The sequence below is a fragment of the Thermobia domestica genome, chromosome 7 (assembly GCF_964235325.1).
Source record: "Thermobia domestica chromosome 7, izTheDome1.hap1.1, whole genome shotgun sequence".
Classification (NCBI taxonomy): domain Eukaryota; kingdom Metazoa; phylum Arthropoda; class Insecta; order Zygentoma; family Lepismatidae; genus Thermobia; species Thermobia domestica.
Window position 1 is genome coordinate 262767319 of NC_137460.1, and position 72089 is coordinate 262839407.

The 72089-nt window shown below is 35.9% G+C and overlaps 1 protein-coding gene across 1 annotated transcript; it reads right to left on the reverse strand.

Moving 5' to 3' along the window:
- Window positions 1–19307: 19307 nt before the first annotated feature.
- Window positions 19308–52569, reverse strand: LOC145690875 (uncharacterized). Its single transcript, XM_081766275.1, has 2 exons — window positions 51978–52569; window positions 19308–24671 (listed from the first exon to the last, which is right to left on the reverse strand). The coding sequence occupies exons 1-2, from the start codon at window positions 52340–52342 to the stop codon at window positions 23312–23314; spliced, it is 1725 nt and encodes a 574-aa protein (XP_081622401.1). The 5' UTR covers window positions 52343–52569; the 3' UTR covers window positions 19308–23311.
- Between the last annotated feature and the right edge of the window lie 19520 nt (window positions 52570–72089).

The window sequence follows — 72089 nt, forward strand, 5'->3', positions numbered from 1 at the left end:
TTGCATATAGCTATTTTGGACATAATTGCTATTAGACGTTCAATGCATTCCGAAATTCATTTTGATTTGCTTGTACGCAGGCTTTGTCAGTCCATGGCTCCTCCCACTGCCCCGTCTTCCTCATGTCAATCATTGTCAACGTAACACGTGGATTGAGTTAAATTTACGTACAAATCAATAAAAATTAGTGTAATAAATTCAGTTGTTGCTTCTTTTTAAATGAAGAAATTAATAAATGGGGCTTTGCTTTTCGGAAAAAAACATTGCACATAATGACTAAATGTCAGCATAAAGAAAATTATTCGGATGTATTATTTTTATGTGAAAAAATATGTATTGTCAAAAATGATGTTCGGTTCGTTGACGCATGCACATTTTCTCTGACTAGCTTTGCTCAGATTTGAAATATGATGCACAATGGTAATGACTACAAAATTTCTATTATGATCATACATTCTTAACCAGTTCCTTTAGTATCTAATATAAACAAAATAAAGTGTTTCTTTGCTTGTATTTGTGTCTGTTTGTCTGCCTGTATGCGGCTTGGGGACCTGACGAATGGGCCAAGAGTTACCAAATTTTCTTCACCGGTACCTTGGTCCAGGCCCCAGACCAAGGCGAAGAGCTTTTTTCAAAATTCGAACCAGGCGTCTCAGCGGGTCTTTTATCGGAACTTGTAAAAGTAGTAGAAAATGACAGATGTTAGTGTGAAATTCATAGTTTTCGCGGTCGCCAAAAACGATGGTGAAAATCCGATCGCATTAACTTCCAAATTCACCTCATTTGGCAAATAAATGGGGCTTTGCTTTTCGGAAAAAAACATTGCACATAATGACTAAATGTCAGCATAAAGAAAATTATTCGGATGTATTATTTTTATGTGAAAAAATATGTATTGTCAAAAATGATGTTCGGTTCGTTGACGCATGCACATTTTCTCTGACTAGCTTTGCTCAGATTTGAAATATGATGCACAATGGTAATGACTACAAAATTTCTATTATGATCATACATTCTTAACCAGTTCCTTTAGTATCTAATATAAACAAAATAAAGTGTTTCTTTGCTTGTATTTGTGTCTGTTTGTCTGCCTGTATGCGGCTTGGGGACCTGACGAATGGGCCGAGAGTTACCAAATTTTCTTCACCGGTACCTTGGTCCAGGCCCCAGACCAAGGCGAAGAGCTTTTTTCAAAATTCGAACCAGGCGTCTCAGCGGGTCTTTTATCGGAACTTGTAAAAGTAGTAGAAAATGACAGATGTTAGTGTGAAATTCATAGTTTTCGCGGTCGCCAAAAACGATGGTGAAAATCCGATCGCATTAACTTCCAAATTCACCTCATTTGGCTGCAGGCTTGGGGTAGTGGTAATACAGAGCATGTAAAAATAATCCAAAATGAGCGATATTAATGTGAAATCCATAGTTTTCGTGGTCGCTGAGATCAATAGTGACACTTCCATTGGCGATGACGTTCAAATTCAGGTACTGTTGGAGGCACTTGCGAATAGGGGGGGGGGGGTACCAATACATGTAAAAATAATCGAAAATGAATGATACTATTGTGTAAGTCATATTTTTCGGGGTCGCAGAGCTCAATGGTGAAACTGAACATTGCGTTTACTTTCAAATTTAGCGTTTATTAACTAAGGAACCGGGTCCATAATAAAAAGGTTACCGAGACCAGAGATGGAGTGGGTCAGTGGGTCAACAGCATGTGACCCACTGTGACCCACTGCGACCCATCACCCACAATGACCCACTGCGACCCACCATGACCCACTACGATCCACCGACTCAGTATGATCTACCGACCCCCTCTGCTCACTGCATTGTAGACAGTATTTTCTGAAGACTGGTAAATTTGTCTTCGTTTAACTTCCAAGACCTTCATTTCCCTTTCTTTTCCGCTTGTTTCTGTCTACTTACCTGAGGTGAGTATATCTAACCAAGTGAAAAAAGAACTTCAGGCACTTTTGGATATTGATATTTTTAATTGTAATAATAGCAATAGAACTTATACTACTACTTAGCTTTCGAGATCTGTAAGTTTTTAGAGGAGCTAACTTCTGGAAAAAATATATTTTTGAATCAGTGTAATATATAAATTATTATATAAAAATTGAATGTAACTATGTATGCCTGATCTTCACGGTCAAATTGCAAAGTCAAATTAAATTTCTTTTGGTATATAGTTAGGCCTTAATCCAAACTGTGATGTTATATTGCTTTCATTATAATGTACAATATGTTAAGGAGGTAGTGAGCATACGAATTTTTGCGAAAAAAAATAGTATCTCGCAAGCCTTTAAACTTACGGAGCTGAAATTCAGTGTATTAACTCTTTATTCGAAATAAACATAATTTGTTCTAGCTTTTTTTAAAATTCTCCTTTATGTGTGGGGGGAAGCATTTTCTATACATAGAAAATTAGTAGTGAGTTGATTTGTAAAAATGATCGAAAACGATCGATGTTATTTAAGAAAAAAATCAGAAACAAAAAATACAGTACTTGGCTTCACATATCCATTGCTTTTTACTGTAATAATTGCTGAAGCTTATGTTTATTATATGAAGCGCTTACAGCACAGGGCAATCAACCCAAAAAGTTGTGACTAAAATAGGCATAAACTTTTCACTGTAAGCTTAATTACACGGAAATTTTAAGTTTGGATTGTACGCATAATTACATGGAAAATATTTCCCCTTTACGTTGGTCTACTTACCTTGATTTGGAACTTTCAAAATCATTCTTTTTCCACTGAAAAGTATTGATAATTCAACAAGGAAATAATTATACTATGATAATTTAAATTCATCGTTATTTGGCACATGGCAAACAGTAGTGTGGTAATTGGAGAGGAAGGGGGGAAATTTCCATTCAACTCTGAACACTTTCCAGGAACCTCGTTCCCTTTCGCTTTCTAGACGGGGTAGGGAACTTGGTAATGGCATCAAACTTTCATGTGTAATTAGAAAAATTAAATTTATAAACAAATAAGAAATGATCAGTTTATCAGGCTTTAATTGATAATTTTTTCACAAGATTCCCTATCGCAGGCGTGGTAGATGAAGTTTCTGTTCTCCAAGAGTCGACATTGCCAACTAACATGGTCGATATGGAAAAGATGTTGTATGGTGATAGAGAGATCATACTTGTTGTTGAGTATTTAAAAACTGACCGGGAAAAATCGTTATCAGACTTAAGTCTAACAAGCAGATTGTCTAGCACCAATTTCCACGACTGAGTGCGAACTGGGATTTCCCCTTATGAATTTACAGATGACTGATATTAGAAATAGACTAAGTGCTCAAACATTGTCTAACTTGTTGTTCATTAACGTTAATGGCCCACCACTAGAGAAGCTCAAAGTAGACGAGCTAGTTATTTCTTGGCTGAAGGATGGACATCTTTCCGATGCGGATGATTTACCACGATAAAGTTACCAATAGGAAATAAACACGATTTCAGGTTTCTTTTAAGGTGGAAAATTACGAGTTATAGAAAATGTATGCTTGTATTACTAATGGTTTATTTGTGTTATCAACTTTTTACCTATTTTTTAGTAAGTCTCTTCTTTGCTTTAGATATATTACTTTGAAGAAATATTCATAATAATTGCAACTATGTGTATTTGTAACTTAAATTTAACGTGGTGTTTTAGTGATTACACAAATTACAATTATGAGCATACTTTATGGAGATGCTCTCACATAGGATAGCCGAGCACATTTATACACTATGAAAAACTGATTTTCCAAGTCTTTTGTGAGAAGAATACTGTGAACTGAGAAACCATAACATTTTCCATATTGTACGGGGGAATTTTCCTGTGAATATAAGTTTCTTTTGGAATGCGTTCATAAATTAACACTTGCAAGAATACTCTCTTAGTACAAGTATATTTTAGGCACACACTAATTTGCACCCACCTCGAACTGTTTCAATTTCCTCATTGACAAACACTTTACTATTTTATATCATACAGGTCTGATCCACCGTTATTGTAACCGAGTGGTGCTTGAACGATTGACTAGAAATTCAAACATCGATTAGTGACAATTTCACAGTGTTGTTTTATTACAAGTGCAAATTTTTTAGTTAGTACAGAAGAGGCCGTGGATCGTGTTCAGCGATGATGACGATTGATTTTGGTGAGTCAGAATGGGTCACAGTGTATGAAAGTGGTTAATGGTGGGTCGTGGGTCAGAGTAAGTCACCGTGGGTGGTGGGTCATGGTGGGTGGTAGAAGATATCCCCCTGGATAGATGGCTGAGTCAGCAAAAAATTATCTTGTTTTCCTAGAATACGGAGGCAAGTTTCAACAAGCCTTTAGTTGTTATGCTCATAACCTTTTAGGGCTACCACCAGGAGCCCCGTCGGAAAGTTTTGGTTGGGTTAACCGCTGTTGCTATGCTCATAGTCTTGGACGCCCACCAGATGTAGAAACAAGATGAAACATGCCTTTTTCGTGTTCTTGTCGTGTATTGGGTAGTAATTTGAATCCCCAAACCCCCACTCCCTCCTGCGAAGAGCGTAAGCGGAACGTATGTGCTTGTATAGATCATTCTGCTAGCAGCTGTTGCAAAGAAAGAAACGCCAAATTTAAAGATGTCATCGTCAATGAGTTTATTAGATAAGCTTAATAAGCCATCAATGGTACCGTTTACAAAAATGCAAGATTTGGAGATTGGAGTACCATTTCGTATTGTAAAGTGTGAGATAATTACAACGGTATATGGTAGGAAGGCATGTGTGACATTTGAAGGAGGCGAAAAGGTGATTTTACCAGGACATTGTACTGAAAAATTGGAAGCAGATAATGGTAACGTATTTAACGTAATTAACGTATTTACAAAATGGGAATGTCTGTTTAATATATAAAGGAATGAAGATTAATGTATCTGGGCGTAACATGAACGATCTTGAATTTACTGAACTGGTATACCCATCGTAAGTGTATGGTGGCATGTACAAACAAGATGAAACATGAATTTTCCTCTTCGCCCCCCTCTTCCTCTTCATGCATGCACAGTCATCTGTATGCATAGTGTCGTTATTCTGTGCTGGCCAGCGACTGGTGTAACATGTCTTTGAGTGCTTGTGCATCAAATATGGACACCAAGAAAGAGTACTTGTTAAATGTTGAATATGGACTTAGTTCAATAAAAACCAAATTAAGTTTTATTGGACTGGATAGTGATACATTTGAAACAGTGATTCGTGTTGGCAAAGACTTGTGTTTGGAGTGGAGTTAAATTTGGCCGAGCGGGAGAAACTTGTACATTTGACCCCATTTGTTAGGGACTATTTAAATTCTCAAGTGGAAATTACATTTATAAAATCTGTTGGTCGAAAAAACGAACTGGTGGTGCGAAAACTAATGGGTGAGAAATTAGTGATGTTAGAGAAGAAAGGAACACTTCATGCTCCTCGAAACACTGTGTACTTAACTTCAAGTGATTGGCTTTATTTCTTGGAAATATTACCATGCATTGAACATGCTGTGAAAAAGAGTAAAGTTTGTAGTGGTGTGCTACGTGAATATTTTGACTTGTGTACAGATATTATTCGTAATCCTGTACAATCGCAGTGTCTTAGATGGAGAGGACTTGCCGAAATCCATACCTGTGTAGATGAACAGAGTATTATTAATGGTATGAACATTAGTTTTCCAAGTGTCTCTCTTGATAAAAACAGTGATGTGAACATTGATGGTAAAAGATTAAAATTGGAAATGAAAGTATTTTGCAAAAAAAAAAAAAAAACTCATAGATTCAATTATGGCTGATTTACTTGATAGTGTACAGACACAGCCGTGGTGGGGGGAAACCGATACTCAACTTTCTGAGGGTATCACTGAATTGAACGTCTCTTCATAAAGAAGAAAATTGATATGTTTTTTCATGTATACAAAACAACGTAATATTAAATGTAATAAAATATATAGTGAAAGTGAAATGTTTTATTTGTATGTGTGTTTTCTGTTTGTTTCATACACCTCAATATGATAGGATTTTTAATTAGTGTACTAATTTTCTGTAAGAAAAAATCCTAACATTTTTTCTCTTATACTATAAGTGATATGTATAATAGTAATAATAATAATAATAATAATAATAATAATAATAATAATAATAATAATAATAAATTCAAATTCTTGAAATGAATGTTAAAATAAAAATCAGTATTTGAGTTATTATTATTATACAACTTTGTCTTAAGTATGATAGGACTTTTTATTTCTTAAAAAAGGAACTAAAATAATTAATATTAAATTTTTAAAAACAAAAGTCCTTTAATAATAATATTGAATTCACATACTTGATTTAATTTAGGAAAGAATAACTGATTAAGTATTTGAATTCATTATTATTATTATTATTATTTAGTTATGTGATTACATCGTTGAATTAAAAAATGAGTTTTAGATTCTTTTTTTAAAAACACTATGTAATTCTTTAATTCAATGTGTTAAAATATGTTTTATGATATGTGTATTTAATTACATAATTGATCATAAAACATATTTGTTTATTAGGAAATAAAGAAAATAAGAAATAAAACATTTGTTTTCAAAGAGAGAAAAGAAAAATACAAAGTATTTACTGATGGTGATGATGTTATTTACACAATTAAAACGACAGTAAGTATAGTACATTTTTTAAAAGAGAGTACGTTAGATTTTTTCAATGTTCAGTTGATGATAACTTCACAGTTGCCATATAGTGTTCACTGATGCTGTCCATACACACGTACATAGTTGTGTTGTTTTTGCACATACAAAGTTCATTGTTCAATTAATGATAACTTCACAGATGATACTAATGCTGTTGATGGTGATGAAACGTAAGTAGAAGTAATACTGTACAATGATGATGTCCATACACACGAAGACGATCTTTTACTCTCTCAAATGAAAAAAATGAAAAACATAACTTAAAATGTATTTTATGTGTAATCATGAAAAATGAAACAACAAATGATAAATGATAATATATGCAAACACTTTATAATGAAGACGAAGAAGAAGAAATGACTACCTGCAATAATAATAGCTAGAATTTTATCTATAATAAAAAATAATCAAAACAAACGAAGCAGAAGAAGAATAATGAAGACATGATAATATGTATACAGGAGAAATGATTACCTGTAAAAGTAAATAAAGCAAACGGCGATCATTTTTTTCGGGAGTTGATGAGAAACTGTAATGAAATTCATTTAAGGACTTTCCTTTATCTTTGAAACAAAGGAAAATATATGAATAATGTCCATATAGGGACGATTTCACACTTCGAATTTGTTTATTATTAAATTGTATTGTATTGTATTTATTTTTATCCTTTTTCATACAAATTGTTCACAACGTGAACGCATGAGTTGGACACGTCATAAGAACACTGAATGTGTACATATGTATAGATTTAAATCTACATGCAATATTAAAATACTGTGAATTTATATAAAAAAAAGTACAATTTTTCATTATTCTAATTTACATACATCGATATAAAACAACATAACAATTAATAAAATCTTACATTATAGATATACAAAATATATATACTTTAAACATTATTTACTACAGGCGAGATATTCTTCTACAGAATAGAAACAGTGCTCGAGTAGGTAGGACTTCAGTGCTTTATTGAAACCAGATGTTTTGTTTTTCAAAGTGGAAGGAAGCTTGTTATAAATATTGATTGCCATAGGAAATGTACTATTCTTATGTACTTTTAAACATGAGGACTCTACATGAAGGTCAGACGCTTGTCTTGTATTATGCATATGAATATCTGAGATCAACCGGAAGCTGCTTGTATCTATCTGTATATCTTTTATTACAAATTTTAGAAGTGTATATATATATATATATATATATATATATATATATATATATATGGAAGAGGTAAGATTTCAAGAAATTTAAATAGAGGTTTACAAGTAGTACGAGGTTTACTTCCGGTCATAAACCTTAAAGCTCTCTTTTGTAAAACGAATATGGAATTTAGTAGTACAGTAGATCCCCAGAATATAATACCATATTTCAATTTAGGATAAAAAAGTCCAAAATAAGTTGTGAGCAGAACATGTTGACTGACACTATTTCGTAAAAGCTTTAACATGTAACAGGTTTGAGCCAATTTACTAGATAATTTTTGAATGTGAATTTTCCAATTTAATGTATCTGACACCCAAAGGCCAAGTAATTTGATATCCGAGACGTAATTTAACGTTTTGCCGTTAATGATTACACAAGGGCGTTTTCTTATCTCGTTTTTTGCTACGTGAAAGCACATGCACGAAGACTTTGTTGTGTTTAGTATTAGTTTATTTCTACCCATCCAGTCACTGACGGCAGACATGGTGGAATCTACTGCATTACATAACTCAACGTAAGTTTCTCCAGTTACTAATATATTTGTATCGTCAGCATACATAACAATTTTAGCAGAGTCTAAACATTGTGGCAAATCATTTATATATATTAAAGATAGAATAGGGCCTAAGATAGAACCTTGAGGAACTCCAAAATTTAACTCTTTGGTATCTGAATAACATTTGCTTACTCCCTGAGTGTCTCGAGTTTGACAGTTAATTTCAACAGTTTGCCTTCTGTTGGATATATACGATTTAAACCACTCGTAAGCATTTGCCCCAATACCATAATCTTGCAAATTTTTAAGTAAAATTTGATGATCAATTGTATCGAAAGCTTTGCTAAGATCAAGAAATATACCGGTTGTATATTTCTTAGCGTTTATTGAATTTAAAGCAGAATAGAGAAAGGAGTAAAGAGCAGTTTCAGTAGACTTATTTGATCTAAAGCCATTTTGAGCAGGAGATATTAAGTTAAAATTATTTAGAAAGCTAACTAGTCTTATATACATAAGTTTTTTTCAAAAAGTTTAGAGAAGGTAGACAGACATGATATTGGTCTATAGTTCAATGTAAGATCTTTCTTGCCACTTTTATATAAGGGCTTAACAACTGCTAGCTTCAATGCCTCAGGAAAAACGCCACCACTATGAAGAATATTATATCAAGCTTATAGAGTTATTTACTATGAAGCATAAGATATCAGCAATTTCTTAAGAACATTGCCTTAGAATTTTATCAGGAACTTCATCATTTGATGAAGAACTCGTATTTGTCATTTTCAGTGTAGTATTTAAGATTTCCTGACTAGTTACTGGGTGCAAGAACAATGACTTTTCGAAAATAACGTTATGTCTACTAACGTATTGTTTGCTAGATAGTTTATTGTTCACGTTATTAGTGATAAACTTTTCCACTTCATTCGTGAAGTAATCGTTAAAAGCATTTGCAATTTCAGTCGGATTTTTAACAATTTTATTTTGACAAGAAACGCTAGTTATCTTAGAGCAGGGTTTTCGTTCCCCAGATTCTTTCCGAATAATTTGCCATGTACCTTTCATTTTATTGGAAGCTTTCCCAATGTAAGTATCATTCTCTAACATTTTTGCCTGTTTTATGACCTTATGTAAAGCTCGTCTGTACATTTTGTGGTATCGTTTAAACACGGGAGTACGGCACCGTCGGGATAGTTGATGTAAATAGCGCATTTTTTCTAGAGAAACCTTTATTCCAGAAGTCTTCCACTTCGAACTTACATTTACCGATTTATTTATCTTAAATTTTTGTTTAGGAAAAGCAATATTAAAATAAGGAGTAAATATACATTAAAAGGAATTAAATTGGTCGTTAACATTACATTCAATATATACATCTTCCCACGACTCAGTTTTCAACAAGTATCTGAAATATGCCACGTTAGTGGGTGTAAATGAACGCCGTTCGGACCATTCTACGCCCACGTTTGTATTCTTTTTAATTATTTCTGTGTAAAAATAAAGAAGTTGAGCATTATGATCAGAATAGCCTAGGTTTAGTACATCAACACGAGATACGAAATCATCACGTGGAATTATAATTTGGTCAAGAGCAGAGATTCTTGTTTTGCCTATTCTGCTAGGAGTATTTACGATAGGTTTGATTAAATGACGTGCAGAGCGAAATGAAATCTTCTTTTTCGTTGCTATTATTTAGTAAAAAAATCAATATTAATATCACCACAAATTACTAACGACTTTTTAGAGGACGAGAATTCCGATATAAGCCTTTCTAATTTATTCAAAAAGTCACTGACATTACTGTCTGGCGTGCGATAGAGACAGATAAGTATTAAATTATGATCGCAAAATTCGAGTGCTACAGATTTGAAAGTTTTCTCAACGTTCAATGTAAGGGTATTCATTAGAATTTTGATACGAAAATCCTCTTTGACAAATATGGCAATACCGCCATGGGATATATTTTCCCTACAATAGTACGCAGATAGTTTAAAACCTGTGAGTGAAATTGTTTGTATTTCTTCTTTATTCAGTCAATGCTCCGATATACACAAGATATCAGTTTTACTTAATTCATTTTCCAAAATAATTTTTAATTCGATTATTTTCTAATCTTTGGACGTTGTGATGTAGGATTTGGAGACTGATATTTTTGGATTCACTTACGTCTTCTATTTTTTGACTAGGAACATTACCGGTAGTTATATCTACTGATTTTAGTAGAGGAGTATTACTTGGGCAACTTACATTATCTACAACATTTAGATCCAAGATACAAGACGGCATACCACAACGCACATAACCTATATTACTTTTTTGTCATAACAATTACAGGAAACTTCTCTATGTTTATGTTGCGGAAGTAAAGTACACGTCATAAATTTCGTTTTTCTGCAGAACTCGTAACCTATAAAAAGCATTTGCTGCCTCAATAATCCAATCACAGACCCTTCTCTTTCCTTTTGCATTTAGATGTAAGCCGTGACTAGTGTAATCCTGTCTACCTAAACAAACATGGCTGTACTTTCTAGAGATTATTTCTTTCACCTGCATATTAGATTCAAATATATAATGTATATCAATGTATAAGATATGTGATTTCTACGTAGAAATTGAATATGTTGCATTACATATGAAGAAAATCCAAATGTATGGAAGTAGTTGGCACGTCCATCGCTATGAATATATATGGAAATCCTGTGTGTGCCAAGTTTGTTGCAGGGATCTGTATTTACGATGATAGCTGCAGGTAGTGGAACATGTGTTGGTATTTGGTTGGCTGCATATACGCCAACGAAATGATTGTGAAATAAAGAATTTGTTTGCAAAGCATTCAATAAATCTAGTGTAGAGGACATCATGTCTAAAAATGCAGACATATACATATATTATACGGTATTTAAATAACGTACCTTTAAAAATCCATGATGATGTTTCTCTGATGATGCACTTCTAAGAGAGAGTGGAATTCGCCATATGTGATGCATGAGACAGGTGCTGGTAGATGATTTTTAAAATGAACTTCCAGACGAACACATCCATGTTTGATTAGATTCAAATGTTGCACAGCGCTGACTTCTCCATCTTGGGTAATGTCGAAAACAAAGATAGTGTATCCTTGAGGAAAGGCAAGGCGAGGATTATTGTCGACATGATTGGAAAAATGAATACCTGATCCACAGAATAAAGTATGATATTAGGAAACATAGACGTTGTTTTCGAAATTTGGTTGTAAAGGTTTCGAAGGTACAGGCTTTCCATTAATGTATAGAGAGAAGAAATTGATGTCACAATGTTTGAAATGAAATGGATTTGAAGTTGTTGTTCCTGTATACGCATCATTTTGTGTAAACGCCACAATCACTGGAGTTGGTAATACTCCCATAAATAAATTATCAATTGTTTTTGATTGCAGATCATTTGGATTGACTGCATTTGCACTCATGTGAGAGAATATTTGGCTGTTATGATTTGTAGAAGCTTGATATGTAATAGTTTTATTTTAGGACTAACATTAATCTTTTAATATGTAAAGCAGCGTCTAAAATATTCGCTTTAGCCTCAACAGACGAATCACTATCGATGAGACAAATGTTTGGCTTTGGAGGAATTATCTTGAGAAGTAATTCTACTCCTTGGATTAAAAATTTATACTGATTAAAAATATCCCTATGAAGATGTCCAAGCAGGTCGAATTCTGCACTTTTTTGTTAATTCATATCGTTGTTGAAATCCTCTATTACCACTAGATGTTGCATCCATATGTCCAGCAGTATCTTGAAACCAGAATGCACATTGAAGATGACTATTTTTTTGCAGAATCATCATAATTTAACAGTTTTTCAATGTATGATCCATATGGATGATTATGAGATGGAAATGAAACCAGTTTGTTATTTAAATACACTTCCACTTCACTGAACATTGAATTTAAAAATCATTAATAGGAGCCACAGCTTTATCACTTTCAACAAATGCTGATCCATCAGGCTTAACGATTTGAGCTTCGATGTAAAGAGTATGTGGTAGATCTATGTATTCATCACCTGTTCCTGGGATGACACATTCTATAGGAGCATTATCAGCTAGTGAACTGATTGGTTTGTATGTAACAACATGATTATCCAATTTACTGGTTTACGTTGGTTTTGTAGAAAAAATATCTAGTTCAGTTTTTACACACTCGCAGGATTGATGATCTAAGAAAGCCATGATGATGATGATTTAATCAAATATATCGTGTGATAACTTCCTCTTCTTATAAGGCTGATCTTTCTTTGTTTTCTGTGTACGTTTCCTCGTTCCCTTCTTCTTGTGCTTGATGATGTGTAATGATGAAGGGTTAAAGATGGAATGATGTTTAATTCTTCTTTTCCTTCGTTGGTATTCAGATCCTAGCATAGAATTCAGTTTATTTTTTGCTTTGTCTTGCAAGACGGATCTCGCTTCACCCATTCGTTGATGAAATGATTCGTTAATAGTTTGTTTATCGACGATGACATCAGTAATAACGTTTGCTCCAGATTTTAATAATTCGTTTCCTACTGTTTTAGCTCCTTGTTTTACTAGTGGCATGACAGAACGAAATAATCCTCCAAGGAAACTTTCAATACCATGTCCAACTTGATAAGGAGATCCAACATAAACGTTTCCAGTTCCAGAAAGAGCTTGTTTTTGATAATATTGTAAATATGGATTATTCATATTTGTTGATGTTGACGCACTGGCCGAAAATGTAGTTTAACGCATACAGTTATGAAAGTGAATGCCAGTGGAGAGCCTGAACTATCTCTTATATCTATTTTGATATGTTCAAAATGCATCTTCTCTATTGGCACATAATGTAGAGGATTAAAAATTTCTATAACACTACTTCCAAATGTATGATTCACTGGATTCATATTTATGATACGTAATAATGGTGCTACTGTATCTCCAACAAATACAGATTGAATCATATCACAATACACATACATTGTAGATGGAAGCCCTAAACGTAAATTTGGAATGCTTTGGTTTTGTTGCATATCCTTTAAGTCAACGTTTGGACCAAATCTCAACATCGCACTAACACTTGGTGATAATGCAACGTTCACATCTATGTCTTTATGAAGGCGTCGTATAAAACAGGTATTACCATCACGAGTATAAGAAATATGTAAATTTGTGAATCTGTTGTACGTATTAATTATCTTTATCCATTCTAATATGTCTGTGTAATAACGTACAGGAATAGTTATAAATTTCCATTTATCACTTTTTGCAGGTTTGTAAAAAAAATATTATTTTGTTCATTAATATTTAATATTGAATGAGGATAATGAATTTGAACAACAGCCACTTCCCACTTTTCACGGAATTCCATTCTTTGATGCAGTTTCGTAGTGTATGATTTTAAGGTGTTTTCAGAAAAATATTCCATAGAACTATTACTGGGAAATGTAACGTAAAAATCTCCATCAGGTTCCATTGTACTTCTCGATCTTCTTTAAGGTGATGCAGGTATCCAGGAATCGAAAGAAGATGGATATCCTTTCCAATGAACAATATATTCTTTTCTGCTCTCTTTTCTTCTTGTACGTATCATTTTATCTATGAAAAACGTCTTTGATAACGTCACAGGTTGTAGTTCCTCTCTATAAAATAATCCATCCAGTGGTTCCTTGTTTAAATCTTCAATTTCGTAAACAGGTGGATCTCTTGGTATTATCTTCTTCACTTTTAATATTTCCCAAGTCCAGTTTCGCATATATTCTTTATCAAATGTACGTATGGTTTTACTAATTCGTACTGTATCACCAATCTTGAGAGATATTTTGAGAAATTTGGATTCTTCTTTTTCTTCTTTATTTTATTATGTATTATGCCATACTTGTAATAGGTTATTTTGCGAAATATTTGCAGGTGACATCTTAGTGCTTGAATGATAATCTTCATTATATGATTTCACAAGAAGCGGTAATACATTTAAATAATTATACTTTCTAAAATAGTACTACATTTTTTCTTTTAGAGTTCTGTTAAAACGTTCTACAATACTAGTTTTTATATCATAATTTTTATTTGTAATATGTTTTATTTTTTTGGCCTCTAAGTACTTCTGAATTGTTTTATTAGTAAACTCAATTCCTTTGTCTGTTTGGAATGTAATTGGTTTTCTGTTTTTAAACACAATCTTAATGCTTTTAAGACATCATTTATACTTTCAGATATTAATGGCACCGCCCAGGCACATCGACTGAACACATCTATCACTGTAAGAATATAACGATATCCATCATTACATTTATGAAGATATTGAAGATCATTTATATCACTTTCCCACTCATCATCAATGTTATTCAATACATAGAAATCTCTTTTAAAACGACGACAAACAGGTTTGTGTAACGTATATGTTGTTTGTTGCAGTAACCATTTTCTTATACAATGTATAGGAATTTTCTTCTTTGTAGCTATCCACAATTTTTAACAGTTGAAAACGAGGCAGGATGTGAAGGGTTGTAGTAAATCTTGCTTAACTGTTTGTTTACGGTTTCCACCTTGACCATGGAGGCGCGGTGGCTCAGTGGTAGAGCGTTCACCTCTGTTGCTTGGGGTCCCAGGTTCGATCACAGTCCCCGCAAAGTGAACCTTGCGGTGAACAAACACCGTGCTCGTGGGTTTTCTCGGGTTTCTCCCGTTTCTTCCCACTTTCTTCATTCCACAATTTCACTCATCTCTCATCATCACCGTCTCCTTTAGCCTAACCGGCATAACCGTGGGACGCAAAACTCAAAGATTTCATTTCATTTCATTTCCACCTTGACCATACTGGATGTTTACAGGAACGTTTCCTTTTCCTTATACTCCTTTTTCCTTTTCTTCTTCTTCTTCGTCGTCTTCTGGAAACGATTTCAGAGGTATTTTCTCCCTTGACGATAATGCTGTTGGTGATGCTTTAGTTCGTCGTAAAATATATGACAAACATTTTAAATTTCCAATAATTTCTTCAGGTGTGTTATTGGAAGATAACTAATTACAAAATTTCTCCCATCCCAGTGGATTTGTGTGTTTCCGGGGTCGCGACACATCATAAATTAAATCTACAATGTGAGATCCTTCTAGTTTATCACCTCTGATGTAAAGAGTTCCTTTATTATCCCACGTCATATTATCATGTTTCGTTCTGTGTAGTAGTAATTCAGCTCGTTTACGAAACATTTTGTGTTTAGATAATAATATTTCTTCTCCTACTTCAGGCTTCCCTGATTTAGTTCACGTAATTGAAAGTGTCACAGGTTCTTGCTTTAGTATTAAATGCCAAATTTTTTAAAGAATATTATTATATTGAAAACACTTGTCTTCATTACTAAACGATGATAACTGTAAAACCTCTTCCATTTCTTGATCCAAATTAGATTCACGTTTCTCCAGGGTTGATGATGATGGTGTTTGTACACGATTGGGAGCTTCAGGTGGAACTAAAATCATCATCTTTGCTTGTCCCATTGCACTAACGGAACAGTAAACTTGATAACGAACCAGTTAAAAAAATAATGCCGGTAGGAATCCATCCTGCTGCTGCACTGATAAATGCTTCTTCATCTTTTGGACGGAGTTTCCTTTCTTCACAAGATATCGAAGCGTCCTCTTGTATCGCTTTAATCTTGCTTTCTGTGTCTTTGTAAGAGGTACATTTCCTTTTAGTACATTATATCAACATTCGCAAATACTTCGAATCTCTAAAGAGTCTGCATTGGCCATTATAGCTTTACGTAATTTAGGATTTGCTATACTTAGCGTACGAAGATGATCTCCGTGTTTTACTCTTGGAGACATATTGTCAGAATGAACAAACACAGTTTAAGACTAACATTATAAACACATCTACTTCTATTTCGTTGGAACATAAACGTAATGATAAATATCATCAGGAAAGATATTTGTTTGAAAACGAAGTTCATCTGGCGTATTCTGTCAATAAACAATCAATAAACAAATATCCATATGATAACTTTGTTGCGTCGTTGAAACTTTCTTGAAGAAATTTTGGATTGTCATGAGTTAGTTGATAACTCAAATGTTTAATTTGTGATTTATCTCTTGGATTTTTAAATAATACGAAATAATAACAATTGAAGCTCATATCTCTGCTTCCTTTTCCCTGATGAAATATATTTTGTGTAATAAATAGTACAATGAGATTTCTAAGATGAGAACCCTTTGTAAAGAAATCAACTATATTGCGGATCACTTCACACATTTGATCATCAATAATAATAAGATGTGGTCCAGTTTCAGGTAGAAAGTCTTCTGTTCGAGGTAATCCTTCAATAAATTTTACTTTTGTCGAAATTTACTTTTGTCGCCATTCTGCACAGTACCAATAAATATGACGAAACAATGTATTGACCATACGTGATAAATTGGACAAGAATCGTATTACAAAAGAAGTAGTGTTAGATCACGAACGGATTGGTTTTGGTATTGGGTGAATGAAGCATTTAGTGGAGGCAGTGATAAAACTGTTAAAAGCTGTTTCTCTCGGTCTGAGCGGCTATGGATATTAATATTGGAAGAGATCAGGTAATGTCGGAAATTATTAGAAATATATTGAAATGGGAAGGGAATAGGACGACCTGGTCGAACATAGATGACTGCTATTGTGACACATAAAGATCTGTAATAAATAGTTATGATTAGATGTTCTAGAATATTAGATGGAGAGTCAATACTATACCATGTGTAAGGATAAAATACTATTGCCACGCCGCTGGTGGCGCGTCGAGCCGGAAGCTTCTTATCGTGTCAAATGAGTTGATAGCTGGTAAATTTGCAATTAAATTTGGAAGTGAAATGCGTTTTACTGATAAGTAATGTGTGAAATTGTTCCTCGTATAATAATTGTTCAAATATGAGTTTATGAATTAAATAGAAGAGAATGTTGAGAAATAGAAATAAAAGTCATAGTCAAATACGTAGGTATATATGATCACTATGAAGTTAAATATTTGTTTCGAGTGGAGATACATGAACGTGCACGTACGAACCATTGTAAATGGGATGAAAATCGAAGAGAAGAATGTTGCGAGATGCGTGCTGAACGTGTAATATTCATGGTTGTGCAAAAGATGAACGTTTTGAAGAGTGTGGTTCCCAAATGCTAATAGTTTATGAATATAAAGAAATTGATTAGTTTGTCGTTAAGTCTCGCCTTTTCGATATGGAACATAATGAGTCAATAGTGAACATAATGAGTTTCCTTATGTGTAATACACCCCTATTAGGAGACATCCTTGTTAACTTCTTTCTAGTTAATAAATATTTTAAGTGCTGGTATTTATGCAATAAAATAGTCACATAGGTATCAAACTTAATTATAACAAGAAAGATATTGTTTCAATAAAATGAATGTACAGGTTCGCTTAAAGCGTATCCACTATCTGGTGTTTGAATTTAATATTGTAAATATAGTAGAAATTTAAATCCTAATTCACATCTTATTAGGCAAAAATTGTCCAGGGTCCAGGAGGCAAAGTGTTACCATTCATGAAATTTTCTTTCTCGTTGCCACTGTAGGGTTAAGAACAATGAATGTCACGAGGGTAAAGTGTACTAACAGGTCGTAGACATTAGGGACAAGGGGTATGCTGATAAAGATTCCGTGTGGGGTCTAAAGTGAGGTAATAGATATTGCATGAACAAAGGGTGCTGAGTTTGTAAGCGTTTGTTGATATAGGTGAGATTTAGTTTTTAAATCTGCTGTGTGTTAAATTTTGCACTAAGAAATCTTTGTATGTACTTAGGATCGCTTATGCATAAAGTTCGAAAAAGTGGCATCAAACAGTAGAAAAATTAAAGTTCGAGCTCCTGCTTCGGGAAAAATATTTGTGCTATTTCTGTGCTTTTTCATTTCGATTGAGAACCCAGTAATAAGGATACGGCTAGAGGCTGCGTTTGACAGTATCTCCAGCTGGAAATGCAGTGAAATACCGTTATCACTTAATGCTACAAAACACTCAATTAAAATAATTTACAATGTTCAACCCAGATGGCAAGAAAAGAGTGAGAGTGACTAGAACAACGTGATCCCACGCTAGAGAAGTGTGCCAAATCAGGTGCTCCATATTCTGCGTTTAATGTGGTGATGTACAGAAGAATGCTGATCAAAAGTACACTGAACAAAACCACGTTTAAACTATACTATCTAAATGTACAATGCATTATGATCAATTTTACGGACTGTGGTATGAATATTAGTTAGTTGCTGGAATATGGCTGTTTAGTGGTAATTGTAACATGTCTGAAAGTATTGGTAAAGAACAGTGGATGCCTTTTCTTAACCAATTCTCTACATAGATAAACGACCCCAAGACCATAGGGGCTTATTGTTTGTAGTATTTAAATAAATAGGGCAGCAGAGCACAGAATGATCTCGTACGTGAGTGTGAAATTATTTGAGCCCAAGTAAGTCTATACAAAACAAACTTCGTCCCGTGTTTCTGAAGACCATATACGAACAGTCCTCAAAGTTTAATTGAAACATGCCACGAATCATAAAATTGCTCATTATGGTGACTATAACTTGGGCTAACGCGCGTAAAAATAGCAGCTTAAATTATGCCATGTCTATTTTTCCGATAGAATCCGTCATCTCATATAAAGAGTTCCTTCTCCCAGACCGCGAGTTGCCCATTCTCTATCTTATTCCCAACGCCAGAAGCCAGCAATCCAAATCAAAAAGAAAGTTTGTACCTGACTGAAGGAAGGCCCCTTTGGGTGAAATTTGCAGAGTGCAACAGGTGATACAGTGGACACTTTTACTAGATTGAACAATAGACAAGGCACTGGATTCTTTCCCTCATGTTTTTAATGTAACAATAAATAGTTTGTACTGTTCAAAAAAGTAAAAACAGTGAAATTTCCAATGAGGCACGGCGAACAGAGTCGCCACATATTACGAAATAAAAAAAAAAGCTTTGGGAACTGTGGTGTGTATTTCCAAATGAATACATATCTTAAAATAATTTCTGATATACGACTTAATATAAAAAGCTATTGAGATGCAGCAAACACCTAGATTATATATAAAAAAACAGACACCAGCATCAACAACACTAAACAATTTTGGTATCTTATCAGATCTAGGTCTAAAACTTCTAGCATACCTCCTTTAAAGTACAATGTTATATCAGGTGCACACGTTGAGGGAAGAACAGAAAATTTTAATGAATTCTTTTGTAATAAATTCTCAACTGCATAATCGACGTACCTCCCTGTAAAATCCGTTTACTCGTTCACTTTATCTCATTTATCTATCACTCCTCCAGAGGATGAGTTACTCTTATTTTCACCCCGGCCTGATAGCCTCTGGCCAGGACAATATAAGCTGGACCCTTCTGTGTTCGAAATCATATATTATTCCTTTTCCACTTTCGATCATTTTTAATAGATGTTTCAGGGAAACCTGTTTTCCCTGTTCTTGGAAAACTGCCCGTTTCTCTCCCATTTATAAATGTGGATTAGAAAGTAATGTGTCATCCAAAAACAATATCTCGCTACTCTGAAACATGTCAATCCTCTGAGAGAAAATTATCAAATGCATTACTTCCCGTTCAGTACAATCCCAAAATTGGTAGTGGAGGGTGGACGGACAATCCGTCAGAGGGAGCAAAAACGTGATTTTTTGTTTCGCATTTACATAAAACTGTAAATAAAAGTTTCATTATTTTTCATCCGCTGTTTCATTTTTAACATCAAAAATACTACTAACCCACATCTATACGTGTTAGCACTAGAATTAATAAACGAAAACCTGAAAGCTCCTAGTAAAATATCAACTTTGCAAAAATTTTGCTAGTGTGTCCGATTAGATATTTGCTACATCAGCGGGTCAACATAACTCGCCTTGAATGTAATGATTGTGGAGAAAACATGTTCAGAATGCAGTCAACAATTATCACTACTTGAAATACATGCCAGCAATCTCAAAAAGAGAGCAGTGAAGTGGATGTTGATTAACTTTGAACCCGCCTTGAGTCTACATATTGTGGAATAACATATGCAAAGAGCACTCAATCATTACTGCTCTCTGCAATAAATATCAGCATTATAACAGCAAGCTCAGTGACATGGATATTGGTTAGGTTTGAATCTGTTATTTTGTGTTTTGTTCAGTGTTTTCACTAATATTTTTCAGTGTTGTAGTCAACTTTTGGTCAACAATGATTTGTCTTAATTTACTAAACCTAAATGCTCCAAAACATACTCTTTGCATCATGCACAATGCAGAAAAATGTGAATAATCAATCACGGCCGAATTTTGTCGTCGCGAGCGGAAACGTGATATGGCAGTACGAGAGATTGAACGAATTTTAACGCACTTTTGACTACTAAGATGTTTCGCATTTGTATATTTTATCACGGGTGTAAATTGAATATACTTTTTATGTACAAACATGATTTTCTAGTAACTAGTTTCACATATTTTACAATGTCTTTTCACTAACAAAATATGGACTTCATGTAAACGCTTTTCACAATTATGCACAGCCATCTTTTACCTGTTTGAGATAGCATGTTTCCCCAAAACTGAACTTCGATTATACCACTCTTCATAGTCTTGACATGAGCAGTTCCTCCCCATCTGTATTAATATAATTGTTGCGAAATATAAACTTTAATTAAGTCCTTCCTACACACGTAGAACGCTTTAGTTTTTTCCTTAGTATTTAATAATAAGTTTTCTCCTGAGCGTTTTAACATGTGCATTGTAAAACCTGAGCTCCATATAAATGTTTTCGCCTGTGTGTGAGAGTTTCATCTGTGTATTAAAATGTCCTGCCAAACTTGAACATAAACCAAATAGTTTTCCAAACTTTTCGTATATGTGAAATTTTCCACTTGCGTATATTAAAATTTGTCTTGCCAAGCTTGAGCGCGAACTATATGACGCACTCAAATCAGAAGTTGCTAACTCATGATTGCTTGATTTTACAGGATCACGCTTAAAATTTTATAGAAATGTGTTGAAATACTGATATATTAATACAATGGTCTAAAATTTTGTATGCTGGTTCGTTTTCACAGATGTGACGTTGTCTTACAGTACCAGATACTTATAGTGTAAACAGAACGTTTTTGAATAAAATTTAAAACTTGATTTAACAACTTTATTTATAAAACGAGTGAAAAGTTGGTAAGTCAGTATACTCAAACTTCTCAGTATACAAGGGAATAAGTAAGGAATACGTAACATAGATTCGAGCTTCATTTTTAACAACCCACATGAACATTTACTTTATATCATCATGCCTCGCTTCAGAAACGATTGTGGGAGAAAAAGAGTAGAAGATATTTGTGTCAAAATTTTGGTACAGACGCTCATTTCGCACAAACACCACGAATTCCGGTAAAATAATTAATACTTTAGATAAAATTGATAATAATCTCGCTTTGAAATCAAAGACGACAACTGGAATGCAATTGTGTTCAATATTATTAGTGAGTCATTTTTTTACACATACAACCTGAATACGATTTTAACGTAAAGTTTGTCTGATCAGTTTAACCCATGTGCAAGGACGAAGACTTGCGTTTCTGATCACTTCTTATCTCCAATTTGCCTAATAGTTTCTATCAAAGGGCATGAAAGAATGTCGTGGAAACGGGAAATATAAATATATGCGGTGAAAATGGAACTGCGCAACCATGTATCGGCCAGCAAGATGGAGGTAAAATGGAGATGGTCAAGAAAGTCCTAGTGTCGGAATGGACATGCTTTTCCGCTGGATTCACATTTGTAGCTGATGAGGAAGGTGCACCCCATTTTGGATGTCTCTTAAACTTGAAGGCCTTAACTCCCTTACTTACGAGAACTCTCATGGACTATATTTTAAATTTGTATCTATAGATAAATGTTGATTTGGGAAATCGTCACTCGAATCTTCGTTGGCGTCAGCCACATTTACACTATGAGCAATCGCTGTGGCAGCAAAGCAGAAGACACATTCGTAGTGTAGACGCGGAACCAATTTCCCGTAACATCTGCCCCCAAAATGCGGACTTAACAATTTGTCCTTCACAACTAACATTCCATTGAAAAGGGCAGGTACATTTGAAGGGCTTAATGTGGTCTGCTTCCTTTAATGTTTAATTATGTTGTAGTCCTCTTTAGCAGGGCATTTATCGTGCACATAAAATTTCCTCCAAAACTTAATTTGTGAGACTGACAAAATCTTTTCTATATCCCATGTCTAGTTACGTGTCTTGCCAAAGCTGATTCCAAACTAAATCCTATTGGACCCCCTTCGAGCCTATGTGTAGTTATTTAACTATGCGTTTTACTATGGGAGTTGCCAAATGGGAACTCCAGTAAATGTCTTTCTACACTCTCCGCGCGTGTGGGACTCTTGTCCTGTGTGGATTAACATTTAACTTGCTATATGTGAACCTTCAGGAAATGCCAGGCTACGTTCTATGCATTTCTTTGGTTTGTCACTTGCATATTGAAATGACTTTCAAGGTTTGAGCGTAAACTAAATCATTTTCCACATCTATTCATGTGTGAGATTTTCGTCCTGTGTGGCTTAACACGTATGAAACTTGAATAAATTCTATTCTGGGCTCCTAGCACGTATCAGGTTTTTCTCCTGAGTGGATTGACATGTGGGAAGCCAAATGTGAACGTCGATTAAATTACTTACCACATTTTTGGCATGTGTGACGTATTTCGAATGTGTGGATTAACATGCGTCTACCCAACTTTAAACGTCATTTAAATGCTTTGTCACACTTTGGCAAGTGTGACCTTTACATCTTGTGTGAGTTAACGTTTGTAACCAAAGATGAATGATGTTTAAATCCCTTACCACACTCTTGGCACGTGTGGAGCTCTACTGCTGTGTGGATTAACATGTGTCTAGCCAAACTTGAACGTAGACTAGATTCCCTATTACACTCTTGGCGTGTAATGTTTTTCACCTGTGTGGATTAACATGTGTGTAGCCAAACTTGAACGTATACTAAATCCTTTACCACACTCTTCGCACGTATGAGGTTTTTCTCCTGTGTGGATTAACATGTGTCTAGCCAAAGTTGAACGTCGAGTAAATGACTTACTACACAGTTGGCATATGTGATCTTTTTCTCCTGTGTGGATTAACATGTGTGTAGCCAAAGTTGAACGTTGAGTAAATGACTTACTACACTCTTGGCATATGTGACCCTTTTTTCCTGTGTGGATTAACATGTGTCTAGCCAAAGTTGAACGTCGAGTAAATGACTTACTACACTCTTGGCATATGTGATCTTTTTCTCCTGTGTGTATTAACATGTGTCTAGACAGACTTGAGCGTATACTAAATCCTTTACCACACTCTTGGCACGTATGAGGTTTTTCTCCTGTGTGGATTAATATGTGTGTAGCCAAAGTTGAACGTTGAGTAAATGACTTACCACACTCTTGGCATGTGTGACATGTTTCTCCTGTGTGGATTAACATGTGTCTAGCCAAAGTTGAACGTCGAGTAAATGCCCTTCCACACTCTTGGCACGTGTGACGTTTTTCTCCTGTGTGGATTAACATGTGGGAAGCCAAATTTGAACGTCGATTAAATGTCTGACCACATTCTTCGCATGTGTGACGTTTTTCTCCTGTGTGGATTAACATGTGTCTAGCCAAAGTTGAACGTTGAGTAAATGCCCTTCCACACTCTTGACACGTGTGACGTTTTTCTCCTGTGTGGATTAACATGTGGGAAGCCAAATTTGAACGTAAACTAAATCCCTTACCACACTCTTGGCACGTATGAGATTTTTCTCCTCTGTGGATTAACATGTGGGAAGCCAAGTGTGAACGTCGATTAAATGACTTACCACATTCTTGGCATGTGTGACGTTTTTCGCCTGTGTGGATTAACATGTGTCTAGCCAAAGTTGAACGTTGATTAAAAACATTACCACAATATTGGCATGTGTGTAACCTTGCTCCTGTATGATTTAATACGTGCATAGCCAAACTTGAACATACACCAAATTTCATTCCACATACTCCGCATATGTAGGATTTTTCACCTGTATGCACTAAGTTACTGCTTGACAAAGTCGAACTATGACTAAAGTGTTTTTCAGTCTTTCGGTAGGTATGACGCTTTTCACTCCCTTGAGCTAGAATATGCCTTGACAAAAGTGATGGATGAAATCTCTTGCCAAACTGCATCGAAGTATGAGATTCCTCATCTGAATGGGAAATGGCTTCCTTCAATGTAATACACGTATCCTCTTCTCCGTGGAAAGGTAATACGTTATCTTGCCTGTAACAAATCCAACAAACAAGGAAATGTGAATGTGGATAATGATTAAGTAGCAACAAAAGAAGTAATCATTCCCTTTACTTCTGACAAAATTACACTTAATTTGTTTTACTACATGACATATTGTACAAATATGAAATGGAGTACCACTGAGTAGTTTCCATATCTTTCTATTCTCAAAAGTGGCTGTAGTTTGTTTCATTATATCAAATTGAGCCATCATTTATGCCGTGGCTGTCATAAGTCTTTGACCGTGGCTGCTTTGAAACAAATCCACAGTACGAGAATTAAATCTGCCTTATCTGTAGTTTCATGTGGAACAAATTTGCGTACCAGAGGTTTAAGAACAACTGAACTTATTAATATAAACTCTACCAAAGATTATTCACTTATATCATCATAAGAGGAATACGAAAGGCATTTTGAAACGAAGAAAAAAATAATATACAACTTTCCAAGGTGAGGCAGAAGAACTTAACGTAACCAGACTAAAGACGAATCATTTACAGCGTAGTGATCGTGCTTCAGTGGTCTAGGCACTTGGGCAATAATATGGAGGTTCTTCGATCAAATACACGTCGAGAATTTTTTTTTTTTTACTTTAGGAACGTTGATGGCGATTGATCAGCGATAACACACGCTTTATTACATTTAAATATTTGAATGCTTCTTTAATAATTCTTTAATAATAAATTTGTATGATAGACACGCCCCTGTATTTAAGAAACGTGTTTCGCGACCCCCATCACCATGCTAAACCGATGAATTACGTTCGTTAATGGCGCGGAGAGATAAATTTTATAGAGCATACAGGATACATGTTAAAAATAGTGATCCTTCCAGTGATAGCACAATAAATCCTAATACAAAATTCGAAAACTATAGAATATTAAGAAACCGTTGCACTCAAATATTAAGGAAGGCAAAACGGCGCTTTGCCTATGAAATACTTGAATTCCAAAATAATGGAGCAGTTCTTTGGAAACGGCTAAAGTATTAGGTGTTGGGAGAAACATAGCCAAGAACGCAGTTAACTATTCGCCAGATGAATTGAACACTTTTTTGTCAAAGGCGTATGATACCAGCCTCCATGAAACTGCAAACAATGAGTAATATTGTAGCTTCGGAAATTAACTCTCTGTTTTCGTTTTCTCAGGTACAGCCTGTACATGTATTAAAAGTGATCCAAAGAAATAAATCTAAAGCCACGTGTACAGATGATATTTCAAGAACCATGACCAGGAAAATCCTACCGCATGTTCTTAATCCTATCACTGACATTTTTAATTACTCTCTTGCCACAGGTACTTTTCCCACAGTATGGAAACTCGCTAAGGTCCCCCCACTTCCAGAGAAGAACAACGTTGATAATATTGCAGACTATCGCCCTATCAGTGTCCTTCCCGAGCTTTCAAAAGTTTTTGAATATATTGTAAATTATCAAATTCGGGAATACTTAACAACAAATAATTTATTGGATACACTTCAATCTTTTTTTCGAAGTAATCATAGCACATGCACTGCACTACTAAACGTAACGGAGGATATAAAATGGGCTATTGATAACAGAGAACTGACGCTCCTTACCTACTTGACTATAGTAAGGCACTTCAAACTATTGATTTTAACATATTACTTCAGAAATTATCATTACTGTTTAATTTTTATGAATCAGTGGTTAAATGATTTCATTCTTACCTTCACGAACGTAAACAAAGAGTAGTGATCAATCAGGATCACATATCGACATGGCATTGTATCAACAGTGGAGTGCCCCAGGAAAACGTACTAGGTCCCCTTCTCTTTGCCCTTTACATTAATGATCTCCCTAAAATTCTCAGAAATGCACAGGCAAAAGTTTCATTTGTACACAATTAGGGACGCCGCCAGAACGAAAAAAAGGTGGGGGTTGTCTAAGTGGTAGCCCACAATGTCCAATTCAATCACAAATAGTCGACATCGTTTGTACGTCGTTTGTACAGATATGTGCAGGCGAAATTTTAGTTTGTACATAATTATAGGCGCCGCCAGTACGAAACAAAGTGGGGTCTGCCTAAGTGGTAGCCCCCCACCATATCCAATTCAATCAAAAATTGTCGCAATTGTTTGCACATCGTATGTACAGAGATGTGCATGCCAAATTTTCGTTTGTACACAATTAGGGTCGCCGGCAGAACGAAAAATGGGGGCTGTCTAAATGGAAGCCCCCCCAACATGTCCAATTCAATCACAAATTATCTCAGTCGTTTGTACAGAAATGTGCCGGCAAAATGTTCGTTTGTACACAATTAAGGGCGCCGCCAGAACGAAAGAAATGGCTGCAGTCTAAGTTGCAGCCCCCACCATGTTGACTTCAAGCACAAATTGTCGCAATCGTTTGCACATCGTTTGTACAGAAATGTGCAGGCAAAATTTTTGTTTGTTCACAATTAGGGGCGCCGGCAGAACGAAAACAAAGGGGGGCGCTTCCTAATTCGTAGCCTCCAAGATGTCCAACTCAATCACGAATTGTCGCAATCGTTTGTACACAAATGTTCAGCGAAATTTTCGTTTGTACAAAACTAGGGCGTCGCGAGATCGAAAACAATGTTGTTGACTCTCTAAATGATAGAAACATAAAAAAACTATGTCACATACTATGGAGTATTTTTCTAACAAGACTTTGTATACATTATTGTGTCGATTGGTATGTTCACACTATCGTGTGATCACTAAATTGATCTTATTCTAAGGGTGATGGAATGAATATTTTTGTGTTTGTACTTGCAATCGTTATTCCTGAGTTAGTTTATCACTCTTCGGCTCTTATTATTAAACTTATTCATTATTTCTTACGTGAGCTGAATCCTTATGACAAAAATGCATTTTTTTCTTTCTAACTTGCGCAGAAACCGTTATTTTCATCTCGTGCAGGAAATTGATAAGTCGAAGATATAACAAATTGACAAAGTAGACTGTTAATGGGTAAATTATAACACAGTATATTGTTTTATTTGAACATCTTCATTAAACTCATTTCGCATAATCTATAGAATGCATGGTGAAATATTTTAGTGCATTCAGGATTCTGATTTACGAGTAGGGTTGCTAGCTGTCCGGTATTTCACGGCCTGGCTGGAAATATTGCTGTGATTTTGATTAAGGCCGTTGACCGGTACTGACATTTTATTACCCCTTCTGACCGGTATTTTGGAATCTGCAATCCAGAATATAACATTGAACATCGAAATTTTTCAACAGTCCCTTTAAAAACACAAATTTCTGTTTTATTATACATTATCGATATTTTTTTAAATCTGTGGCATTTTTTTTTTATTTATTTAACATAAGAAATTTGATAACACATTTTATTGTAAAAGAATTTTATACATTTATTGAGACGAGAAAATGTCTTTTTAAAGCAATTTCCTTTGATTGAAGTGTAAGTTTATAGAGTAAATTTAGTTTCATGAATCAACAATTGTTACGAAAAGATTAATATCCAGTATTATTCATCTTTTCGATAATTTTAAAGAAGTGGCAATTGCTGGTAAATACAATAACGATCAATGTTGTCCTCAGTTTCTCATTTGTACAGATAATTTTGAGGGTGTGCCGGTAATTTTGTGTTCCTGAGTTGGCAACCTATTTACAGGATTTTTTTTTTTTTCAACTCTGCTACGTAGTGGCTCCGTACTGACACTCCGCGTGCAAATAAGTATGTAAGGCTACCATACGTCCCGGTTTTTTAAAATTTGTCCCGGTGTGCAGAAATTTTTCTCCTTGTCCTGTTTTTTCTATTAATTACATATCAAAAGTTCTGAAAAGATAATAAAATCGACTTCTTCCTTTTACTTTCGATTCCGACAATAGTATAGGAACAATTTCATTCTAATTTTTATTATTATTCCAATCACTGCTTTCCCGGATATAACATGTAATGTTAAAATCCTCCTAAGTGGCACTCTTATCACCAAAAGTAAGAATGTATACGCCGAGGTGGCAACAAATTCTTGTGACGTTGCAGACCAGCCCCGAACACACATTTTTTTCTGCTTCAGAAAAACAATTATGCAAATTGCTTTCTTTTAGTTCGCATTTTAGGTTAACAAAAACAAATCAGTCCATTGAAATTAGGAAGCAACTACGTAAATCTGGATTTTTTTTCTTTATAGACATGTAGATCATGTGAAGTGGTATGTGTAATATTATAGTTCCGCCGCCTTTTCACCAACACCTTCGAACATTGATATGTAACCTAAAACGTACCTGGAATATCAAAAATAGTCTCCATCAGCATCGACGACCTTCTGCCAACGTTCTGGAAGGCAGTGGATTCCATCGCAGTCGTTCTTGAAGGAACGTGAAGCGAAGAAGGTATCACATATTGAACCTCTACTAGCGATTTGAACTGGCGTTCTCTAAGGTGATTTTCCAAGGAATGGTACAGGTGATAATCGGACGGTACAATCAGGGTGCGAATTGGCGGGGGGGATGCCAGGGATTTCCCCCCTGACAAAAATCTTTCCCCCCCTGGAGAAGAAAAATTTTATGCCTGGCAGGGATAACTTTTCCCCGTCTGGAGTATTTTTAAATGGACATGAAGATAGAAAGAGGAAACAATTCCTACTTTGCGTAGCTAACCTAAATATTGCTTGAGTGAAAATTTATGAAACATCTCACATCTCAACTGCTTTGTACCTGTTAGTATATATATATATAATGTGTGTGTGTGTGTGTGGGAGTACGGTGCGCATATGGGTGAAATTCATCCCCCCCTGGGAAAATTTTTCAATTCGCACACTGGGTACAATGTCCGTGGAGTATGGCGGATCCAATAGTGCTCCCCATCCAAGCGTAGAATGGTGTCCTGGGTCATCGTAACCACGTGAGGCTTAGCGTTGCCTTGTAACAGGAGGAACCCTTTGCAATTCAGAAGTACTGGATCCAGAGAGTGACAGTACACAGTTGCATTGATGCATTGACCAGCTGGTAGCAGTTCCCGATGGACGATGCCGCGAGCAGTCCACAAAATGCACAGGAGAACCTTATTCTGGTGTAGTGCTGGCTTGGGCTGTTTTTGAACCGTTTCATGGGATGCTAACCAACGATGACGGCGCCGTGGAGCTTTGTACAGGACCCACTGCCCATCACATGTCAACACTCTGTCCAGAAGTTGCAAACATCTTCTAGGTAAATTAATCCAGAAAAAATTAAAAGAAAATTCCTTACAGAATGATATTTCAGTGCAATTAGTTCCTTATGATTCTATCAGACAGCAACGCTGTTTTTAAATAGAAAAATCGGAATGTTAACGTGATGAAATTTTTGTTTATACTTTATTACACAGTAAAAAATATTAAAAGAAGTTCTGAACACATTCCTTAATAGAAAATCATGTTGTCTTCAGCACTTCAAATTTTATTTTGATTTTCGAAGGTGATTGCCTAAATTTTAATCTTGGAAATTTGGAAGTGGAGGAAAATAGAGAAGGTTAGCAGGATAGAGAGGAAAACGAATTAGGAAATGCTGAAAAAATGCAAGAGACGAGAACAATATTGGACGATATAAGGAAGTGAAAAATAGACGGATCACAAGTTTCGATCTTGCTAAGGGATTGCATTCTGAGAGATGTAGCAAAGGGGGTGATGTAAGGAGAGCGAGAGTGTGTAAGAAGGTTGTAACTGATAGATTATAATAAGGAGGGTGCTACATTTTGTTGGGTTGCAAGGAAGATATTAGTGGGAAATCGCAAAAACGGAAATTTCTTACCTAGTTCAAGGAAACTGGCCTGTCATTAATGGTAGAACATTGAGGAGGAGGAGGATAATTATAATGCAAAAAAAAGCCGAAACAATAGGTTATTCATACGAATTGACCAGCATTTTTTTCTGGTGGCAGCTTTGTAAGGTTCTAGTTCTCTTAAGAATAGATTTATCAATACAAAATAAATATGCAAAGTATCTTTTTGACAAAATAGAATCTTAATATATTTAAAAAATGTACCCGATGTCGGTTTCTTCTTTTTGGGTTCCCTTTAAAAGGGGATGGTCATTATAACTACAAATCGATTTCTAAGTAACGTTAGTTTCAATTTCTGTTATGGGGCAGCAGCATTTTATCAGATAATGTTCTCGTTGTACTTTTAAAAAGGGAATTTTCTAAACGACTTTTCGTTCTTCTATATACAACTCCTGTAGGCTGACATCATCATTATTAATTAAGTTCATTTCAGAGCGATGATAAGTCAAATTTCTTTGTGGGTTACAGAGATGTTCTCAAAAAATGCCAGAGAAGCGTTATTTATTTATTTATAAATTAGCCCTGTAAAGTCCACATTAAGAATATTATCGTAAATACGAATTTATTCACTACATCCCGATTTTCGAACAAAATTTCTTAGTAGGATAGAAAACTGCACCGTATAAGCTACATTTCATTCTTGAATGTAGGTTTACATTAGTAGAGTACGATGATGGTTGAGTCCAAGTTTCTATGAGACAAAGATTTCAACTGCTTTAAGAAAAAATATTTTCCACTTCTATTATATTTCTTACACGGGGGGAATATATTCTATGATCCAATCGAAAGTGCAGGAACGTGAGAGTACAACGAACCAAGACAGACGAAAAGGTTATGGAGCTAATGGTTTATAGTTTACTTGTGTATCAGTTTTCTGATATATTTTATGTTTCCATGTATTTTTCCCTTTCCTTAATTTACATTTTTCTCAATTTTTAAGAATATTTTCATACTATTTTAGATTGAATTCCAACAAAATATGAGTTTTCTATCATTTTGTCAGTACTTGTGTGTATTGATAGATTTTCCCATACTTCAAACTGCCTTCTTGAACCGGTCAATTTTTTTTTTTTTTTTTTCATTTGAAGCTGTAAACGCTGAGTAATTCCATACAAAATCAGGAAGTTCACGAGTGAAGCCTTAAAAATTAAAGTTAGATTTTCATTTCAAGTAAAATTGACGTTTGTTCGATTAGAACTGGCTGGTGACCCAAAGCTCATAGAATACAGGCTTGAGTGTCGTTTCTAAGCTTATGAATCACCCTTTACAAGAATTTCCATTAACAAACTTGGATTTCTTATAGCCTGCATTCTCCGTTTCTTTCTAGACTACTTACAGTCCTCTCTAGGACACTTGCCTCATGCCTTTTTCTTCCTTGCAATTGTCTATTTTCGTTGCCTCTCTTTTCTGGTTGGTTATAACTCAGTAGGTTACGATTCTGCATTTTGAATATTGCATCGTCTCTGAAGTTTAAACTCAATCTCTTTCTCCTTCGTTTCCTTCTTTTTTCTAAAATATTTTCCAAATTTAAAAATTACTCTAATAGCATATACCTTACAAAAATGGAAATCCTAAAAGAGCTGGAAGTGGATCAAAAAGCTGCTTTCTCTTCTTTGTCTTCATTTAAATATGATGTTACTATTTGGGTGAATCCTTCGCGATTAATTCTCATCAGTATTGTCTTAAAATCGATAGGATAAAGCGCGAGTAAACTGGAAGTGAAACAAGAAGAAACTGCTGGCAATCAATAGGGATATCATCTAAAAGTTTGTTCTTGGCTTTCTTTTTATTCTTCCGAATATAATTTTGTTATGTTTGTTTCTCTTTTCTATTTGGTCTATTGCCAAACAATATCTGGAATTACAAACATGTATTATAACGAACATTAAAAAAACGGAAGTGATGTTCACCTGTTTCAGGTTATTTCGAGAGAAGTTAATTTTGCTTATAACAAGTTTTCGGCTTCGTTTATAAAGATTTATAATTTGTGCTAAAGTAATGTATGATATTTCTCTTGTTTTCGTTGTTCTTTCTTCTCGCGATATTCTTTACTATATATTGAGCTAAGTTCTCAAATTAATTTTCTATTTTACCACTTGATGTTATCCCATGCCTCTGGATTAGTCTGGCCTCTGGATTTTTCTAATATCAATAGTGTTCTTATTTCTACCAGGGTCATAATGAGAAGCTGTGAGGGGCGTAGACTTAAAATCGTTAATAAGGCGCACTGAATGTAAAATAGGGACGTTATGACATATGCGTATTTTTTATTTAACTTGCTGATCAACAGTTATATGTGGAGTATTATTACAAACTATCCTCGCAGACCGTTTAAACGCTCAAAATTGTTTCAAAATCACATGATCTTATTCCGTTACACTCAATAATACATCTACATAAAACATAAGGTGAACACCTTGGAGGACAACGGAAGTGACTTTTGAAGTAGGTAAATTTATGCCTAGGAAATTGACTCTCCATAGTGGAATGCAGATGGTGATCACAAAAATGGAAACACCTGAACAAAATTGCAACTTACCAGATTAATATGGTGTCGGGCCACCTTTCGCCTTCAGAAAAGCCTTGATGCGACGTGGGATGGAGACATAGAGGTCGTGAATGCTAGCAAGTGGAATTTTACACCATTCCTCGTGCAGGGCATCGGCCAGTTTTGTGAGAGACGATGGAGGTAGAAATTGTCGCCGGAGTCGTGTTTCCAAGACAGACCACAGATGTTCAATTATGTTGAGATCTGGTGATTGGGCGGGCCAGGGAAGGTGTTGAACTTCATCCCGATGTTCCTCAAACCACTTTGCAACAACTCCAGCTGTGTGAATGGGTGCATTATCATCCTGGAAGATGGCGTCATTGTCCAGGAACAACATCCGGACCATAGGATGCAAGTGGTCTCCAAAATTGCGACATAATCGTTGGCAGTGATTCGTCCGCTAAGTTTGACCACAGGACCCAATAAAACCTATGATATTGCGGCCCACAGCATCACCAAGCCGCCGAGATGTTTCACAGTTGGGCGGAGACACTGCAGATCATAAGCTGCTTTGGGTGTTCTCCACACATAAACACGGCCCGTGGTTGGGAATAGGGTGAAGGATGACTCATCCGAACATATCACACGTTTCCAGTCCACAACGGTCCAAGCTGCATGGTCGCGGCACCACTTGCGGCATGTGAAAGTGTTATGGTCCCTGATGTGCGGTTTGACACGTGCAACACGATCCCTTAAGTTCATGTCATATATTTCGCGGCGGACTGTGATTGTCGAAACAGGGTGGAGGGTGCTGATTGAGTTCATCCCCCACTTGCTCTGCTGTGGCACGACGGTTCTGGGTGGCAATGCGTTTTAATACCCGGCGTGACCTGTCACTCATGATTTTATCCCGCTTCCCCGATGTGGGTTTCCCGTGTGTTGTGTAGGCCGTCATCACCTTCGACACTGTCCAACGCGACACACCTAACACAATAGCCACTGCCGTCACACTCACTTCACATAACCGCGCACAAACAATTTGTCCTCTTTGAAAATCTGATAGGTCTTCCATTTTACACTACCTCCGTCTGAGGCAGCCACTGGATTGTAGTTGTTGTTATGTTTGAGTTTAACGTCCCGTTCAGCAGCGAGGCTATATGAGACATGGACCTATTGATTAACGTGGAATCCGAACCACATGAGCTCCCGCCGGGAAACGAACCTGGGTCTCCCACGCCAAAGGCGCGAACGCTAACCGCTTAGCCAGAGAGAAGCTCTGGCAGCCACTGGACACTGCTGTTCCACTGCGTCTGACGTAGTATGGAGACCGACCTAACACAACACCTCCAGCGGTCCGGCGTTGCAGGTGCCACATCACTGCCAACCCATACATCTGACGTGTTGCCAACAACAGGTGTTCCATTTTTCTTATCACCATCTGTATATAAGCTGGGAAAATAACCACGACACAATTCGCTAAATGGTAGACCCTCGAGTGGAGTGCGATGAGGTTCTTGAATTTTTCATATTGTGATCCGGAGAATGGTTTTCCGATTATAAATAAAACTTACTGGAAACGTCATGTATAACTTGAATCCCTTTTATTATGGGGACCTCAATTGAGCTGTCTTAAAACAGTGAACTAAATCCACTTTCAAACTATTAGCAACCAGGTTAAACTTTGTAGTTTTTCATAATTTGGGATAAATTATCACTTTTGGAAAGAGTGGTGGATAAACTCACATGAAAAGGTGATGTAACAATGTAACAATGTACCTTTTTTGTGGTATTTGACATCCCGGGTTTCCAGTTTTAGACATACTTTTTTGATGGCAGCTCGAAAATGGAGTTATGATAGTTCACTTTGATTTCAGACAGCTTAATTACTATTGATGCACTGTCACTATATATATATATATATATATATATATATATATAGTGGCAGTGCATCATATATATATAGCATTTAACTTTTATTACTTTGATCCGTTTACATGACAAGAAGGAAGGACATCCTTACCTTATATCAGAAATCTTTTCAATTCTGCATTATCATGACAGAATTTATTATTTAAGCCATGTTTATTCACTTTATTTAGTATATCCCTTTCATACTGCATTAACATAAACGATTGAAGGTTGTCTTTCCCGAGGTTCGCTCTTAATCCTTATTTTATAATATTGAGTTTCAAGAAAAGCTTATTTACATCTTCCTTTCTACATGTGTAAGAGGGATAGTAAGGAGGAACTTGTACATTTTAAAGAGGTATGTATAACATAAGGCATACATGAGATGTCCATATATAATTTTGAACGCACAAGTAAGGCAGGACTTGCAAGTTTACTTTGATTTCCTACATCCCTGGTTCAATATCGCTTCACCATGCTTCCTCTTCATACTCACTACTTATATATTCAATATCATATTCACTAACAAAATCTCCTTGCGATGTCTTGGACTAAATATCTGCATAAAATTTTAGTCCTTCGATAGTTTTCCCTTTATCTATGCCACAGATTTTGTTCATTGCATTTGAGGGTAGCACGTCTTTTAAATCAAAAATCCGCCTTGGATCGAAACACACAAATTCGTGGTAAAAGTTTTCGTGTTTCGAAATCCGGTTAGTCACACTTTGAATGATTTTTTTAAGGACATCACTGAAAACACAGTCTGAAACTTTTCTTTTCTGTATTCTTTGATTTCATGACATGCCAATTCAGATTATGCAACGATATTATATATTTGTGAATTACTTCCATTTTTCTTGTAGCTATCTTGGACAGAGGTACTACTTAAAAATGCAGAATCTGTTGTTAAGAAGAAGAAAAAACATAGAATATACGTTGATTTTAGATAGATAATCTGTATTTGTGGGTACAGTAATAAAATAGAATTTTTGTTTCGGTTTGCTATGGCAACTGGTATCTATTAATGGAGATTACAGAATAAAAACTAGTTGTGGTGAATGTGATGTGTCTAATTTGAAAGTTATGCAATCACTAGTTATTGCAAATATACGTATAAATTAAAGATGCCTGATAGTGGTGACTTATCTTAGTATTCAAACTGGGCTAATGTGACGAAAAATACGTTAAATCTAATTATAACGTTACAATAGAACAATTACATTCTACGGTTTGATATGATATGATCACAGCAAAACGCATTCCTCCTCCTGGTTTCTTCGGAACCTACCCCTCTCCAACTCCCTACTACCCGCTTACGCGACACCCAATCTGCTACGGTCCTTGTGGATTACAACGACATTCTTTTTGTTAACCAGAGTTACCTTATTGTCAACACCTGGTGAGAAATGCCACGTAAATTCCGCGTGGTCAACAACTTAGTTTCGAAACTAGAGCGCACTAACGGATGCAACATGCATATTTTGAATTTTGTATCCAATCACTATGAGAATCGTCAAAGTAATTTAAATGATATTTTTATTACTTGTTTATGGTAATGAACAATTTGTTAAACCATTAATTTTTATTTTAACTGAGTGTGACATGAAAAGTCACGAAATATCAAAACTGTATGCGAGGTGGCAATAATACCATCACATGCCAGCACATGATTCCGGTACTACTTTCCTAGTGTAATCATTAGCAAAACGAATTCACACCTGCGGAACTATTTCCAAACAAGCAAACGGAGTGAAATGAATAGTATACAGGGTGTTTAGTAAGTAATGGTCATAAATTAAACCGTTGATAGTACACGCCACAACTAACAAAAAACATGTGTCCGCAAACGCTTCGTGACGGAGATAGGGGCTGTCGAAAGTGTTGGAAAATGAAGTTTAGAGGCGAATATCTCAAAAAGTATGAATCGGACAGAGGGCGGTCCAATGAATGACTATCGAAGTCAGAGCTGCGCTATGCACGCTTTCGTGGTACCAGGTCGAAAGCTCAAAAAGATACAAAATGGTGGACAATGTTTACGTGCCGTGTGTGGTTGCATAAAAAGCAGGAAATGAGAGAGAGGCAATCGAGGTGTGTTGATGTACGTTGTAAATGGCTCCAGGAAGAATTCCGACAACTAATGGCTACGTACAAGTGTGGCAGCACTTAGGTAAACCAAACGGTATGCAAGGCACTGATGAAGCATTATGTGCTAAACAGTTAACGTAACGAATATCCGCAAACTGGATTGCAATGGGAAAAGCATGACAACATTCGAGTATGTGGGAGGCGAATCTGAAACGTTCCGCATGTAGAACGCGCAAGTGTATTACAACAAGCGAAAAATGATGGACATGTCATGTTTGTCCATATCAACAAACAGAAATCGTCATGTTGGTAATGTGTACAGTATTAATGATAAGGTAAACAGTAAAAACCAAGATGTGTAACCACAGAAGAGATGCATGAGAAATTAACTTACTTCTATCATTAAAGTAAATGTTGGAAGTGTCGTCCATTCATGCGAATGCATGCTTGTACCAGTCTTCGCAAAGATCCAAGTACTCGTGATAACATGTCGGAATACTGTTGAATATGTCCGCAACATTCTTACAACAGAAGTAGAATAAACGTGCCATTTCACATGGCCCCAGAGAAAGAAATCTAAAGGATTTAACTCCGGGGAGCGCAGTGGCCAAGCAAGAGGACCCCCACGTCCTATCCACTTTCGTCCGAATTGGGTATGTAAATGTTCTCTGACACGGTTAAAGAAATGTGCTGGCGCTCCATCATGCATAAACCACAGTCTCTGACGCCTATCGAGAGGTATATCTTCGAGTAGAAGCGGCAAATCGTGTTGGAGAAATCGCAAATATGAGATCCCAGTTAATGCATTAGGAAGAAACAATGGTCCTACAAGCTGATCACCTAAGAGTCCTACCCACACATTAAAGGAAAACCTACGCTTATGTTCTAACTCCACTATTGCAACTGGATTCTCAGGGACCCAGACATGAGAATTGTGAACATTTACAATGCCATCCCGGGTGAATTGTGCTTCATCAATAAATAGGACGTCATCAGTGAAATGAGAATTGCCAGTAATTTGTCTGCGAAGTCACTGACAAAACTGCATTCTCGCCGGAAAGTCTGTGGGGGTCAGAGGTTGGACACATTGCAGATGGTACGGGTACAACTGCTGTTTATGGAGAATATGTGTTCAACGAGAGCATTGGATACGCGTTCGGCACGTCCCACACGTCTTGTGCTCGTTCCTGGGTTTTCGTCCACTGCCTGTAGCATACGTTCTTCTAATTCAAGGGTACGTATTGTCCTTGGCCTTCCCGGTCTTGAACAATGTGTAAACCTCCCATGTTCTCGTAGACGCTGATGTATTCTGAAAATGTTCTTCGGTCTGGTTGCTGTCTCGTAGGGAAAGTCTCGCGATATAACCTAGCGGTCTCTACCGCATTCCCGTTTGCTTTGCCCTACATAAAGTGCATTTCAGCATACTCAATATTGTATCAATGGCAAGGTAAACACTAATTTAGCACCACACATATAGCACTAATTAACACTGCACAATAGTATCCCTGTGGCTATCCAACACTACTGAAACTATTGCACTGTTCTCCGCAATACTTTGAAGTAAGTACATCCACAACATTGTAAAGGCACGCGCATTTGACACCTCTTTAACACATAAAACTACCACATTCTCTGTAGGCGAGAAAGATAAGTGAAGACAACGAACCTCTACACTCTGAATCATTCTCCCAAGCGACTACTCCGGTACGACGAAAGTATGTAGACCTGTAGCAGAACCCTTCAGGCAACATAATAAACAAACGTGGAAAGACAAGCGTGTTTCCAATTGTCGTCTGTAATCGAAACTATGTAGTGTTCTTCCATTCCATATTTCCTGGCTTACCAGCTGATTGACAAGAACTGCGTGCACAGCTTTTTTTTCTTTACGTATAAGTACAGGGAAAGAACCAAATAATGAGCAACCTACAGGCGCTCGATTGATTGAGTTATTGTTGCTTTAAACGAGCTTATGAGCTCCGAAGGATGGGACCTACAATTTGGAAAATCTGGGATCAGAACCACTGCATTCAGTGGGCACTTCAGCGGATTTGAACCCGCAACCTCATGCACCCAAGGTGAGCTCAACGTCTGTTCCAACCCCCATTCAGTATTTCCAACTGGCTTGCATGTTCTACCAGTGTTCCTTTCGGCTATTCCATTCATTTTCGCGCATCGTTTGTTTTACCTTGGTATGGTACAGTAAAGGACTACTCTGTACATGTGCATTCGTCTTAGTAATGTCCTCTGAAGTAGTTCACAACATGCACCACCACATTTATTCGATTGCCTCTCATTTATTGCTGGTTATGCAACCACACACGACACGTCAACATTGTCCGCCATTTTGTATCTTTTCGAGCTTTTGACCTGGTACCATGACTTATGAATTACTGGTGGATAGACACGCCCTCCATGTTCATCTGGAGCCCCCTTTCCTCGGACAATTGTCCCGGAATCCCTCAGTTTCTTTCGGGAACCTTGCGCGCGCATTGCAGAGTTATCAACCCTGCATTTCTGCATAGCGCAGGTCTGACTTCGATAGTCATTCATTGGACCGCCCTCTGTCCGATTCATACTTTTTGAGGTATTCGCCTCTAAACTTCATTTTCTCACACTTTCGACAGCCCCTATCTCCGTTACGAAGCGTTTGCGGACACATATTTACTAAGACCTTTTTTGTTAGTTTTGGCGTGTAATATCTACGGTTTAATTTATGACCATTACTTATTAAACACCCTGTATACCCAGTCAGGAAAGTCCAGAGGATTAGTAAAATGTATTCGCATTAATAGTAACTGTATTTAAGCGCAGAACTCAACGTTAACAAACTTAAAACCAGAAACGTAATGAAACGACATAATGATCTTACTTTTCTCCAGACACTATTATGTTTTCACCTTGAATTTACCATGAAACCATTGCCTTCAGCAATCTTACAAACACTCAAATCTTAAAAGATAAGGTTGGTAAATACTCTTTACATCTCTTATACGGTACAGCTTCTATACAGTATTCATACAGTATACGGTACAACTTCTACACAGTATTCATCTTAACTTCTTTCAACATAACTAAACGCAGCGAAATGATAGCTATTACATAATAAGTTACTAGGTTTGGAAACACACCTGCTCGAACCACAGGTAGCGTAGTGAGTTATCAAAATTGCCAGAAGGCCATTTTATAACTTTTACGTTTGTAAAGAAAAGTTTAATCGAATATTTCTGATTCAGGCCTACACATCCGGAACAACAATGCTGCCAACTTGTACAAAATATGGCTAGAGGATCAAATATTTAAACATGTACAAATTTTATCCTGAAATCCAAATTGAAAAGTCGAATATAATAAAATTCTAGGATAGAGTGGTCACATAGATTGATTATTTGATCTCTGTGAGTTCAAACTTCAGAAAAACGATCATATGGCATTTCATATATTTGACCCAAAAGCCGTTGCTTGTAGGAAGCACAAACCGTTGGCCGCTAGATTAGTCCGACGCCCATTTCTTCCGGAGTTTGGTCTACCATGCAGTGACATGTTCAATCATATTCGGTATTTAATCTTCTAGTATAAGAATTATAGGAACCATGACCTATAAACATTTCCATCGTTTCTTTATTTAAATCTCTTTTCCATTTCCTAATTTTAAGGTCGGTATATATTATTCCAATTTGTTCTTTTATAATTATTTTTACCATGATATGCATTTTCTTTTGATGATTGCGTTTAGCTACATAATAGGAATTGTTCCAAATATTTCTCAAATGTTCACTTATTTCTCTTTAATCTAATTTTTTATTACTAGACCTAGTCAGCTAACCACTAACATTTAAGGAGACTGGCGTTCTAAGAAATAGTAGCTCCTTCCTCCAGTTGATTCCTTTCAGTCTATATCTGATAGCTGGACATCGTACATGGCAACACGCATGCCCCGAAATATGACATGCCAGTATATTTCTCCAATTGGAGCAAGAAAGAATGAATATTTCGCCATCACATAGAGACGCACTAGATAGATTTAATAAACTACATTCACGTTGAATTCTAAGAGAGGAAAATTAATGCAAACAAAATGAATATAATAATATGCATCATGCTGAGACAGAGAAAGCATGGACAGAACAACGAAATTTTTACACTTAAGCACAGAGAGTCTGCATTTGCCTCCTGCTCCATCTTTCTGTTTTGGGTTTTTCTCTTTCCTTTAAGGAATGAATCGCTTTTAGTTGCAATGGCGAACATAATTTACAATGCTTAACTCCCTGAAAAACAAACTGTATTTACAGGCTGAGAATCGAACGGAGAATATTTAGAATGGTCTCGCACGCTGTCTAAGTACGTGCACATTCTAAGGCGTATGTTCAAATCAGCCATAAAACTGCACACTGCCATATAGTTGCCCCCGGTTCCATTTTAATTTTTACAGCTTATTTACAGCTTTTTTAAGTTTATTTACAGCTTTTATGTGTATATGGGTTAACATCTAGCTTCAAAAAAAAAAAGACATTGGATTTGTAGATCAAAGTCAGGCAAATTTAATCGACTATCTTCAGAACTTACTGCTGCGTCTACATATATGTAGGATTAATCGAGGATTTCCATTGAGAAAAGCTAAAATATCCAAGTTAGAAGCACTTTGAATGTGGTATTGGCACACAATGTTGCGTATATCATGGTCCGAAGGAGAAAGAACTGAACAAGGACTAAGGGGCAAGGACAAGGACAGGACAGGTCATGAAAAAAATAGGAAAAAGAAGAAACACTATGCTTTGCCATCTTATACGGCACTCCGATTGGTTCATATGCTGATAACGGGAAATGAAATAAGAATACGAGGAAGAAGAAGACCAAGGATACAACATATAGAAAGTTACGAAAGAAGAGACGTTATCAAGTTTTAAACCTCATCTCCCAAAGTAGAGAAGATATTCAAAATTTCCAAGGGCCCACTTACCTATCGCTGGGGTGAACAGGATGGAATCGACGATTTAAAGAGTGATTTCCTAAATTTACTGTACTCACACTAGTTCTTTAAGAATGCTTAGAAAGTTGATTTCATAAATCTACGTAGCTAGTTCCACCTCTTGAAGAAGGTGTACTCACCAATAATCCATGCGGGAATGACTTTTCTTAGTTTTGTTATGTAATGCTTTGACAGCGTAAATAAAAATTCGAAAATAATATTTACAAGCTCTTGCATGAATACGTCGTGTTATTTTTTTAAATAAGCCGCGTTCAAGTATCGGCTGGTACAAGCTATATTTTACTCTCAAAATACATTATTTTGTTAATAATAGTTTGTTTTCTGCCTTTCTTGTAGATATCTTAAATTTTATTGGCCAGTGCTTAGTGGAGGCTAGTGTTGGTGAAATATATTTACACTTCTATTTCTTTCTTTTAACTGCGTAGGTTATTCCTGTGGCCATAAAATCGTGGTTTTTGTCGTTGTTAGAACCTTGTAAATATAATCGTAACGTTCATAATGATTTTCGCTGTTTTTCCAAAAGTTTACACATCCTTTCTCTCTTTCTCACTTGCGTGTTGCGTTTATCCCAGTTTTGCTACTGCAAATCACGATTTCTTCCGTACCTACGTTGTGTCATAAACCGAAGCTGGGGAGAACGGTAGACAAAGTATAGATACCGTAAAAATGTAAAAGTGAGCAATTGATCAAATTAAGCTCAGATATTAACAAACTAAAGTTATCTTCTAGTGCAAATCATAAAACCTGGTTAAACTGTGCAGAAAATGTGATAATACTGAATGTAATTTACACAAATTAAAAGAACATCAAAAAGTTACAAGTGAAATAGTAGCTTTTGCTGTATATATTTTCGGCCCTGTTAACTTTTTTTATTTCCACTTTTATCTTTTCTTTATTTTCTTTTAATACTGTACCGTGTGGCACAATTGATAAATTAGGATTTCACTTACTCACAATAACCTTCGACCGGTCAACACCTTCAGAGGTGTTGCAGTTAATAGGATCTCAGGTGTTCCACGTCGGATAATCCCAAGGGTCCGCTGGAGTCCTCTGCTGATAGTAATAAGCGACCGTCTAAGCAGGCACAATTTCTCCTTCCTTTTCAATGATATGGAGCCAGAATTTGTCACAGAAAACTGAGATTACAATCGAATGTTAGGGTGCTAACACATATGTACTAGTCACTTCACTGCTGATTTCTGCACAATATTAGAAAAAATTATTTTACACGGAAGCGTATGAAAATATCGTACAACCACTGATGATAAAAAAAAAATTGTATCTCCCGTATGCAAACGGCGATTTAACTTGCGAAACTCAATCCGTACAATTGGAGCACTCATAAGAGTATAACATGTGTTTACTTTAGAACAAAGCACCCCACTGTTTAATCCTAACAATCGTTTGTAATCTCAGTTTTGTGTGACAAACCCGAAAATAAAATAACAAGATATTTCGATAATACTGAAAATAATAAAAGATAAAAGGGGAAATAAAAGAAGTTAAAATGGCCAAAATATATACAGTAAAAGCTACTTTATCATTTGTAACCTTTTGATGTTCTTTAATTTGTATGAATTAAATTTGGTATTATCATACTTTCTGTAAAGTTTAACCAGGTTTTGTGATTTGCACATGATAATTTTAGGTTGATAATATCTGAGCTTAATTTGATCATTTTTCCATTTTTACGGTATTTATGTTTTGTCTACCGTTCTCCCCAGCTTCGGTTTATGACACAACGTAGGTACGAAAGAAATCGTGATTTGCCGTAGCAAATTTGGGATAAACGCAATAAACAAGTGACAGAAAGAGAGAAGTATGTGTAAAGTTTTGGGAAAAAAGAGAAATTCAATATGAATTTTCCGAATATATATACAAGATTCTAACAACGACAGGAAACACGATTTCATGGCCACAGGAATAATCCGCGCAGTTAAAAGAAATAGAAGTGTAAAGGTATTTCACGAACACTAGCCTCCACTAACCACTGGCCAATAAAATTTAAGATATCTACAAGAAATGCAGAAAACAAATCATTATTAACAAAATAATGCGTTTTGAGAATAAAATATACTTGAATGCGGTTTATTTCAAAAAATAACACGACCTAGTTCGGACGTATTCATGCGAGAGGTTGCGAATACTATTTTCGAAGTTTTGTTTACGCTGCCTGAACATTACATAACAAAGCTAAGAAATGTCATTTCCGCATGAATTATTGGTGAGTACACCTCCTTCAAGAGGTACAACTGGCTTCGTAGATTTACGAAATCAGCGTTTTAATTATCCTTAGAGAACAAGTGTGAATATAGTAAATTAGGGAAATCACTCTTTAAATCGTCGATTCCATCCTGTTCACCACAACTATAAATAGGTGGGCAACATAGAAATTTTGAAACTCTTTTCTACCGTGGGAGATCAGTTTTAAAACTCGATAACATCTCTTCTTCGCAACTGTCTATATGTTGTATGCTTGGTCTTCTTCTTCCTCGTATTCTTATTGCATTTCTCGTTATCAGCATATAAACCAATCGGAGTGCCGTATAAGATGGCAAAGCATAGTGTTTCTTCTTTTTCCTATTTTTTTCATGACCTGTCCTGTCCTTGTCCTTGTCCCTTAGTCCTTGTTCAGTTCTTTCTCTTTCGGTCCATGATATACGCAACATTGTGCGCCAAGGCCACATTCAAAGTACTTCTAACTTGGATATTTTAGCTTTTCTCAATGGAAATCCTCGATTAATTCTACATATATGTAGACGCAACAGTCAGTTCTGAAGATAGTCGATTAAATTTGCCTGACCTTGATCTACAAATCCAATGTCTTTTTTCTGAAGCTAGATGTTAACCCATAAACATATAAAAGCTGTAAAAAAAAACTTAAAAATTAAAATGGAACCGTGGGCAACTATATGGCAGTGTGCAGTTTTATGGCTGATTTGAACATACGCCTTAGAATGTCCACGTACTTAGACAGCGTGCGAGACCCATTTTAAATATTCTCCGTTCGATTCTCCCCCTGGAAATACAGTTTGTTTTTCAGGGAGTTAATCATTGTAAATTATGTTCGCTATTGCAACTAAAAGCAATTCATTCCTTAAAGGAAAGAGAAAAACCCAAAACAGAAAGATGGAGCAGGAGGCAAATGCAGACTCTCTGTGCTTAAGTGTAAAAATTTCGTTGTTCTGTCCATACTTTCTCTGTCTCAGCATGATGCATATTATTATATTCATTTTGTTTGCATTAATTTTCCTCTCTTAGAATTCAACGTGAATGTAGTTTATTAAATCTATCTAGTGAGTCTCTAAGTGATGGCGAAATATTCATTCTTTCTTGCTCCAATTGGAGAAATATACTGGCATGTCATATTTCGGGGCATGCGTGTTGCCATATTCGGTGTCCAGCTATCAGACATAAACTGAAAGAATTCAACTGGAGGAAGGAGCTACTATTTCTTAGAACGCCAGTCTCCCTAAATGTTAGTGGTTAGCTGACTAGGACAAGTAATAAAAAATTAGATTAAAGAGAGATAAGTGAACATTTGAGAAATATTTGGAACAATTTCTATTATGTCGCAATCATCAAAAGATAATGCATATCATGGTAGAAATTGACCAAGAGAGGACAAATTGAAAAAATTATACCGACTATTAAAATTAGGAAAGGGAAAAGGGAATTAAACAAAGAAACGATGAAAATGTTTACAGGTCATGGTTCCTGTAATTCTTATACTAGAAGATTAAATACTTAATATGATCAAACATGTTGCTGCATGGTAGACCAAACGTCGGAAGAAATCAGCGTCGGACTAACCTGGCGGTCAATGGTTTGCGCTTCCTACAAGCAACGGCTTTTGGGTCGAATATAGTGAAATGCCATATTATCGTTTTTCTGAAGTTTGAACCCACAGAGATCAAATAATCAATCTATGTGTCCATATTTTGAATTATATCATATTCAACTTTTCTATTTGGATTTCAGGGCAAAATATGTACATGTTTAAATATCTGGTCCTCTAGTTATATTTTGCACATTTCAAGTTGGTAGCATTGTTGTCCCGGATGTGTAGGCCTGAATCAGAAATATTCGATTAAACTTTCCTATACAAACGAAAAAGTTATAAAATGGCCTTCTGGCAATTTTGATGATTAACTGCGGTACCTGTGTGTCAAGCAGGTGTTTCCAAACCTAGTAACTTATTATGAAATAGTTATCATTTCGCTGCGTTTTACTTATTTAAAATTTTGAGCGTTTAAACGGTCTGCGAGGTATGCAGTAGTTTGTAATAATACTGCATATACAACTGTTGATCATAATGTTTAATAAAAGCACGAATATGAAATAACGTCCCTATTTTACAGTCAATGAACCTTATTAATGATTTTATGTCTACGCGCCTCACAGCTTCTAATTATGACCCTGGTAGAAACGAGAACATCATTGATATTAGAAAAAGCTAATGCAAGTACATGGGATAACGTCAAATGGTAAGATAGAAAATTAATTTCAGACCTTAGCTCAATATATAGTAAAGAATATCGGGAGAAGAAAAAAAAAACAAGGAAAGCAAGAAAAAATCATACATTACTTCAGCACAAATTATAAATCACTATAAACGAAGACGAAATCTTGTTATAAACAAAATTATCTTCTCTCGAAATAACCTGGAACAGGTGAACATCACTTCCGTTTTGTTAGTGTTCGTTATAATACATGTTTGTAATTCCAGATGTTGTTTGGCAATAGAAAAAATGGAAAAGAGATATTCGGAAGAATGAAAAGAAAGCTACGAACAAACTTTTAGATGATATCCTTGTTGATTGCCAGCTGTTTCTTCCTGTTACAAATCCATGTTACTTGCGCTTTATCCTATCGATTTTAACACAATACTGCTTAGAATTAATCGCGAAGAATTCATCCAAATAGTAACATTATATTTTACTGAATAGAAAGAAGAGAGTAGTTTTTTGATTCACTCCCAGCTCTTTTAGGATTTCCATTTTTGTAAAATATATGCTATTAGAGTAATTTTTAAATTCAGAAAATATCTTAACCCTTAACAGGGAACGTTTTTTTGTTCGCTTACAGGAAATGCGTGTCTGTGGGACACGGACATGTATAAAGTAATATATATTTTAAAAAACGTATGTGTAACGTAGAACAATGAAACATTATATTTTGTACTTCGAGCAAAATATGATAAACAAGAATTACATATATTAATTCTGTTTTATTGGAATATAAATTCGGAAAATATTTCAATATCTAAATAAAAATAACACTTAAATTTAAAAACTGACAAATTTTAAATCACTATAATTCTACACATTACTACCCTGTAAATATGCTATTTGTCCACATATAGCTACCCTGTGCAAATGTGCTATTTGTCCAAAAGAGCTTGGAAACGTTTAACGAACATGGTAGCTTTAAATAGAGGTCGTCCCAAAGTGTCTTGAAAATGGTGAATACATCTCTTCGTATCCTGATTTGCAAATAGAACACAATATTACGAGAGCAATAAGGGCTTTATTTTCAGATAGGTCAGTAGATCTGTAGTTTGAATTTGCTCTAATTTACTTCAAATTTGTTTCGATTTTCTTCCAACTTCATATTGAAATCTCCTGAATTATATCATCATCCCACAAGGTAGACAGGATTTTTTTTTCAGATTTCTTACATGGGTGATTATACCAGGCATCCCTCTGACTATGTTTTGATGAAGAACCCTTCGGTTTTTTAGTGGTTCATTTCAATTCCAAACAAATCTGCTTTTTCCTCTGTATCTAAAGCCTTCGTTATCACATGCAACTTGACTAGGGCTGCTCACATAGACACTTCTGTTACTACTTGAGCTCACACCTGGCACGGTATCAGAATTGGTATCGCCCTCACTGTCAGTAGGTAATTTTTGACTTTCAGGAAAAAAATAGGCGTCTCAGTCAGAATCTACTGAAGACAATAATATAAATTCTTTCTGTAATTTCAGCATTTTTGGAATTTTTGCCGTGAAATAAGGATCTGCTGTACTTACAGTTTTCTTCTTAAATTTCTTTCTCGAGGTACTAGGTCTATATTTTGCAAATACATAAAATCTCATACAAACAAAATAGTTTGTTTCAAGAGCTCTATAGCTTCTATTTCATGTTAAATAAAAGTAAACCACAAAAATTTTTGAAAGCAAAACTATCTTCGGGAAATGTGTACCTACCAGACACCGTAAGTTTTCTAAAATCATCGATAAATGTTCACTCAGACATGAACGCCAACAATGGACTACTGCGACACACATACAACTAAATAATGTAAAGGTACCAAGGGAACCGATATATTGAGTGAATCAGTGTTGCCAATGTAAAAATGAAATGAAGTCTTTGAGTTTTACGTCCAACGATTATGCCGGTGAGGCTAAAGGAGACGGTGATAATGAATAATGAATGAAATGGTGGAATGAAGAAAGTGGGAGGAAACGGGACAACCTCGAGAAAACCCACGGACGCGGTGTTTGTACACCACAAAGTTCACTTGGCGGGGGCTGGAATCGAACCCGGGACACAAAGCACCAGAGGTGAACGCTCTACCGCTGAGCCACCGCGGCCCCAGTGTTGCCAATGTAATACAAAGAAAAAACCTAGATGTCTGAAATACACATATTTCCTTTTAAAGGTTAAAAAGTAGAAGGAAACGAAAAAAAAAGATTGAGTTTAAACTTCAGGGACGATGCAATATTTAAAATGCATTTTCGTAACCTACTGAGTTATAACTAACCACCAAAAAAAAAAAAAAAAAAAAACGAAGGAAATAGACAATTACAAGGATGAAAAAGGCATTACGCAAGTGCCCGAGATAAGACTGTAAGTAGTCAACAAAAACGGAGAATGCAGGCTAAAATCTTAAAAGAAAACAATAGTACAAATTAAAGAAATCCAAGTTTGTTAATGGAAATTCTTGTAAAGGGTGATGCACAAGCTTAAAAACGACACACATGCCTGTATCCTATGACCTTTGAGCCATCAGCAAGTGCAAATCGAGCAAAAGTCAATTTCATTTGAAACATAAAATCTAACTTTAATTTTTAAGGCTTCACTCGTGAACTTCCTGATTTTATATGGAATAGCTCAGCGTTTACAACTTTAAGAGCAAAAATAAAGACCTGTCCAAAAGGGCAGTATGAACTATGGGAAAAGCTATCCATACACACAAGCACTGACAAAATGATAGAAATCTCATATCTTGGTGGAATTCAGTCTAAAATGGTGTGAAAAAATATTAAAAATTGAGAAAAGATTAAATTATATACGTGGAAACACAAAATATATCAGAAAACTGATACTGAAGTAAACTCTATACCATTAGCTCCATAACCTTTTCGTCTGTCTTGGTTCGTTGTACTCTCACGTTCCTGCACTTTCGATTGGATTATAGAATATATTCCCCCGTGTAAGAAATATAATAAAAGTGGAAAATAATTTTTCTTAAAGCAGTTTAAATCTCTGTCTCATAAAAACTTGGACTCAACCATCATTATGCTTTACTAATGTAAACCGTAAATTCAAGAATGAAATGCAGCTTATACGATATAGTTTTCTATCATACTAAGAAATTTTGTTCGAAAGGCGAGATGTACTTAATAATATCGTATTTATGATATTCTTAATATGGACTCTAAAAGGGCTAATTTCTAAATAAATAAATAACGCTTCGCTGGCATTTTATGAGTACATCTCATTAACCCACAATGAAATTTTACTTAACATGACTCTGAAATGAATCTAAATAATAATGATGATCTATACAGAAGTTCTACATTTGTATGTAGAAGAACGAAAAGTCGTTTATAAAATACCCTTTTCAACAGTACAACGAGAACATTATCTGATAAAATGTTGCTGCCCCATAACAAAAATTGAAACTAACGTTACTTAGAAATCGATTTGTAGTCATAATGACCACCCCCCTTTAAAGGGAACCCAAAAGGAAGAAACCGACGTCGGGCACATTTTTTTAAAAATATTAAGATACTATTTTGTCAAAAAAGATACTTTGCATAGTTATTTTGTATTGATAAATCTATTCTTAATATTCTATTTTAAGGCTGTTCTTAAATAAAAAATACAAAATCCTGCTGGACTTGTATCTATGGCCATTCTCACTTATGTCCAAAATCTAAAACCAGAGTAACAACATTTATTTAACTCACCTAATAAGAAAGACGTGATCTCAAATTACATTCACTGCAGTTAGAAGCGAAATAACTGGCAATAGCTCTTAAAGTTTGAAAAATGTTAAAAATAGAATGGTTTGGAAATTTTTCATGCTTTGTAACTGAGATATTCTTACGTTCCTTTATATTGTCAAATAAGATCTAAATTCATTTCACTCGCCTAAAAGAAATGAAACGATCTCAAATTACATCATCCGCAGAGTAGGAGCCGTTCTGATCACGAAGTTTCAAACAAGTTTAATGCTAGGATCAAAATTTCTTTGATTGTTTGTCGGTACGGACATTAATACTTCCTTCGTCATAAAAAAAAAATCTCGCGAGCTACTTGCCTCTTCTACTACGAATAACTAGATGTCAAATGCATACTTCTACGATAGGCTCAGAGCAGCGCAAATAAAAAAAAAGAATCGAATTGGAAATTTCTTGTAATAAAACGAATGGAGACTTTCTTTGTAGTCACCACCTAGCACAAATCCAAATCTGTTAAATTTAACTACTAAAAATGAAAGGAACTAAGTTATTTATTCAGTAAAGATGGTTGTAGAATAGTTGCCACGAATGTCGCCATGAAACAAAAATTCAATTACCCGCTCACCGCATTCCACACATACAAGCAGACAGAATATATGACGCCACAGTAAGAGAGTACGGTATGACTATACAGAGACACCCAGTGAGAAAAATATGAACTACCACCAATCTGTTTACAGTTCATGGTTTTACTAATAGATGACTGAATCTCTTTTCATATTTTGTGCGATGTAACGCCTGATGCGCAAAGTAACCTCGTGTTACGGTAGCTAGTTACCACTGTAAGCGAAATGAAATATTAAAGTTCAATGTGCAAATCATGACACAAAACTAGAAAAACGTTTGGGAAGGAAGGAAGTCATTTAACTAAGGAATTACGTTCCTAATATATTGTGTTAATTTGGAACACAAATATAAAAGCAAAGAAAGCATTTCAGGATGTTACCTATAAAATACTTAGGAACGTACAAGAACACATTCAACACGTAAAACATGTAAGTTTAACCAAAATACAGAATTTTGCGCTATCCTCGTTTACTAACATTCTGCGTAATGCCCTAATCTGTATAGCAATCTTATTTTTACCGGCTATCTAGCACATGCTGGTTAGCGTTATTTGTACAATAATTCACATATCATGTACGTTCACTAAACCCCTCAAGTGATTATATATTGAGAAATTTAGGTCCATACTCTAGAAATGATTCCTGGGAATGTAAAAAGGCGACTTCCTTGAAAGAAATGAGTGCAGCTATGAAATGGTTTGATGCATGGACCTCTACAATTAGTGAACATAAATTGATGATTAAAATATTCTCTATCTTGTCTATTGACACATTTGAGCTAAATTCTAAGTAAAGACACAAACGTCCATAGTTTTTGTTCCAATATAATACATTCCACGTTTAAATTTGGAAAATATTAGGATAAATACCATTCTCACGATTTCTCATTTTATATAATTCTCTATATAAATAAAACAATATTGTCGAGCACCCATATTTTAAATATGTGCAACAATAAGTGAGAAGTGTGTAATCAATAATAAAGAAATAATTAGTTTATCAAGATCTGAACTACATAAGATTTGTATGAGTCATATCGATCTTATTTTTATTTGGTATACAGCTTGTCTATCTGTGCCATACAATTTCCTAATTGTAGGTTACTAACTTACGTTCGAGATATCTCCCATACCTGAATATTTCTCGTGAAGTATTGCTTTTAACCAAAAAAGTTTCCGAACGCATGTAACCGTATTATCAATCTGAGCCAATTAGTATATGAAAAATTGAACATTACCTTCCTGGGCGAAATGAATTTAAACTTTTTGTTGTTAATTGTTGGGAGTCATTAGAGTTCGACGCGCAAGTCTCCTGAACCACTATTTTTCTAGGCGTTTCTATAGTCCTTTCAAATTCAGAATCTTCTTCTACTGCTAATTCTGAATTCATCCTATCAACGTTTAGTTTCACATCCAAAGAACACATAGCTGTATCCTTGCCCATTGTTTCCTCTCCTTCCGTTGTGGATAATATTAACTCTTTCTTGTCAGTCATCAGTTCGTATGTCCACCCTTTCCCTTCGAGTGGATCTTCCTGAGGTAAGTCAAAAGCAATTTCTTCTTTGCACATCAATTCCAACTTAACAGACGCCTCACCAGCCATTGTGAATTGAAATATAATAAGAATTTAACACTGTTCTTATACTTCCCGTATATTTTATGTTGCCAGTGTTCATGAAATGATTTACAAGAACGTTCACACAAGCAACTTTATATTTAAAATCATCTTCTGCAGTTTCTTATACCTTAGCCTCGATCACTCTCTCGGCAATTGTCTGTTTGTTTGTAGCAGCCGGAAGAAAGTGAAATGGAACCCGTTTTAGCCAGAGTGATTTAGTTCAGATTTCGTTCAAGTGAGATCTTTTGTCGCTAGTGTAGCTCACTCTCACATACCGCTATTCTCGTGTTTCAGAACGTATCCATCCATCTTTATCGTTTTAGCGGGAATAGCAAATCCTGTATTTCTGTATGCCATTGCGGTTTGATTGACTGTCGAACTCCCGTTGCGTATACTTATTTTATTTAATATACGTGCTATTATTGCTTCAAGTGCTACTTTTGATTGTGACTTCTTCCGCGACTTAAGATAGTTAGTGCGAACAATTTAATATTTTAACACAATTTTTCCACTTGGGAACAATAACTGGTCGTGGTTTTTGTGTGTATGTGTAAGCATCTCGTGGAATAAAACGTTGATTTTCGGTGCCATTTGATAATAGTCACTACCATCACTCACGCACCTACTGTAACTATTGGAGAGAAGCTTACAAGTTAGAGTTCTCTTGCCCCAAACACTACGCATTTCCCCCAGCACAACCCAGGGCTGATCTTAAGAAGCACGTGCGCTGTCATTGTCTTTAATGTTGCCGTACTTCCGTGACCTTTCATAAACAACAAAATTCACCATTAAAAAAAACAATGAATGGAAGATAAAAGAAAGGGACAATAGAGGGAAGTAGCAACGTTGATTTTCAGGTAACGGGGTCATAAACCTCTAAGAAATAAGTCAAAGAACAGAAGGGAAGGTTTTGAGGACTTTCCAGATTCCATGACAAAAGCATCTTTAACACTGCAGTTGTCGCGCGTTCTACTATTGTAGAACAGTTGTTTTGTTTTAGAATCCTGAGCAATTGGCAACACGCTCTACCTTGAGCGGTTATGTACCTTTCTCCGAACACCTTCTCTACATTCGAGTCAATTTTCAGCGCTTGTTCTTGCCCCTGCTCAGATTTGTTCCAAGATTTCATAAGTGTTCTACTATTGTAGATCGCGCGACTATTGGCGTACAAGTCTGTTTCGTATTTGTGATTTATTTCGTTTTATATTTTCACGTTATTTTTATGGAATACGTGTTTATAATATATGAAATATCAGTGCTTGACAGAGAACAAGTTAGTCTTTAGTTAGAAGAGGCAGAAAGTGACTGTGAAAGTGCATTTCGGATTAATGACATGTAGGAGCTCGAGGAAGATTTTGATGAAGAAAAAGTTGAGTGCAGTGATGCCGAATATGTAAGAGGCAATATACGGGAAGAAAAAAAAAGAAAAAAACATTCCAGTATAAGCCTGTGTTGAAGTCATTCATCTTGCTGCATCACCTTCTCTCGATACACGTGCGTTTTATATCGGTAGAGAGAAGAAAGTAAAACCTTCTCGCAGGTATGTAGATCCCATAATGCCAAGTAACGCCATTTGAATATAATACCAGCTTTTCATAGGTTTGGCCCACAAGGCATATTTTTATGTCTAATTGATGAATTAACGAACAAACGTAGCTGGCGTTAATGCTATTAATATATTTACAGCAAATAAAAATAATGAGAATGTCAGACGAAAGAATTTTCTCCATGATCTAGGTTTTGATATAGGTTGATAAAACCAGCAATAAGCCAACGTTTAGCCGTGGAATCTTTGCCAAGCGAGCTTTGACGCAGAGGAAGACTTCTGTTTGCCTTCAGTGAAGGTGTTCCATTACCAAAAGACTGAGAGTCTGGGTTTGGAAAATGTTTCCTTTGTGGCCATTCTCGCAACAAGTCAACAACTAAAAACTTTTGGAAAATGCCAGAGATGGATGGGTGTGCCCAGACCAGCTGAAAAGCTTGTGTGACGATTGCTTGGAGTAGGCAGTCATTCAAAAAGAGTACATCAAATCATTCTACCTGTACGATGTATAATAGAAAAATATTTATGTTGTTATATGACACTTATACCGAAACAATTGTTCGATTTTCAGTTCAACATTGTTATATATTAAATACCAAATGTTTCTTTCTGTCAATGTCCTTGTATTAATCAAATACAATAATTTTAAAATATTTTAAAACGTGTATAATACCATAACTAACATAACCAAGATCGAATATCGCTTAAAATTATATCGTTATAGAAAAATATTTATGTTCTACAATAGTAGAACGCGCGACCACTCACGTAAAGGTGGAGGGCGCGACCAACGCAGTGTTAACTGTGTCTGCTAGTATACCAGGTCAGCCAAACACAGCCCTTGTAAGGAGATGATAATTCCACTATGATACGCCAGGTGGCAGCACCGAATCGAAAATGGGTGGGTATAAAGCGAATAACCTTCTGTAATTCTAGCAAGTACCTAGGTATATAGTACTACGCAAGGGCTCCCATTTCTCTGTATATTTGGAGGGGGCACTCACACGCAGAAGATATATATATATATATATATATATATACATATATATATATATATATATATATATATATATATATATATATATATATATATATATATATATATATATATATATATATATATGTATGTATATGAGGACGTTACGACAAATTTCATTCAAATTATGCCAAATATTACATATTCATAAATACACTAGGGGGCCGTCGGATTCGAATCCTTCACTTTGATAATCTGAGCCGTGGTACTCATGATCGAACTGATTATCTTTACGTGGTGACGTATCAATATGCAATTGTCGCAATTTATCAATATGTTTCTGTCGTACTAATAATTCACAATTTACTCTCTCTAATCTATGAATTTCCTGAGTAATATCTTGATCATGTTCGAATTTTACGATAACAGCGGGCAATGTCTCAAAATGCTCCATTATCATTTCAACAGTAGCTTTATGGTGTTCACTGAAACTTTCTAAGGATTGTTCGGTTCCATTTGACCGTTCACTGTTAAGTTTTAGAATTTGCCGTTGCGCTTGTAACTTCTTCACGTATTTCACCTGTCTTTTCTGCGAGTTCCTATACATATCCGTTTAATTCGCGTAGGGCACATTCCTGTCTATTCATACAAAAACTAACAATCTCGCATTTTCTGTCTGTGAGCACCTGGTGTTCTTCTATTTTCTCTACTTGGTCTTTTAGCCCTTGCAATTCCTCTTTCAAGGTATCAATATCACGCTGTTTGGCGTCGGTGGTTTGCCTACACTCTATCTCTACCGCTTGTATGGATGCCTGTAATTGCCCAAGACTTTTCCTATATTCTTCGCTAAGTGATTCGATGCGTTTGGTTAGGCTAGCTAATTCCAAACGTATTTCAGTAATCGTATTATTGAATTCAGTAATCAGTAATCGTACTACTCAAACCATGAAGTCTACTTTCTAATTCAACTCAATTCTACGTCCACTCCTTCGCTTATTTGGTTATGCACTGTTTACATTCATTTGCTGATTCTGTTATTAACTGTTTGCATTCGCCTTTAATTTGCCTACTCATTCTCTATTGGTTTCAATTTTATGTTCTAAACGTTCACTGTTATTTTCTAGTTTCTGCTCTAATTTAGCAGACTGCATCTCTAACAATGCTTGGATTTGTTCTAATGTAATTCTACTCTCTATATTTATTTAAGTTACAAACAACTAATTCAAAATATAAAAGTGAAAAATACGAATGCCTAACCTCAACAACAAAGTGTAAACAAACAACTTTCTGAAACTGATCTGTCATTATTTCAATTGCACAAAACCTTCTCTGTTTTGACACTTCTCAAAACTTATTAATTGTCTTATTACCTATTTAAAAACTTAAACATTGAAACTGTCCGGAGGTTTTTCTTCTGAGTGGTCACAAATTCCATAAAATATAAATTGTGAAAACAGAGTCGGCAGATAATCGACATACAGCGGACGGAACGACCTGTGAAAATGATGGTTGTAAAGACGTCGAAACGTTGACGGCGTGCAGACCATATAAAAGGTAAATGTATGAAAAGAAATGTAGTAAAGGGACTGCACGTAAACGGTATATGAGAAGTAAATTTTTAAAATTAAATTACAAGTACGAGAGAATCCTTGACAAACATTTTGGAATAAGACGGCAAACAGGGGACGGGCGACCTCGAAAAATGTTGTCGGAAAGGAGCCAAAACGCTGTCGGCGTGCCGACAAGTAAAGGAGTCGATAGAAGGTCGGCAAAAAGCGGACGGACCGACCTTGGAAAGGTGTTCGGGCAGGGGCCGAGCTGCCTTTGCCGCTGAAGAGCCTCATTGGAGAAATCGTAGTCTGGTCACGCTGCATGTATGTTCGGTTCGCGTCCTTCATTTGTCACATGGTGATGCAGTGTGGAAGAGGTTCGTTAATTCTTATAGTCAAGTGAAGGTAAGTTTACAAGTGGGGAAAATGTTTCTGATAAAAATATTCATTAATTGGCAACTGTACCAAGTTGCTGCTTAAGCAAATATCATGAAAAATGATTTGTAAGTGCCTATGGTGGGGAAGACGACGAATAAACTAAATTTTACCAGGTAATAGCATTCCATGTGCAACATGAAAAATCGTGGCCTTAGAAGTGGAAGAGTTATATACATGTGGTGAGTTCATGTAATACCGTGTACTATTCATATACATTTCAAATTGTAATAAATACTATATGTTGTGTTTCATATGTTAATTGTTGCTGCGCATGAAAAAGATGCGATTATAGTATGTTCCCGCGCACTGGCGTCTCCACCATGTAAAATTTGGAGGGGGCATAAAAGAAAGCGGTTTAAATGGTACTACCTAGCCAAATATGTGTATTAACTTCGATTCTATTTGTTACCCTTCTGCTTATTTCACCGACCCCCTAACGTATATCAAGAACTCGATTGCGATTGTAGGGAGCGCAGTGGCTTAGTGGTAGAGTTCCCTGGTTCGATATACCTTCACTAAATAGAATGGAAATCCTAGAAACAATGTTCATAAATAGTGGATTCTATTAGGGTCTTAACTTGTGGAGGATAGAAGGGCAACTTCTCCCCAGGGTAGCTTCCCGCCGTTCGAGGGGGATCCAATTGAAGACAAATATTTTAAACCATATACGACGCGAACATGAAATTATAAATGAAGTATCAAACCGGTTCACTATATTACATAAACAAAGCAGCACAAACAAAAAGGAGTCGTGGGCCAATTTCAGTTTTAAAAAACTCCGTATTAGTAGTTGACCTAGAAGTTATATTTATTCGTACGGCTTTGAGATATGTCAATATTGTCCCTTAATTAATTTGTCATGTATGGAACAGGCCCCGAGGAATAACTATCGGACCCCACCTCTTCAGCTTGGGGTCCCTGGTTCGATCCCAGCCATCGCCACGTGAACTTTGTGATGGACAAGCCCTGATTATCTTTGTCCATTGTAATTTTTTTAGGAACTGGGGGACGCCGTACATATTTTTTGGAGGTTGGGGACGGCATTCGGCACACTTTTACCGCTAATATGAAGGAAAACTGAACAATTTATATTCAATGAAAATGTGTTAACATATTAGCGGACTTTCACAGAGGACTTTCTATTAGATATTGCTTGATTTATACCTCGAATTGGAATATATTGTCTATACTATTTGATTTTCAATTATTGCACAATTTTTTCTGTTACGAAATTCGTCTGACTAGCATAGGGTGACCAGGCGTACTAATTTTCGCAATACAGTAATGTTTTTAAAGAGCTGTGCTGTGTGTTGTGTAGACGTACAGTGCTACGAAATGCTAAAAACGTGGCCAAAATTCAAAATCGCTTTCAGAGTGAACAAAAATGGGCATGCTGTGGTTTTTGACTTCACTGATCACGTACTTGATATCAAAACTGAAATCTTCAAAATGGTGGATCCAATATGGCGGATCAAATTTTGCGGAAGAGTAGAATTTATTTTCATGCTTTGAAACAAGTGCTTGTATTGAGGTCTCTAAAGAAAAATACATTATATACAGTATTTTCAATCACTGCATGAACGTTTTCTTCTGCTCCGGGTTCAATTTGATTACTTTCAATAGTATCTTGCACCTCCTCCTGCTTTGACCAGATGCTATTTCGATGTTTTAAGCGTGCACACATTTCTTCGATAGTGCCTTCATTTGGAAATCTTTGAGTTTTACGTCCTACGGTTATGCTGGTTAGGTTGAAGGAGAAGATGATGATGAGAAATGAATGAAATGGTGGAATGAAGAAAGTGGAAGAACCCCGAGAAAAACATGCACACTGTGTTTGTCCACCACAAAGTTCATATGGCGCGAGTTGGGATCGAACCAGGGACCCCATTCACCAGAGGTGAACGCTCTATCTCTGAGCACCCGCGGCTTCTCCGTTCATTTGGATCAAAAGCCTGAACAAAGGTGTTTTTTCTGGTTAACTGGCCTCTGTATGCAGATCTTGTCTTAAAAGACGCTAAAGTCTTTCAGTGATTCAGTCATAATTAAATGTTGCACATATAAACCGACACAAACACCTTAAATGTAGTCTTCGCAGCAGCAGAGAACATTTATCAATAAACTTTTTTCACCCATGTGAAAAGCAGGAACAAATGTTTGAGTAATGTGGAAGAACAAAACTTGTAGTGTTAGTTATACCTTCACTAAATAAAGTGAAAATACTAGAAATAATGTTCATAAATAGTGGATTCTATTAGGGTCTTAACTTGTGGGGTGCAGGAGGGCAATTTCTCCCCAGGGTAGCTTCCCGCCGCCGTTCGAGGGGGATCCAATTGAAGACAAATATTTTTAATCCATATACTATACGAACATGAAATTATAAATGAAGTATCAAACCGGTACACTATATTACATAAACAAAACAGCACAAACAAATATGAGTCGTAGGCCAATTTCAGTTAAAAAATAACTCCCTATTAGTAGTAGCCCTAGAAGTTATATTTATTCGTACGGCTTTGAGATACGTCAATATTGTCCCTTAATTAATTTGTCATGTATGGAACAGGCCCAGAGGAATAATTATCGGCCCCGCAGAAGTTGCCGTGCAGGAGGGTCCACAGGCTCCGGGAGGCCCACAAAGAGCAAGAGAAAGATGGAAAAAGGAGCTATTTTCGAATTTTGAGGGAGGACCCACGGGATGTTTTTCTAGTGGGCACAAATATTAATGCTTACCACCCCCTTCCCGAAAAAATTCTAAGTTACGGCGGTGGGCTGTATTGATGTTCAATTCACCATACGAATTCAGATCAGTCGTTTCTTCAGAAAAATATTCCGGGGTGCACTGCTAGTGGTATTCTATTTATTATTATGTTATAGACGTATTTCCGAATTCCCTTAAGAGAAACACGTAACACACAGTATGATCTAGACTTTTAATAGTTCAACGTTCTCTGTTCTACCGGCTTCCTAAACTAATACAACGAGATGTCGCATACACCCATTGACATATTTAATTCTGAATCTGCATATAACTCTGCACTACGACGTCATTTCAGTGGATAAAGTTTAGTCAGCTATTGCCTACCTTTCTTGTTATTATTTACAAGTTGTTATTTTTATTATTATTATTGCTATTGTCATTATATTATTATTATTGTTGTTATTATTATCATTATTATTTTTATTATTAATAGTAATAATGATAATAATAATAAATGTTCGAACAAGTCGTTATTGTTATTTAAAATGGTTTAATAATGTTATTTATTATTTCAACCTAAATTGGTAAACTTATCTACAGCATTCAATATCTACTGCACTTCGGTGCGGATGGTGCAGGGTTAGACCCCCATGGGAGTACAATCCCCTAGTGTTTACCATAAATTGAGGACCTCATTCACGAAAATAGCAGTATGAGATCTAAATTCAGAAATAATAACAGCTGAGAACCGATGTGCTAACCAATCATTAGACTTACGAATTTGAAGTTCTCCACCTGGCGAGCCATATATTCCCATGAGCTATAGAGCCGGAGTAAAGTTTTTATTACTTTTATGAAATTACTGTTTCTTCCCTAAGTATTTAGTGTCTCAGTTTGATCGTCCAGATATCTAGTCACCTATGTAAGTCTAAATAATACTACGTATCTATATTGTATTATTAACAAGAATAGACTATATTATAAATAACAGATATGATTTCAATACAAGTACTTGAAAGCACAACGAAAAGCCGGGTTTCCTCAGCGGTATAGCGCTCACTTCAGTTGCGTGGGATACCTGGATGGGTCCTAGCTCGCGCCAGGCTCTGCTTGTGTATACCAATACTGTGTGGGGGTTTCTCGGGGTCCTCCAGTTTCCTTCCACGTCCTTAGCCCTCCTCATCGTGACCGTCTTTCTTAGCCTTGGCGGGTATTCGTAGATCGTTAACTTATATGATGAAAACACAAGCACAATAATACGATTGATTTGCTGATTTAAGTTTAACTTCCCTTTTCAGGAGCGACGCTATGAGATGTGGAATTCTAAACACCGTAATCGCTCAAGATATTGTAAGTCGCACGTGCTAGCCACTAGACCAGCGGGGAGAGCCACAATAATACGAGTATTGAATGATTGTGGTAATGTATTTATAAACCTAAAATATAGTTTGCAATAACGTATCTTACGCATCGGCGGAAAACTGTCTTCAACATCGGGGGGAACAAGTAAGAACGTTTCTTTTTCTTTTATGGTTAAGCGATGCTCAAAATATTTGTTAAGTTGAAAACCAGTCCTGTGGAAGATCAGGGAGCAGAAGTGTCTTCAACATTGGGAGGCGGGCAGATTTGAGGCTTATTCTGGAGGGACATCAATATCATCTCACTTTCCTTTGTGGGAATCGGACACAAATCACATGTTTTTCGCAAAAAAGACATTTCAAATCGGTTTATTTGGGGACAGTCACCCAGTTCCAACATTGGAGGGGACATGTCCCCCTTATCCCTCCGGGATTTGCGCCAGTGATCTTACGTTAGAGAATAATTAAACATATCTTCACTTTTTGTTTCCGTGTATAACGTGAGTTGGACATTTGTTATCTAGGTTTCAGCCATGTATCAGTCACAATAACGCATCCCCGAATTTTAAAGGAGGTCCGTTAAGTTTAATTATTGTCAATAAAGATTGGAAGGTACTCGCCAACATACTGTTTCTTTCGGAATTTTTAATATTATCAGCATCATTGAATCCACATTCAGAGGCAGCAGTTAATAATGGCACTGAGCGAACTTTGGCGTTAACGTTTTAAGAACTGGAAAGTCATTTACCAAAGTAGAAATTGACTTTTACTCTTTCCATTCTGATACTGCAAAAATTACAACAGTTGAGCTGCTTTATATACGTCTACGTTACCGTGTGACAGGGGGAACAACTCATACTATTACGATCTTTATTTTCAAACACTAAAAAACATTTAGTACATTATTTGAAGGAAATATGCTTTCCACTTTGTCTACTATACCCTGGCCCCTTATTTGATCAAACTCACTATTATCACTCCCTGTGTCAGATGGTTTCAACAGTGCACTAAATGCTTTCCTTTACAAAGACTGAGGTAGACATAATTTTTAACATGCATTTCTCTCAGAGCTTGGATTGTGGATTGAATTTATTTTCTCTATTTCATTGTATGAAACTGACTCCTTTTGCATCCTTTTACTAATAATAGACAGAATGAACGCAATATTCAGAAGGATACCTAGGAATAGAATGTTTTTTTTTTCGAAGCTTTTTTTTTTCAAATACCACAAAGTTTAGAGCGGTCTTTAATGAAATGGTCAATATTTTCACGCTTCGAAAGTAGAAATTACATTGTACAAGAAAAATCTGTCAAGACTGTCAGTAATGCGTCCCTCTCATTTGAAATCCTACGTATGTAAAACATATTTCTTTTTATTTATAGCAGTCTTGTAGCATCTGTGTCTAATGCGATACTTTTAAAGTTTTAGGACACTCCTTCTAATTCGAGTGACAACCCTTCATTTCTCCCGGTGAACGTTGTGAACAACCCTTCATTTCTCCCTGCGAAGCAAATCCAACAAACGTTCCTTTAAGATTTAAAAAATCTATGCTACCTTCGGAAAATACTTGAATAATTTTCTTTTCAAGAATTTTGCATCGGCATTTTCAAATGGCACTAATTTGTAAATAAATAAATAAAACAAGGATTATTTTCTTCACCCACATATGACACATATAACAGCAAGTGCTTATCTGCAAACCTGTGTGTGGATTCGTTCACTGAAATTGAAAAACAATCTGTTTGTTTGAGAAGTTTTACCAGTTCTGCACGCAACTGATCAGCAATAAACCTAGCCACACTTGCCAGAGTTTTATGTGTATACGTTAATTGCAAGCAAGAAACCCCTTACAGCCTATAAGACAGTTAAATCTGTTTCATAGATAAACTACAGATTTATTTTAGAAGCTGTGACCATGATAATATTTTTTAAAATTTTTATTCATTTATGAAATTTGCTTTCCATCTCTCCCTCTAGTCTAATATTAAGGTGTACCCCCTACAGATTTTGGTGGTGGGAAATGCAAGCATAACAATTTTGGTAGGGGGAAATTCCCTCTGTCCCCCAGGATTTCGGACCCTGGTGTTGCCATAGCTGTACAAACTTCGAAAAAGTGTATTTTTTCCTAGTTTTACATTCTTCTTCATTTACGGGTTGGGTACGGGAGGCACAAAAGTTACCTCGTTAGAATCTGTATCCCATAAATTTTTCAACGAGGTATTCTTATCTCTGTGACAATTAGGGACGTTGCTAGGGCTGCCAAAGTCAGGCTAGACGACAATATATAGATATATACAGGATGATTTTCATAGGGAGATATATACAGGATGATTTTCATAGGTACGTTGTTCCGAATTTTTTATCCCTTGCTATTGTATCTTCATCTTTTCATTTTTTATATGATTGTTCCGAATGTCTGGCGTACATGTGATATTATTCTTTGGCGTATTGCAAATAATAGTGTTGGCAGCGTCCCACAATTTTCAGGTAATATGTTTTACTTTTATAATAATATATACTGAAAAAAGGACAAACTCAATATGTCTCTGATTCCCCCTCGCAAGCCGAATGGCTATACACATGGTATTACTAGTTAGTATGTTCATTTATCTTTCTTGACGCCACTTTTTATGCTTGTAGCCCCTTTGGGGGGAGAGTTTCTCTTCTAAATGTTGAGGGAGAGGGGAACAAAAGCATTCAATTTGCCCTCCTACCTTTTTGAAATGAGACCTTATGTGAATGAAACGCACACCATTCGAAAGTTTTATCCTTCCTGAAGAGACAGACACCTAAATAATCCTTCTACGTTAATGAGGAGCCGAACTACGGAGGCTTAGATTGCTGGCTCAACATTCGAGCAGTTGGTCCTGAAAAGGTCTACGCTTTGGCCCTTGTACTTCAAAAAAAAAAAAAAAAAAAAAAAAACGAAAATCTTGTATACCACTGTCATTATTGTCAAGCGAAAATTCAGGTATTTCATCCTTTTTAAACTTACTCTCAGCCATATTTCATGAATAGAAATCTCAGAAATAAAGGAAAATAGGTGGAATTAAAAAGCGAATAAAAGAAGCAAACGTTTACGCGCCGGTCACACTGGGGTGCGTTGGATCCCAAACACTCTTTACAAGCGTCTTCTATAGCACAAAGCTCGCAATGGACGCAGTTTACCAGCCATAACAACAGGCAGTGTTACCAATTGAATTTACTTGGATGGAAAACTTTTCAAAAAGCAACACAAAAAAATCAGAATAAAAAAATTCATCTGGGGTCTGTCAGACCCTAGAGTGACCAAGGAAGGTTAATGTGCTTCCACTAATGTAGACGTAGAAACCGCAGGGGTTAAATCATTATAACTGCAACTTGCAGGAGGGACGACGCCAGAGGGGCAAGGAGGCGAGCGTACCTGGTGACTACTCCTGGCCCCCTGATTGTCATCAAGGCTCCCTACTAAAACTCCTATAATCTTAAAGCATCCTGTATATGAAATTTTATACGTCAGTATCATAACCAATCTCATGTCAAAAAATTGTATTACCCATACATTTGCTATGTGGCTCAAGCTTTCTTCTTTGAGCGTCTGGGTATGCAAGTATATTTTGTTTTCCAATTTAGCTCTTTTCCCGCTAAATTTTAGTTATAGGCTAGTTCTTTGTTATGATTGTTAATTTTAAACAGTAAGAATTGGCAACGTTGTTTTTTGAAGAGTTGGCAACATTGTAGATCCTATTCAACTGAAAATAGAACTTTCATTGTGTCTAGCAAACAATAATACTAGAGTTAGTCGACCTGTTTCCTTTGCGTTGGATCAACATTAGTTAGAAAAAAAAAAGAAAGGTAAAACTTTATTTGTTGTAATTTTTACTTGAAATAAGTTTTATTTATATGAAAACAACAACAAAACACACACTGTACTGTAATATAAGTCAAACTATCATTTATTGTGTGAAAAACAGCCGACCTTCTAAAAATGTATGTGCCCTTCCTTTGTCCAGAACTTTCATTGTGTCTAGCAAACAATAATACTAGAGTTAGTCGACCTGTTTTCTTTGCGTTGGATCAACATTAGTTAGAAAAAAGAGACAGGTAAAACTTTATTTGTTGTAATTTTTACTTGAAATAAGTTTTATTTATATGAAAACAACAACAAAACACACTGTACTGTAATATAAGTCAAACTATCATTTATTGTTCCTTTGTCCCCTAGCTCATCGCAGGCAATAACATTACACGAAAATAAAACATCAAGGTCCTTATTTGTAATTGTTTATAATAGGATGGCCAATTGTTTGAGATATATTGTGTGATTTTCTACCATGCTATGGTCCATCAAAAACTGCACTAGCTTCCACTTACTCACACTGTGCTCAACCATAATTTCAATATGTGTCGTGCAGAATTATTGTACTAGATTTTAAGAGTTTTGTCAAGGAAGGAAGGGGGAGGTTCATGAAGTCAATTTCATTCCCTTTTAGGACAAGCGTAACTTAGGTATAATATACAGAAATAATAACTTTTCCACAATTTCTTGCTCAAGGAAAGATTTAAATTCCGAATCTTGAGCTCAACACAATGCTTAACTCACTAGACGGGACATTAAGTAGCTTTGTGCGATACACATGAGAGATAATGGTCACAGAAGGACACAAATGTTCGCTCCATTATCGCAAGTTGATCCCCAGTACTGCTGCAGATTTTTGCGCTTGATGGTATACAGGCTCCCATTGTTGAATGCAGGTGAGCGACAATCTGGCTCCAGCAAGCGTGGCTGAATAATTCGATGTAGAATTATTTATCGGAGATATTTTTAAAAATTCGAAAATTTGGAATACAGCTACAGAAGAATACAGGGGCAAAACTAGGAAAAGAGCAACATGGATCAAAATTAAGCCTACCATATTTTTCTCCAGAAGAATACGGGACATCTTTGACCCCTCTCCTCAATTTTTCAACACTATATTTTTTGGAAACATTTTGACTGCATTATTTGAAACAGATACAAGGAAGTAACGAATAATCTGTACTGTTCTTGGAAACTTTATACTTCTGCGGAACTCCTATGAATGTTTTGCATTTATGTGAGATTTCTTCATCTGGATATGCTATCCAAATAATATGTTATTGAAGACTTTAGCAGACGAAAGAAAAACATGCACCTTCAATGTCCCACATAGACATAATCATGTGCATTCTACAATGGCACAACAAAATTACGTGTCGTTATTACAAAAATAAATAAGAAAAAGTAAAAATAGGGTATACACAGAAAGAAAATAAGGTCTAGTATATGGAATTCTATTCATATATTGTACGAAATATAATTTTATTTTTTTAAACACTGAAGGTGATATCTTGTTGTATCAAATATTCATGACAACAATCAAGAAATATAAGAATATCAATTTTGATAACGTATCATTTTCCGATGTAATTTACTAAGAAGAGTAAAAGTAACATGGAAGTTTCAATTGTATGTAAAATGATTTTTTTTAGCACATATTGCCCATATAACAAACAAAGAATCCTTCAACGTACTTGTATTTATCACTAGAATAGACCTCTTCATACATTTTTATTGCAGAGCAATTCATCATATATTTTAGTGCATGCAAAGTGCAAGTTTTGCTTCAGAATTAAAACATTTGCTGTGGTGGATTCTAAAATATTTGTTTTCTCACTTGACGAGAAGTCGTTCAGTTTAGAAAAAAAAATACTTTTGGTTTTAGTCTTGCATTTGACTGTAGAATGCAGAGAAAAAACTCGACACTTTTAAGGGAACTGTTACATTTATAAATCTTTCCTTGGGGATACTGAACAGAGCCACCTATCAATCGTGTGCTTTGACATTTGAGCTAATCCACTTATTTAACTCTTCTGCTACAATACATTTAATAGAAAACTTGTTAAAGAGTATTGGACTATCAATTTCCATACTATCTACGTTTTCAATTAATTATCAAGACTTGCTTCAATATTTGAGCTTGACCATTCAAACTCTGATTTCAAAATACATCAAGTTAATGTTCCAAGATCTGAAAACTGATTTCCCGATGAAATTAGATAATCATACGATATACTGTAGAAAGTGTTGACATAAGAATAAAAACTATCTTTAGGTGGTTCGTCAGATCCATACATGTTCTTCAATAGAGATTTAACTTTTAAACTCAATAAATTATGATGTTACCTATTTTTCACCTTTATTGTGGGAAGTTCAAAACATACTAAAGCTTCAGCAATATATGCGTGCTGTTTTTCAATTTATCGTATACTAGTTTTAAAATTATTCAGATGGCTGTGTGGAAACCACAACCACAATCCTTACTCTTCATCATTGAAACACTGATTGAGAGCAGAAACTAAATAGCGGAATATTTGCCTGTCCCAACTAAATTTACGGGGAAGCGGGACACTTGGATCCAAAATCGGTACGTCCCGTTCTTATGGGAGATATGGCAGACTTAATCAAAATTTATCAGTTTCCATGAAAAGAAAAATATCGTTTTTTCTAACAGCAATAACGTAACAACGTTGTGATTTTCTATTACGTACGTATATTTGACATGAAATAATCATACACAATACAAACTGAAAACTGTGCATTTTCCTCCTTATCAGATACAATTATGTTTTACTATCAAGATTGTTTTCTTTTTTGCTATACACTGCATTCTAAACTGATTCTTATGCCATTGGAAGTGACACATACCAGTTATGTTTTCTGTGAGAAAAAAAAAACACACCCAAATCGAAATTGTCTGTCAAGTTTTGTAGAAACGCGAAGTTTTCTGTGTTAAGTTTGTCTGAATTTAGAATAGTTCCTGTACGTTGTGAAGAGTAATATGGCATCTTAGTAACGTGTTACGCAGGGGGTAAATCAAGATGGTCCATACCCATCTGAGTGTCTGTGAATTTACCTCGTCTTTCATCCAGGATTTCACCCATAATACTACATAGTATACTATGGAACTATCCCTTAGTGGAGGTTTAATTATATATATGTATCATGGGCGTCTAGGGATATTTCTACCGGAGGCATCTTCAGAACTTTAAATGAAAACAGCAGTTGATTTTGCCTTCATCGAAACAATCGCTACATTATGAAGAACTTTGAGAGGAAACACTTTGGCATATCTCTTCCAGTTTGACAGCTACAGCTCATGAATAGGTTAATGCGGTGTTTTACGCACGTGCAACTCAAAAAGTAAACAATCGAAATGAAATAAAATCTTTAAGCTTTGCGTCCCACTGTTATTCCAGCTAGGCTAAAGGAGACGGTGATAATGAGAAATGAATGGAATGCTAGAATCAAGAAAGCGGGGTAAAACAGGACGACTCCGAGAAAACCCACTCACACGATGTTTGTCCACCACACTGTTCACTCGGTGCGAGCTGGGATTGAACCAGAGGTGTTTAAATAATTGAAATTACAGCAAAGCACAAAAGTGCATATATGGAAACCAAATGCAATTTTAAAAATCAGTGGTGTCTCGGACATACCTCTATTTGTGACAGGACACGCTGCCCCATCAGCATTTGTATACGTGTTGTTTTCGCAAGTTTTGCGTTTCGCTCACTTCGAGCAGTGTGACTGAGCGCTCCGCTCGGTAACCTTCTGAACTCCACCAATGTCTAAACTTCACTGGCAACACTGTCAACACATGATGAGGAAGCAGCAGGTTGAATCGAGAGCAAGAGGAGCAGGTTGCAGGTTGACAGAAGAGGAGAAATGCAGTGTAATAAGAACAAGTGGGAAAGTATAAAGAAAAGAATAAGATAAAATTGCAACTATGAAGAAGTATTTGTAGGTGAATTAATAGAACAAGAAGTGTTTAAGAACTTGTTTTGTTTTGTGTTAACCTATCAGTCAAGGTAAGAAACTAACAAGTAAGCCATATTCGTGAAGAAGCCAGCCACTGCAAGTAAACATCGCATGTCACGTACTAATGTCAACGAAAAGAATTAAAACAAGTGGTATTTGTATACAGTATACGACACACTAAAGCATGCTTTGCACTCGTAACCTTATAGAATTCTTTTGATATTACCGTAATAACATATGCGCATATAAAAAGTAAAACTGCAATATTGATACATTATTTATGTAAGCCGATGTAATATTATTCATTTCAAATACCTCACTCATAATCTAATCTATTTTATTGGATACTGCATATCAGTGCTACAAAAAGTAAATATAAAGTTTCTTGCGCCAGTCTATATTAGTAGAAGTTAATAATTTGTAGACACTCTAAAGGATCAGTAAATATAGAACGTCGTGCATATAATGAGCGCACAATATGAACGCATTCCTTTGTATTGAATTCTTTTAGTCTTAAGCTTAAGTTTGAAACATATGTCCACAAAAAGCGCTTGAAAGAAAATCAATCTATATTTGATATAGGCCTATATAATAGCGGAATATTACTTCAAATTATAGCTATAAAAATATCTAACAACCACAATAGTGATATAACATCGTTAAATAACTGCATTATTTCTGAAAACTGTGCTAACTAACGTATTTGTCTGTGAAGAATGTTTGAAATATCAGTAATAAGTTGAATTCAATTTAAATAAAAGTTCGCCAGTCGCGACTATCAAGTGTCAATCAGTTAGTCACTTTACATTCAAATTAGTATTTCACTAGTGAATCATCTGTTCAGGCAAAGACAGAACTGAAGGTAGAAACAAATATACCAAGCGGCAAGTATAATATAACAATTTAGTGCATCTGTAAAAAGGAAATAATTAAAATAATAAATATAAAAATAAATAAGAAATCAAGCTTCTCTAAAACAATTCTTTCTGGAATTATGAAATAACATAATTTGCTACTGTCGTCTGGACTTTCATTTATTCTGAAAAGACTTAGAAGTATAGTAGAGAAACCTTATTGCATGTATTATTATTATTTTTGTTGTATATAGTATTTTGTGTTTCCTTGTTCTAAATATCATGTTTCTTTAAATTACTTGTCAATCTCGGTTTTATGTTGAACGGTATCAATAATTGGAGTGAGTGACGTTACCAAGTCATTATTGAAGCTACTGTTTACGTCAAAAGATTGTTCGTTTGTGGTGAGCATTATCTGTTGTGTATATGAATACTGTTTTGTGATAGAATGTGGTATTATAGAAACAAATATAGTAAATAAATACGTATGGTTTTTAATAACAGGTTTACGCAAGTGTATTCTGAAACTTTTGAGTCTAGCTTGCATTTTCTCTCTACGTCCACGCTACATCTGACAACTTCGTGAATTACAACATTGTGGATATTTGTATTGAAGGCTCGAATGGTAAGTTGTCGATTACGACCCAAGAGTGTTGTAGTATTAATATTAGTATTCTTATTTGAGTTCACTATTTCTTGATACACTGTTTTCGGAGCGTGCGCTCCTGCTACCGAGATTCCGGATAACGGGAGGTTATTAAAATTTTGTTTCATATTTTAACCACTAATACCCTCCACCGTTATCGTCGCCGTTACATTTTAGATTATGAGACTCAGGGCCATGTCAGACTTAGATAAAGTAGTGTGTTGTGACGATCCAGCTAAAGATGAGTATCATGTACAATGTTGTCTGTGTGATCGCTGGTTTCACCGCGTGTGTAGTCAAAGGAAGGAGGAAGAATGGAATGCTCAAAATGAACTCGAGGATGATGCACCAATTGAAGCATTATGGAAGTGCGGACAGTGCAAACCACGTAAGGCGATGGAGATGGGAGAACGGAGTTTGTCTTTGGATGCAATGGAGCAGATGCTTATCCGAATGTTTGAGAAATATAATGAAAAGGGACAATGTGAGTTGAGATCGAAAATCAAGGAAGATTTTCAGATTGAGATGAAGGTCATTCAGGAGGATTTACGGGATAGTAGAGAGCAACTGGAGAACAAGATTGAAGAAGTTAGCAAGAAGTGTGACAGGACGAGCGCGCTGTTAACTCATCAGGTAAATGAATTGTCACGAAAGATGGACGGAACTCAGCAGGAGATTCAGGATTTGAAGAATACTGTCTGTAAACTCGAGGAAGTGGCAATATTAACAGAGAAAAAGGTGAGTCAGCAATTTGAAGAAGTAAATAGAAGAATCGATCAGGTATCTAAGAGCTGTGTAGCAGGTCTGGCACAATGTCAAGACAGGATGCAGGATGAGATTGCAGATGTGAAGCATGAGGTGTTACAGATGACTACCGCACAGATAGAAGATCGGTTGGCCAAAGAAGAGTTAACAGTCCTGCAGAAGACTGATGAATGTAGAAAAGTGATAGAAGAGGTTTCTGGAAGAATGATTAGAGCCAACGCGGTGATGAATAATCAACTGCAAGAGTGTCGCGCGGATGTGAGTCAGTCGAAGGCTGTCATGTGGCAAAACACTTCGGAACTGTGGAAAGTACAAGAAAAGTTGGCTTGTCAGGAGGTAGCAATAGCGTCACTTCAACAAAGGATCGAGGAGGAATGGCGAAGACATAGTTCAGGCGTAGAAGAGGAAACAGAAGTGAAGAGGCCATACAATCTTGTTCAATCTCCAAGCTTAGATGGAAGGCGCAATAGAAGTGATTCCAGTGGTACCTGCTGTGGAAGAAGTGCCCTCAATAGTACGGCGGCTTCTCGGAGCAAGGAACCTGAGGTGCATTCAAGTTATCGGAGAAGACGAAGGAGACGGATCAAGACCAGTTCGTCTGATGAGAGCGGGTATTCAGAAGAAGATGGATGGTCCCCGAAGACGGAAAGAAGAAGGAACCGACGAAGAAGACAGCTTCCTTCTAACGGTAACGAGAATGAAAACGCCAGAAGACTAACGAACCGTCGCGGAGTCTATTCGGAAGCAGCTCAGGACTACAGGGAGGAAATGGAAAAGGAAGAAGACGAAAAGGAACTGAAATTGCGATTAACGGATATAAAATCGTTCACGCACTATCCACCAGAGAGAGGTGATTTGTCAGCTCAAGCATTTATCATACAATTTGAGCGAGAGTGTGCTCTAATGGGGGTGCGACCTAGTCAGGCGCTTAAGGTATTACCGTTCATACTAAGAGACGCAGTGTTGTCATGGTATTACTCAAATGTGAATAAGTTCCTCACGTATGCCGACTTTAAGCAAATGTTCTTAAGGCATTATCATTCAGAAGATGTGACATGTGCTAAGCTAACGCGCCTTAAGACTG

What these genes read in the sequence shown, in the direction of transcription:
- LOC145690875 (XM_081766275.1), bottom strand. Translation starts at nt 52,342, where the DNA reads ATGGCTGGTGAGGCGTCTGTTAAGTTGGAATTGATGTGCAAAGAAGAA. An exon ending in AATTCATTTCGCCCAGGAAG is followed by an intron (nt 24,672 to 51,977) that starts GTAATGTTCAAT and finishes GATTTGTTACAG; the next exon opens with GCAAGATAACGTATTACCTT.